The 70,296-nt window shown below is 42.6% G+C and overlaps 1 protein-coding gene across 1 annotated transcript; it reads right to left on the bottom strand.

Moving 5' to 3' along the window:
* Window positions 1-6,298: 6,298 nt before the first annotated feature.
* Window positions 6,299-30,824, bottom strand: LOC145339983 (von Willebrand factor A domain-containing protein 2-like). The gene is made up of 14 exons (XM_080184774.1): window positions 30,765-30,824; window positions 29,222-29,296; window positions 27,015-27,148; window positions 24,772-24,881; window positions 24,410-24,601; window positions 24,171-24,304; window positions 21,454-21,602; window positions 20,676-20,754; window positions 19,073-19,180; window positions 15,472-15,489; window positions 14,817-15,380; window positions 10,058-10,609; window positions 6,912-6,981; window positions 6,299-6,383 (listed from the first exon to the last, which is right to left on the bottom strand). The coding sequence occupies exons 1-13, from the start codon at window positions 30,814-30,816 to the stop codon at window positions 6,968-6,970; spliced, it is 2,181 nt and encodes a 726-aa protein (XP_080040900.1). The 5' UTR covers window positions 30,817-30,824; the 3' UTR covers window positions 6,299-6,383; window positions 6,912-6,967.
* Between the last annotated feature and the right edge of the window lie 39,472 nt (window positions 30,825-70,296).

A 70,296-nucleotide genomic window follows, 5' to 3' on the forward strand; every position in this document is an offset into this window, starting at 1 on the left:
CAATATGTGGATGATTTATTATTATGTACAGAAACAAGAGAACAATGCAGGAAGGATAGTCTAAAACTATTAGAAAGACTAGTGGAAGGAGGGCACAAAGTATCCAGGAAAAAGCTGCAGCTGTGTCAAAGAAAGGTAGAATACCTCGGAAGGGAAATATCAGCAGGACAAAAGAGGATAGCCTCACAGCAGATAGAAACGGTATTGAAAGTTCCAAAACCACAGACGGTGGGGCAAATGATGACATTCTTGGGAATGACAGGATTCAGTTCAGAATGGGTAGAGAGCTACGCAGAAAAGACACAGGCGTTGCGGAAGATAATGAAGGAGGCGGGATGTGAAGAACTAAAAGCAAAACTGATATGGGATAGGGAGGCCTCAGAAGCATTTGAAAACATAAAGAAAGAAATTGCGCAGGCACCTGCGTTGGCTTTGCCCATATGTAATAAACCCTTTGACCTTTTTGTAAGTAACAGGGAAGCAGGGTTTGCTACAGCAGCACTAATGCAGGAAAGTTGTAAAGGCAGGAGAAGGCAGGCCATAGCTTACTATAGCACCAAGCTAGATGATGTAGCTATGGGGTACCCCCCCTTGTTATCAAGGCCTGGCGGGCATACGAAAAGGCAGCCACGATCACAATGGGGTATCCGATAAACATACATGTACACCACAAAATAGCTGAACTAATTGAACAAGGGAAATTTGTACTCACGCCTGCCAGAATTCATCGTTTCCGAATGTTGACCACCTTCCCCGATATTACGATAACAAAATGTAATAAGGTTAACCCAGCCGATTACATGCCACTGCCCCATGAGGGAGAAAAGCATGAGTGTATAAGGGAAACAAGAACATTTATGAAACTAAGAAAAGACCTGAAGGCAGAGAGATTAGACACAGAAGGAAAAAGAACGCTATATGTTGATGGCTCATGTTACAGGGACCATGCTGGGAATCACGCGGGCTATGCTATAGTTGAGCAAAGAGGGGAAACATTTGAAGTAGTAGAGGCAGAAAGGTGTGAGCAACCTTGCTCAGCCCAGCTAGCAGAACTTAAAGCATTGACCAGAGCATGTGAACTGGCAGAAGGAGAAGCGGTAGAGATCTATACTGATTCAGCTTACGCACATGGAGTGTGCCACCTGTTTGGAGCAATATGGAGACAGAGGGGATTCAAAAAAAGCGGAGGAGGACCGATACAACACGAAAGCCAAATTAGAACATTAATACAGGCTATGATGGGCCCAAGGGAATTGTCTATAATCAAGTGTCAGGCGCATAAGAAGGGAATGGATAATGTTACCCAGGGAAATGCCAAAGCCAATAAAGCAGCCAAAGAAGCATCAGGATGTATTATGACCACGATAGCCCCAGTAGAAGTAGTGAGACCACACCCCGGACCAGGGGTGGGGAACGTTGATCCCCAAACCACCCTAGAAGATGTGGCACAATTACAGGAGGAAGCCACCACAGCTGGAAAAACAATGTGGAGAGACAGGGGAGCAATACAGGGACAACATGATGGACTATGGAGAAATGGGGAGGGATTGATCATAGCACCCACATCATTACTAACCGTACTAATCAGCGAAGCACGTGGGGTTGACCACTGCACAAGAGGAGAGGTAGCCAGGAAAATTAAAAGAGAAGGATTTTGGTCACCATACTTGCAAAATTCAATTGACTATATATTGGGCCAGTGTGAGGTGTGTGCCCAAAATAACATTAGGAAGAGTATTACTGTTCCAATAGGGCACATACCAATTCCCGAAGGACCATTTAAACACCTATGCATGGACTATGTGGATATGGGAAAGGTGGTAAGAGGGAAAAAATACATGTTAGTGATTATTGACAGATTCAGTAGATGGATAGAAGCAACACCGTCCAAAGATCAAGGATCTGGAACGGTGATTAACTTCCTGTCAAAAGAAATTATCCCAAGATTTGGCATACCTATGCAATTAAGTTCGGACAATGGATCTGCTTTTATCGGAAGGGCACTGAGAGAGACTCTCTCGGCACTCCGAATAAAGTAGAAGTTTGGGTGTGTATATCATCCTCAATCTCAAGGAATGGTGGAAAGAGCAAACGGGACCCTTAAGGCTAAACTAAGTAAGATTTGCAGTGAAACAGGGAAAAATTGGATTGATGCCCTGCCGCTAGCATTAATGCAATATAGAAGTCAAGTAAATAGAATCACGCATTTGAGCCCACATGAGATGTTGACAGGAAGAGTAATGCCGGTACCAAAGATTAGAGGACTGGGGGGCCCTACGCTAGAATGCTTAGATCAGGGTACAAGAGAGTATATACGACAATTAACTGTTATACAAAGAACTATATTTGAACAGGAAAAAGCCAAGGAGGAGGAGAGTCCGGCAGCGGAACACCAGATCAAACCTGGAGATCGAGTACACATCAGAAAGTTTTGGAGGCGCTGGAACGAACCCAGAAGAGAAGGACCATTTGAAGTCACCAAAGTCTCCCCCACGGCTTTACTAACAGTGCGACAGATGATGACACAAGTAACTCACAACCAATCTCCCAAAAAAGAAACGAAGGAATGGGGAAGTGTCAAGCTGCCCCCGCTGAATGGACTCACAATAACCTTGATCGAAGTGGAAACTCATCATTCTGTGAAATAGCAGCATAACGGTGGGGGGGGGGGGGGGGGGGGCTGCGTTTACGGAAGCAACAACACCTTACTGATGCCCATTGAGGCCGGGAAACTTAGTCTGTACACAGTGATCAGTCTTTTTCCCTTCCCTAGACAAGAGTGCGAAGGTTTTTGGCTGATAACTGTTAGCGGCAGGTAATCTGGGGGAGCAACCTAAAAATCAGGACTTTGATAGACAGGCCATGATAAAGTTAGAATAGGGACATTGATCCCTGAGCAAAATATTTGGCTCCCCCACATTGCTTGTAAATATGACAGGAATACGTGTATGTGAAGAGGATTAAACAAAGCGACTACCTGAGTTAGCATTTTGGGAATTAAGATGAGGCTAGAAGGTAGTCTCAAAGGGGGGACATGTGAGAGAATTTGCTCTGAAACTTGTAATTAAAATGTGTACGATGAGATGGGGTTAAAATGTGTACAATGAGATGTGATGAGACCAGCATGATTAATCAAATCAATGTATGTTACCTAATGTAATTAGCTATACAATGATTGTTGTTCAGTTACTCAACTCAATGTGATTATGGCTGAAAGGAAAGAGTGAAGTAAATAGGTTCTCTTTACTATTCGGTCTAAGCCAGTTAAGCCATGATTGTTGTACAAGCAGAACTGTCTGGGTGACTAAAAAGATCAACCTTGAGAGTAAGATAAGGATCTCAGGGTATGAAGTTGTAGTGAGCATAAAAAGACTGTAAGCGAACAGTTTGTCGGATTGTTCCGGACATCCTGGCTTTATTGTCTTGTGCTGGAAAATAAAGTCTACTGCTTGGAGGATTAAGACTCAGACTCTCTGTTCCAATTGGCTAAAATCAGTTGTCGTCCTGGGGAACCACGACAGGATCTGGGTTCGATTCCTGGCTTGGCTCACTGTCTGTGTGGAGTTTGTACATTCTCTTTGTGTCTGTGTGTGTTTCTTCCAGGTGCTCCGGTTTCCTCCCACAGTCCAAAAATGTGCGAGTTATGTTGATTGGCCATGCTAAAATTGCTGTTAGTGTCCTGACATGTGTAGGTTAGAGGGATTAGTAGGTAAATGTGTAGGGATATGGAGGTAGGGCTTGGGTGGGATTGTGATTGGTGCAGACTCAATGGGCCAAATGGCCTCCCTTTGCACTGTAGAGGGTTTCTATGATTCTATTGTGCTAATACCATCATTAATTAACAGAATCACCCTCCACCTTTTCCCAGCTTCCTGTCCTTCCTAAATGCCATGTACCCTTCAATATTTTGGTTCCAATCTATGTCATCCTATCTCTATATTGGCTATCTAATCTTACCATTGGGCCCGATTCTCCCAAATGTGATGAATTGGTGAGAAAACTGGTGTAAATCATGACTGTTTTTTCCATTCAACTTCAGACTTGAATCTCCCACACCCCGTGCAATGCAGAGGTCACAATCGTGAATATCATTAAAAGCTTGGGGGGGGGGGGGCGGGGCCTATTCACGCCGGACCCTGACAGTTCCAGAACTCCGCACGTGCGGTAGCCCCGATCTGTCAGATCGCAGTTTGCTGGCTAGCCCAATTGCTGGCCAGCCCAGGACCCCCACAGGGTTGCCCCTGAACACCCCACCCCCATCCTGGAGCGCCCCTCTCTGCAGCTCCACTACCCCCACTCCCCCGTCCAGCCTTGACCAATGCAGAGTGGTAGCAGGATCACCCACTGCTAGCCATCGCCCCCCTAGGACCTACCCACAATAGGCCCCCACCCCCTTGGCAATGCTTGATGCCTGATGGACAGTGCCAAGGTGCCCTCTGGGCATGGGCCCTTGCCCCTTGGGCAGTGCTAGGGAGCAGAGGCTGGCACTGCCAGGGTGCCCATGCCCAGGGGGCACCAACCCCAGCTGCCCAACCCCCAGGGGGGTCCCAATTGCCTCCCCTTTCACTTTGGCGGGGTCTCCAGCTAGTTCTCCTCAGGTGTGGAGTTACTCTACATGCTGCCAGAGTGAAATATTCCTGGTGGGGTGGGAGAGGCTATCAGGCCTGGAGAATTCTGTGCTGGGCCCAATAATGAGATTTAAAATATATTAAAAACAGATTTAAATGACTTCCTCTCTTCTTGCCAGTTTCTAGCACAGTAGAGACTCTTCCATTCCAATGTGCCAAAAAAAGGTGCACGTAGGGTTGGGAGAATTGGGCCCATTATTTCATTTGTTTTGTTTTGAAGGTGACGTGCATTCAGATACAGAGCATTTAGTTTTGTCCCTTTATTATTTTTATAATTTCTAACCTTATCTACTGATTTACTCTTAGATTTATAGTCTATCCCATTTTTTCACAAGGTAAAGGTAAAATCATCATTGTCTCAGATGACCATAGATTGTTCTCTCCTTTCAGCGGGAGAGCTGACTGGTGGTGATTTAACCTGAGGATCATCACATCTCAGGCGAAGGCCAAGGTTGAGAAGGTGAGGCCTTCATGAATAACCTGAGTTGGCACAAGAATTGAATCTGTGCTGTTGGTGTTATTCTGCATTACTAACCAACTATCCTGCCAACTGAGATAACCGACCCTCAAAATGGTCTGTTTATCACTTCACATATTAGTACCTTTCCCTCTTGCCTTGTCTCTACCTTTTGATTTATCACATCTTCCTAAATTGGATGACATTATGACTCTCCGACTCAACAACTCTGAACCCAAGCTCATTAAGCTGCAAACACATGCTGCAGACATGTTTACCCTGGACCACACTGACATCTAGGAGCTCTCACACATTGCGCCCATAACAAATCACCTGCCCTGCCACTCTTAACATGTTTTAATTAACTACTCAATTATTTTATTCAATTAATTATTTTCCATGTTTATATATTTTAATTACTTTTATCACCAGTTCATGTACTATTTTAAACCTTAGGAATGGAAGACCGATATGTTTTGAATATGTTTAGATATGTCTAAAAATTAATAAACAACTGTCATGTGAAATGACTTTACACCTTAAGACAAAGTGAAAAACAATTGATACCTTTGCCCTTCAAACTGAAGATTATGGTATAAAATTAAAAAATAACAAATACTTGAACAGATTTGTTCTTTTTAATGATTTATGTTATTGGAAAACATTTTTGGAGATAGCATTGTTTCTAAAATATAAAATATCTATGTTTTATGTGTTGAAGCTATATTATATATGGTTTATTAATTCTAGTGATGTAATTTTGTTTTTGATTTACCACTCAGTATGGTTTATTAATGAGTATAGGGAATAAAGGTATTGCAAATCAACATTAAAAATGAAAAACATAATTTATTGTCATTTTGTAAGAAACAAATACATAATTTTACTGAATACAGTGTTTATAACTCTACAGAACACACACATCTCAGTACACGTACTGAGGGTTGTGATGGTATCAAGCAATTATGTAGCAGATAGCACATGGCCATGGCAAAGGACATCACAAAAGAACACTCAACATGCCTATTTACACAAAAGTTTGGACCATGAGAAATTAAAAATAAGTTAGTGTTAGCGATTCTTTATCCAGTACGCAGAGGATTAAGCTTAATTTTTAAATTGTGACCAATCTAAACATATCTTGCATCAAAGATCAGCAGGTAGGACTTCTGTTGATTGTTCATTGAAGTACTTTAAAATGCTATTGTCATTGCTCCAATTTATTTTCAGCTGAGTAAGACCGTCCACGTATTGAAAAAGAGTGCATTTAATGCACCGTGAATATTTCTGAAGTGACCCTGTTAAGAGCAATAAATATCATCAATCTGAGTGAATTGCATGCCACATACTGAGTGGCACTTCAACACTGTCACAGGAAACTCAACAATAAGTTTTTGAAGGGGTAACCAAGAAGGTAGATAAGGGCAGTGCAGTTGATGTTGTCTACATGGACTTTAGCGAGGCCTTTGACAAGGTACCACATGGTAGGTTGTTGCATAAGGTTAAATCTCATGGGATCCAGGGTGAAGTATCTAAATGGATACAAAATTGGCTTCTTGACAGAAGCCTGAGGGTGGTTGTAGAGAGTTTTTCAAACTGGAGGCCTGTGACCAGCGGTGTGCCTCAGTGATCAGTGCTGGGTCCACTGTTATTTGTTATTTATATCAATGATTTGGATGAGAATATAGGAGGCATAGTTAGTAAGCTTGCAGATGACACCAAGATTGGTGGCATAGTGGACAGTGAAGAAAGTTATCACTCATTCCCACTCATTACACATACAAACCACCTGTCTTGCTTAAAAAAAACACAAATAAGATAAATACCTCAGTGAAACTTTTGAAATTTGTCCTCTTGTCTTTCAAAATTATTAGAAGTGAAGCTACATGGCAGGAACTGATAGGAGGCAAAGAACAATATTCCATCAATAGAGCTGTCTGAACAGTGCTAATGCATTTGAAGAAATTATGTATATATTGAGAATGCACAATGCAAATTCAGTTCAATGTCACCATTCTAGGCAAAAGTATCAAGTCCAGACCCAGCAATTGGGAACGTGTTGAGACTTTTCAGTAAAAAAATAATGAAAATGTTAAAAAAACACAAAGGCAATTCAGGTGACATATTTGATTATGTGAATGGTATATTTTCTGTATGTTGTTTTGACCCTACTTCATATATTGCAATGTTGAGTTTCTGAAAAAAGAAAAAAAAGTGAGAAATTGATTTACGGGAACCCAGTAGCCAGACTGCATAATCTCAGGGTAGTCTACATTAACTATTAGCAGCAATGTGTCACCCAAATTTCGGATGCAATGCATTTTAGACACTCCACATCGATGGAATAGGGCATTGGTGAGGCCGCAGCTGGAGTACAGTGTGCAGCTTTGGTCGCCGCACTTATGCAAGGATATTTTGGCCTTGGAGGGAGTGCAGAGGAGGTTTACTAGGCTGATACTGGAGTTGAGGGGGTTGAGCTATGAGGAGAGGCTGAATAAACTAGGCTTGTACTCATTAGAGTTTAGAAGAATGAGGGGAGATCTCATTGAGACGTGTAAGATGATGAATGGGATGGATAGGATAGAGGTGGAGAGGCTCTTCCCGCTCAGAAAGGACAGTAGGACTAGGGGGCACAGCCTCAAGATAAAGGGGGGGCGGTTTAGAACGGAGTTGAGGAGGAACTTCTTCACTCAAAGGGTGGTGAATCTCTGGAATTCTCTGCCCGTTGAAGTGGTGGAGGCTACCTCGCTAAATATTTTTAAGACGCGGGTTGATGGGTTTTTGATAAGCGAGGGGATTAAGGGTTATGGGAAGAGGGCGGGAATGTGGAACTGAGCCACGACAGATCAGCCATGATCTTATTGAATGGCAGGGCAGGCTCGAAGGGCTGGATGGCCCACTCCTGCTCCTATTTCTTATGTTCTTATGAATACCCAGGCTGTGGAAAGGGCCTGGAAAGTAAACCTCACACCTTCTTATACCAATTCAATATGCTTGTCTTTAATTCATTATTTTCTTTCAGTTTTGGCAATAATTTGGTTTTGCTGAAAACAGAGACACTGTCAAAGTTTTTTGTCTCGCATTGAATCACAAGAATACCAAATTTCAAAGGGTATAACTTTTTTTACCACCACGAGAAAAGAGTGCTGATTGTTTTGCAAGCAGACTCTGATCGGTAAAGATGTTGCCATGGACAATGAACCAGGGAACTGTTATCCCTCAAGTTTTTGTTTAAATTCAAACCAAGCAAGTCGACTCTGATTAAGACATTGCCAGGGGGAAGTGCCAAGAAGTACTTGTCCTCCAAGCTTTTGTGTAGTTGAAAAAGGTGCAATATCCGCATGTTCTGTTTGTTTGTAATGGACAAGGCCCTGCATCTAACTTTTAACAAGCGTAAGCATTGCAAGCCCAACTGATAATCTTTACTTGGTTGTTGTCAGGCTTGCAATGTGCCTCACTTATGCATGCTAAAAGTTACATATATTCATATGCATGCCTGTCTACTTCTATACCTATTCAAGATTGTTTTCTTTAAAAATTTGGTTTCCTTGTGATTCTTTCCTGATGCGTACAAGCTAAAAAGCTTCAACAGCATGTCTCTTTTCTCACCAATACTCAAGTTCTGTACTATCAAACGATGATTTGTAAATAAGTTACAATTGTTGTTTACCATCATTACTGCTAAAATGTCTCTACACGTTGGAAAGCATTCACAGCCATTTTCTATGGTTCAAACCCTATTTTGGTCCCCAAACAAATTCTCAGAAGCTGAAGTTTTTTTTCAAAGTAAACCTGTTATTTTTACAAACCTCTTTTAACAGTACATAACTTCCTTCCACTGTTTCTCTCCAGTGATCTATAATGGATGGTCAGCGTTGTTGCAGAATTCTTTTAGTCAGTTTGCTGCAGGACATTCAATTTGAAACACCACTTCAATAATCTCTCTCTGCTTCTCTCCTTCTCGATTTTATAGATTACTCCCCACTGTTGTCTCAAATAAAACTAATTTCTACAAAGACGATGATATTAAAACCACCCCATGATAATATTGTGCTTCTAGATTACTGGATTTATATGCAATCTACTTCAGTAAGAAGTCTGCTCAAAAGCGTATTTCTCAGATTCACTTTGCTGGTTCTATCAGCTTAAATTCTGTCAATTATTGTAGTGAAGCCCATTGGGTATAACCACCTCTTGATCTAAAATTGTCTCTAAATCTATATAAATTTGAATCCCTTCTTCCACCCATAGACTGAGTTGCTTCATGTCCTCATACCATTGGTGGCATGGAGCTCCAACTCTCCTCCACCTACAGAAACCTGTTGTCAGTCTAATAGTCTGACCAGCTCTGTACTGAGAAAACCAAAGCTATTGACCTGCAAATACAGGCATGCACATGGAGGATGCAGACCTTGCATCTCATGACATGGACAGAGTGGATAGTCAGATGCTCTTTCCTAGGGTAGAAAAGTCAAATACTAGGGGATGTAGGTTTAAGCAGCATAGTGTAAAGTTTAGAGGGGATGTGCAAGGCAAGTTTTTTTACATAAAGGCTGGTGAATGTTTGGAACGTGCTGCCTGGGAAGGTGGCGGGAGCAGGTACGATAATAGCGTTTAAGGGACAACTAGATGAATATATGGATAGGATGGGATTGGAAGGATATGGACTCTGTAAGTGCATTCAGTTTTAGTTTAGGCAGGCATCATGATCGGCGCAGGTTTGGAGGGCCTAAGGGCCTGTTCCTCTGCCGTACTGTGCTTTGTTCGTTTCTTTGTTCTCAACAGTGATGTACTATGATTTAGTTTCACCTCAGCCCTTCCCCCAGCCTGGTCCCTCCTCTGATAAATGGGAGTGGGTGGATTCAAAGCAGGTTGCTGCCAGACTTGAGACTCTTTTAAATTTGAGCATCTCACCTTGTTAAAATTTCTTCTACTTTTAAGTGCATGAAGTATTGTTATTGATGCAGCTTACCTTCACATATTCTTCGTACCAACTTGATTTCATAATGTTTAAGATCCTGGTAGGAACGAAGTGGAATTATGAATTTGTGGCTCCCTGCAATTCTCAAGAGTGGTGTTGTCTGAGCATCAGCCACTCCCAGTACAAATACCGCAATTCCATTCTGTCTCAGCTGTTCAGCTTCAGGGACAACATCATCTGAACTCTGTCCATCAGTAATCATCACAACAACCTTGTGGATTCCTGGCCTTGCTCCTTTCTGGATAGCTAAGGTATCCTCCAGTATATATTTAAGCGCTTTCCCTATGTGAGCATGCCCATCCAGAAATGGGCCTGAACTGATGGCCCTTTTAATTTTTCCTTCACTGTCAAAGGAATCCAAGTTGAAGAGAGTTCGGGGTTTGTTGCTGTAGATCACCATAGCAACCTGTGTGAGGTCTTTGTCAATATCAAAATGTGAAATAATGTTCCTCACAAACCCTTTTATTTGACGGAAATTCTGTCTTCCAACATTACCAGAAGCGTCCACAGTAAATACCAGATCTAAAGGCTTGGAAAAACAACCTGCAAAATAATAAAGTTACACAACACTGACATATTCCAATTTATGTTCTATTACCTCAGAAAATATTACTTTTTGATACAGCTCTGAATCTCAGTTAACTCAATTATGTTTACATTGGTACCATTGAAAGTACCCCATGCTTAATCCCATTCTTCCCAACTGTGTTAAAGGCCCCACGGGGAGACAAATTTCAGACAAAAGATGTTTACAAACTTTTCATATTTTGACCGAATTCTTATAGAAATTATTGCACATTTTCAGACAAATTTCCAGAGGCAAATTTGGAAGTGTTAACCGTATCAATATTGTTGATCTTATAGATCCTTAGGCAACACCAGTGATAATTGTGGGAGTAGGAACAGAGGTAATTGCAGGTGATTCTCTGGCTATGATTTGTCATCGCCAGTATAGGCATATCATATAAGGACTGTTGGTCAATACTTTTAAATAAATTGGACACAAACAAGCTGTGAAGATGGCTGCTACAAGTCAGGTAACAGTCTACTTACAGCATCAAGTCTCTGAGAACAAGTCTATTGTGAAAGGGGCTGAAAGTCTTTGAGCAGCCAAAGAACTTAACCTGTTCCAGTTTCAAATGACTGTCCGCAAACCCAACCCCCCGCCACTTAGATTCACACAAACAACTGTGAACCTTTCGCTTCAAAAAACCCTCGCTTCAATTTTAAATCGTTGAATCTATTCAAGAAACCATAGATCTGGTCACATGGGAGACTAGAAAACACAAACCAGAAACAGAATTAATCGTAATCTGTAAATGTGCACTATGGCACTGTCTTTATCTGTACTTAATGTATATGTGTGTGTGTGTGTGTGTGAGAGAGACATTGCATTAATTTGGGATAAGTGTATGAGAATAAATAACTTTCTTGATCATAAACTTACATTATTTAACTGGAAAACACATTCTAAGTGTGGGAAGCACACCTGTTTCTATATAAAGCATATTGATTGTGGGCAGTTAGAGGGCACATGTGTTCTGTCTATGAAATGGAACCAGGTGACAGCAGCTTCACCCAGCTGGACAACAATGGAGGATAGTGTGGTCAAATGTGAGAGGATAAGAAGGGTTAGTCTATTCCTGTCATAGTCACAAAGGATGGCATTGATAAATTTGATAAATGGCAATTTAATACTGGTACAGCAGTGGAAACTTGGTAGGAGTGATTCAAACATGGAGTTCTGGGGAAATGGGGCACAAATTTGGGAGGTCAAAACAGGTTCAAGGGTTGCAGATTAGCAGCCAAGCCGGCAAACTAGTGCAAAAGCTGTAATGTCACTAAATATGGTGAGAAATCAAAAATGGGATTTGCAGCATGAGGGGAGGGAACCTAATTAGCATAGATTATAATAAATTTAACTGATCAGTGGAGTTAACACCAATGCTTCTGCCCTCTCAACAATGTCTCACCCACCCAGCGTAACAACACGCTGACTGGATTCACAACTAGTTTTCAAAAACAAACACCAGTCATGAGATGCAGCTCCCAGGTGCTGTGGGACATGGCTGAGCTGTGCCCTGGTACTGCCAATCTAATTGTGCCAGGGAGGCAGTGCCAAGAGTGAACCCTGTGGGGAGCCCTATTGGGGGATTCCCTTTATATGGTGGGGTGGCCCTGTGCCTGTGGAGAAGGAAGTAGTGCCTCAGGAGGGACCCGATGCTTGTAAGGGGGGCATTGTTCATAGAGGATGGGTGTCCTCATCTGATGTCTGTAGGGTGTGGGTTGGAATGGAATCAATGAAGAAGGGTGAGGGTGGTGCCAGTGATGGAGACTGTGGGAGGGGAGTGCTCTAATCTTTGCATTGTGGGAAAGGAGGGTGATGTGGATGCATTGATCTTTGCATTGTGGGGGAGAGTAAATGCATTATTCTTTGCACTGTGGGGGAGGGTGTGGATGCATTGATTTTTCGTTGGTGTTGGTGAGGTGGAGGAGTGTTGGGGGCAGGGGGAGGTGGTGTTTCTGAAGTCCATGGGCCTTCAATTTAACTTTGAGATTGGTGCGCCCTTTAAAAAGAGTGCCCCAATCTCGGATTCCCAGCCTTGCTGATGTGTTTAGGCTCCGACCCTCTCGCTGGCTGTGTGAACCTTGCCAGCATTCTGAAATTGCACAAAGTGCCGTTTAATCAGACAAGAAAAGGCAGCTGTAAAACTGATCCAACATACTGTGAAATTCTGGTAAAAGTATACCCAAGGTCTTCATGGAGGAAAGGAGATAGCTTAGTCGTTTGCAAGGATAGAGGGATTAAGGGGTTCTTTGAGGAAAGGTGTGATGATAGCAGATTTGATAGACAAATGTACTGGAGAGCCTGGTAGAGAGTTTATTTTTATTATTTATTCCTGGCATGTGGACATTGCTAAGTAGCTCAGCGTTCATTGTCCATTTCTAATTGACCAGTTTAGAGTCATCCACGTTCCTAATTGAGCAGTTAAGAATCTGCATCTGAAATCACTTGACAGATTTCCTTCCCTAATGGGCATTCAGTGAACCAGATTTTATATTAATTGAACTTAAATTGCATCAGACGGTGAGATTTGAACCCATGTCCCTTGATCAATGGCCTGTGTTTCTGGATTGCTAGTCCAGTGAAATTACCACTACACTATCATCTCCCTTTGAAGTTAAACCAGCAGGAGAAGGTTGACAAAGGTTAATCACATGCAAATTAGCTCCTTGAGCTATTGTTAATGTATGCCCTTCACTCACTTTCTCTTTCTTCAGAGGCAGATGGGACTGTGGTCACTGCTAAACTCTTCAGTGTTTCACATCGTAGAGGGGGCCTGGGAGGAGGAGGTCAGCTGCTCCAACGATTGCCTGGACAAATGCTGAGCCATTAACTGCCTCCATGTTCTCACCAACTAAATCCTGGCATCACTATTTTCACCAGTAGAGAGATGCTCACTTAGGATAAATCCATTAGAGAATCAGAGAGGCCATATCCAGGTCTAGTCACTGAGCATGAGTGAGACTGCAAAGTGGAGCTGTGGAATAGAACCATTCCTCCAACGGAAGAAATAGTCACCTTTGCCTAAGGAACACAGGGACCCAGTTCTCAGAGGTCCAATCTTCAAAATGACAATGCTTCAAGAGAATCAAACTCGTGCAAACAGTGGGAGACAGCTTCCACACATATGGTTGAGAGATGGGTAAGTGGAAGGAGACCACGACCTACATCTCCAAACAGTTTCTGCAGCCTTTTTACTTTTGGGAGTATCCTGGATCCCAGTGAATAGAAGCGTACTGACAACCACCCTAGTAAAAGTGAATCAACCTGGATTATTCAGGAATGGGTTACAGTTTAGACTGCCAAAGAAAAGTAACTGGCAATGAACTAACCCAGATGCATCTCTATTGACACTTAGAACCATCAAATTGGATAATTTGTCACTGGCCCCAAAATACAGGCAGAGATCACCAGTGCCACTTTATTGACTTTAACGAGACCCATGAGGTGGAATCCTTAGAATACTCCCTGATTGAGGCAGTATTGAGTTGGCTTAGTAGGAAGCCTTGCCCATGTATATAATGTGGAGTGTCAGGGCTACTGGCACTCTGGATCTATACTCTGTTGAGGAAGTTTCTGTCAGAGTGTTACTGACTATATAAATACATATAAGTTTGGTGAAGAGATACCATCCTCTGAGGAGTTAATTCAGCCACCATCCATTATCAATGCAGAGTTACAGCCTGTGGATTCCCAGTACGTTCATTATTTTAAAAAGAAGATCAAGTAAAAGTTTTAAGATTTGTTGCAGCTGCTGGAATATCAGAACATCTCCTCTAGAGTACTTTTCTCTATTAACAAAAGGTAATGATTTTTACTTCAGAGTTTTTTTTACTTTACAGGAGACTTTTCTCAAGATATTAAGGGAATAAATCTGCACATTCATACTTGTTAAATTTCCAGATACAGCAGTAGATTTGGATACAAGCTACTTTACACAATGGGATCGGGGTTTGGTGAGATTAGCTTTTGTCATCTTCTTACTGCACAAAACTAACTGCATCTTTTGTCATTGCCTCTAATTAAAAAGACCCAAGCCTCATTTCTACTGCAGTAAGTTACCTCACTGTCCATCCACATCCCACCCTCCCGCCCCCCCACCCCCCCAAATTTCACCCTGAGCGAAAATCTGTGATAAAATGCACATTTTTAGACTCTAACCGACATGAAAACAATAACACTTACCAGGTGCATTAATTCCACATATTTTGGAACTGAGCTCCAGAACGTTACTGTAGAGTTCGTAGGATTCATTATAAGCAAATGACAGTTGAACATCTCCAACAATGTTGTTTAGTTGATTTATTATTTGTTTTTTTCCAACAGACAGAATAAATAATTCCTTCTCTTTTGTGTGCTGTGCAGGGAGTATCACCGAGTCATCAGATTTGGAATTGGAAAAAACTACAAGGACATGAGGAACATCCATTCTGGAGCCTTCGCCGAAACCATTTTCAGCTACATAACGCAGGGCCTTTCCTGTGAAAGTGTTACCTCCATTAAAGGCTATGCCATCGATTGCTTTTAGCAAGTCATTGAAGTCACGGTACTGTCCCATTCCAATCTCGATGCGTACGTTGTCACTATACTGAGCAAAGCCCACTAAGAGTTTTGTTGAAGAGGTCATGATGGATTGGAGAAGTCTTTTAGCAAAACCTTTAGCTTGAAGGAATCCTTCGAGGCCCATGTTCCATGATCCATCCACCAGAAACATCAAGTTAACAGAACAGTCTGTAATGCCAGCTGACACTGTATAGGGAATGTAAATACATTGCTTTATGGGGACAAGGTTTTGAAATGATATCTTCCACTGAATGAATTGCTTTAGTCAGCTACTTACTCAGGTATCTACTTCCAGCTGTATGACAAAACAACAAAAAGACAATTAGTGAAGGAAATTGTTTATTACAATTGATATGTTTGCTATTTGTATAGATTTTGAGCAAAATTAGTCCGTTCATGAAATATAATCTATAAAGGGATATCAATAGTACAAAGATGTCAGCAAATCATGACAGTACAGAAGGAGGCCATTCAGCCCATCAAGTCCTGACCACATCCAGGCACCATTGCTGTAACCCCACACATTTATCCTGTTAATCCCCCTGACGCTAACAGACAACTTAGCATAGCCAATCAACCTAACCCGCACATCTTTGGACTTGATAGAAGGAAACCAGAACACCTGGAAGAAACATGGGGAGAATGTGCAAACTTCACACAAACAGTGGGCTCTATTTTATATGCTCAGATATATATACGTGCATAGTAAGACTATAGTGAGAACCATAAGAACACCTGATGTGTGGAGCCTGTATTGCCTAACTGCATGCAAGCTAAATAACTGGGTGACTGGCTCTAAAACCAAAGGACATAATTTCCAATGCACATAATTATTTTGTGTGCTGTATGTACTCCTTTCATAATGCAGCTATCGATCTCTGAAATAAGATAACAAAAGGCCTTCCTGCTGGGTTTCTCAATCGATCACAGGGCGAGGGCATGAGAGAAGGGATCAGAATGGCTGAATTCTATGGCCTGAACTTTTGCTCCTTATTTGGGAGCACAAAGTCAGGGCTATTCCTAACTCTGCAAACACCACCTGGAAAACTCAGATTTTTTGTTACAGGGGATGGGGGAGAGGAAAAGTGGGAATTGTGTTGGGTGACTCTGGAATGAATGCAAATAATGTTGGATGCAGATGGGGGGTAGGCAGAAAGCTTGCCTTGGTGCACTGGCAGTGCAAAGTTTTTAAAAAAACCCTCATCTTTCACACCACCTTACCCACTTCCCATGCTTCATCCATGCCAACTCATGCCATCTTATGGCTTCCACTCACCCCCCATGGCCCCTCATACCCTCCATGTTGATCTATGCCCCTCTACCCATCTCCATGGGCCTTTATTGCCTTTATACCAAATCATGCCAACAAAGGCCCACCACCAATCATCCTTTGCCCTTACACCTATCATGCAAATTCACCCAGAATACAATATGGTCAGACCTCAGGACCCATTCTAAGGCAAGATAAAATAAAAGTTCTTAAGGAGCTATTGAGGAATTCATTATTTCAAAAAAATAACACTTACATCAATTAAAAACCCAGTTACTATATTTAGTTTTCTTTAATCCCTGGTAAAAACTATTGAAATCCATAGTAAAATGTCTGCAAACACTTGGGGCTGTCAATAAAACTGAACTGAGAAACATCCACTCTGACTATGGAAAATTATCAAATCAATGATGTAGCACTAAGTTAGTAATTATAACGCTCATGCGTATGTCAAGAGATACAGTAAAATAGCAAGTGCTGCTTTTTTTTAAACACTAGAGAGTTTTTTGTATTTAAAGAGCAGAAGCTTTAAATGCCTTGACAACTTCTTTGGACAGTTCTTATATCCTTTGAGCTTGACAGTTTCGATGAACTTGACAGTTCCAATGAGATTATGCACATTTATGTCTAACTTTAATCTACATATTCTGGATGGGATTTTATAGTTCCAAAATCATAATATCCCACCCAAGGTCAATTGACCATCCCATTGTCTGCCCCTCGCCCGTTCCAATTCCCGTGGCAGGTGGCACAGTAAAATTCTGGCCATTGTTTTCCTAAACCTAGCTGATACAAATCTGACATGGCTGGAGGTGGCTGCCTTGAATTATAGAAGAAGCAATACGGAATACTCACATCCCCCAACCATCCTCCCCCACCCCCGTCCATGTTCAAACATTAAGGCCTACTTTGTTTCCTGAGGTTTCAGCAACCCCAGGAAGGGAAAAGAGGCTTGGGAAAAATCCCAACCCCCATCTCCACCCCTGCAAGGCATCCAAAACTGTGAATCGATGAGATCACGCTCTCAGAGCAAGTGATGTGAGCACAGGCCTTTCACAGAGGCAGCACAGTCATTCATTTTGCAGTTTTGCAATCTGAAGATTGCTAAAGCTGTCGGAACATGGAGATCTTGCTGGGGGATCTGAGCGACTGAAGTGAAGTGATATTCCCCCTGGACAGGAGGAACAATCCAGCCTCTCCAACCAAGCAAAGGTGAATGGAAGTGGCTGAGGAACTAAGCAACAGATTTGGTGGTCCCTTGAACTTGGATTTAAGGGCTGCAAGAGGGCAGGAAAGGTGAATTGTGTTTCACTGTAACTTCATTGCAGTGTTAATGTCAGCCTACTTGTGACACTAATACTAAATAAATAAACAGAGCTCAGGAATCCTGAAGTCGGGCTGCTAAAATCAGAATGTTGGGTTAAATTCACAATGAATTGCCTGTTTAAATGTTGAAATTACTTTCCCCACTGTCCCTTGTCCACCTCCAAATCTGCCCTGATTAAAGCTGGAGGTGGCATGGCATCCTGTCAGCTGCCTGGCCCAAGGCCACTTGTTGGGGATTTAACCATCTTTGTCCACACCTAAGCCCTTGGCAGTTAAAATTAAAGTTCTGCCCAAAATGTTTGAATTTGAAAAGTATTTTCAAGCTGAGATCTGGATATCACTGGGATTTGGCAGCATTATTTAGATACTGGGGGTCGGGGAGGATGGACACCATTAAAGTATCTGCCTTGAAATCACCAGGAGGTGGCGCCATCCCATTCTAATGGCAGAACTGAATTCGGGGAAGAGTCAAAGGGTTGAACTTTTCTAATGTGGCTTTGGGAGCGTACGGATATGTTTGTGGGAGAGATGGGATCCATTACCCGCCTCTCGTTCTGTCTTGTGGCCTTTGCTAGACCCACAACATCACACAGGTCAGTTCTCAGTGGAGTTCTTCAGGAATTAACAGTAGTGTATTTGCTGGAATTCCTGTATTAGTCTGCGAGTATTGCAGAGATCCCAAGATGTGGGAGGGATGTGTGAGAGACTTGCCTGTTCACCTAAGCAGAATTCTATTTAAATGGGATGGAAATTTAACAGAAGAGTCAGTTTGAGCTCTGATAAAACTCCAGGAATCTCAGCAGGCCAAAGCACTCAATACTGTGGACGCTGGAATCTGAAACAAAAACAGAAAATGCTGGAAAATCTCAGCAGGTCTGACAGCATCAGTGGAGAGAGAATAGAGCCAATGTTTTGACTCTGGGTGGCCCTTCGTCAGAGTCGAAATTAATTACCTTCTTAAAATTCCTGAGAAGTGAGCAATAAAATACCTTAAGTTACAGCGCAGGAAGAAGTGTTTCATCTTTGATGATGAATAAGCCCAAACATGCATGTCTTTATTTCTGAGATCAGAAACCACCTACCCGTTCTCTCTCTGTATCTTTCAATCTATTATTCTTCCTGAACTATGTAGGATTGTCTTTGGCCCCTTTCAAACGCTTCACCCCCCCCCCGATGTTATTCGCTGCCTTATTTCACAATGCTAATACATTCTAAGTGGGAGTTCACACAACTGAAAATGAATTGCAATTCCTTTGTTCAAGCGGCTGTAATGTATACTTACTGCAGTGTTTGTCCCCACCATAACCAAGAGGGCACAAACAGCTGTACTCATCCACAGTCTCAGCGACACATGTTCCTCCATTATGACACGGAGCTGAATCACAGGGATCTGCAACAATATAGAGTAAAAATCACATTTCAAATATGTAGCACTTCACAATTAAGAGACATGAGAAGGATGGCTTTACACTGAGGTTATAAATATGCCAACATTATAGTCACTTCAGATATGTAATAAATGGTTGATTTGTTCAAAGGCATAGGAATTGATCAAATCCTGTACAGAAGATAAGAATATTTATCACAATAAACACAAGGAAAGCATTCTCACATAAATAGAAAACTCTGGGAGTATTAACTTCCAGAGGATTTTTAGCATTTTCTGTTCCTTTTCCATATGTTCCTCGCACAAGAGAAATGGGCATGAATTCTGCTATCAACATTGACCAACATAACTCTGAAACATGTGCAATCTCGGATTTTACATTCACATTGATCAGACGCCCCTGGCTGTCTCTACTTAAACAGCTCCTGAAGGTACAATAACTGAGATAATTCCAAACAGATCAAATGGGCCAAGGTTGACATTCACACATTTTAAAGAATTCTGCTCCAAACATTTCCTTTTCTCAATGGTGCCTTTGTCAATCTCACTATAGTCAAATGACAAGTTCCTCAATCTCAATTGCTGTAATAATACTTTATGTTCATCCACTGGTGGGTTTGAAGGCAACTCACTAAATTCAGCAAGAGTCAGTCTGACCTACCATCTACCCACCCTCCTCTGTTGCCAATTTTACTGGTAGTGGGGGTGATCACAATCTTAAGAGTACTTAAGATCCTCATCCTGTGGTTTCTAGGAGTGAATGGAGGTCGGAGAGACCCACACCAAGCCACCAGTCCCTGCGCAGGCTCACGGTGAGCAGAGGGTTGGTTACCCCAATTTATCAGTCCCCTTGGTCCACTAGAAGCTGCTCCAAGATATTCCCCTCTCCAGCTGCTCTCCCCAACTCCACTGACTTCTCAAACCCCAGACTACTAACCCCTTCCACCTCTGCCCCTCACCAGGGCACCCAGTGAGAGCCCCCAGCACCAACTAAATCCTAATCCTAAGCCTGCCTCTGTCTCCAAGTGCTGGGAGAGCTGTTAACCAGCCAGGAGCTCTCCGAAGCAGGACTTCCTGACCTGGGAGTGTAGAAATCCCACATCCAGGCAATAAACAGCTGTTAAATGGCAGCAGGGCAGCTGATATTTCCCTGGATGGACTCCAGCTGACTTTAGCTGAGGGGAGTGGAGGTGGGGGGGATGGTAAGTGGGACTCAAGTAGATGATAGTTACTCCCTGCAGAATGAAATGGAAAGGCAGAAGACAAGTCATTCATGCAATATCTAAATAGGCAGCTGCAAAGTGACAATGTTGGGAATTACTTTTCATCCCAATGAAACCCAAAAAAGTGGAAGGTGAAAAACAATGAATGAAAAAAAATGTTTAACAGCTGGACAACTTGGTGCTCGGAAAAGATAGGATCATACTTCCACCCGGAATCACTAACTTTGACTGAAGATTGGAAGAAGCCTGCAGAAATTCCTGGAGGATATATTTACCTGGACAGAGAGTGCGGTAACAGCGAATGTGAATCTGACTGTATGTTCTTTTCCAGCTGAACGGATGAAAAAAATCCAACTATTAAAATAAAGCAGCCACATTTCCCTGTGATTTAAAACAAAACTGTCGCTGTACATTAGCCTTTACAAAAGTGATTATATATCCATCTATTTGCCATGGTTGCACTGCTATTTCAAATTGGTATATATTCAATAAATCAACCAGCTGGTATCTAATTATTGCATGGTAAAACTGAGTTTCCAACTACAGTATTTTAGAGATTTGTCTGACAGAACTAACATTAAACCATGCATTATAACACATTTGAAAAGATTATCCTGACGCATGTGACTAGAGATATTGACCAAAGTAAAGACTTGTAGATCAAAATCAAAAAGTTTGTCAATAATGGCACCATACATGACAGTAACAGTTGCTTCTTTGTGTGACTGTGTAAGTTGACTGGGCTGTAAGGGGTACAGTGCAGTGTACATTATTTTGAAGGTTATTTTCCTTCTGAGAAATGGATGAATCTTTCATGTCAGTTCAATTATTAGTGTTGATAACATGCCAAGGAAAAGAAAGGTTTTATGCATGTATTTGTATGTTTGCATGGTTCTGAGTGAATGTGTGCCCAGAACGTGTACATGCATAGATGCGCATGTGGGGATGCTGCTGATGCTCTCTGTTTAGGTCCCCCAGCCACCATTCTTTCCATCAGATGCCCTGTTGACGAACTCATGCAAAGTATGTGCTGTTATTGAGAACAAAACAAACTGACATGTAGAGAGGACAGAAGGTAGCCATGGGTTTTCCATGCCAATTTGTTCTGTCATTTTTGCCTTTCCAGCAAATATGGTTTCCAAGATATTTCTTTTCCGCGTTGACTGTTGTTCTCTGACAAAACCGTGACACCAATTTGCAGGCTGGAAAAAAAAGGACCAAATACGACTGAATTAAATATTTATTAACTAATTTTAAAAGCAAGCTAATTCACCCCGGTACTGAAATGATTGGTCACATTTTACAAGATGGCTTTCATTCAAACTGGAGTTAAATTCTCATGGTTTTTCTTTCAATCGGTGAGCACAACCTAACTGAAGCCTGATTCTGCCTTCAGAAAAGCCTGTGAAAATGTAGGTGCTCATGAGCTAAAAACCCTGCAGTTTACACAGACCCCCTTTTCCCTCACACCTCTCTCCACACATTGCAAACCACACCCTCCTTCACACAGAGGCACAATTCTTCATTCCCCATAACCCCCACTAAACTGGTTCACACTGTGGGGGTGACAGCAATGTTCAAGCCTCAAATGGGTTCAGAGTGGGGAGAAAATTGTGAAGCATAGATCAGCTCCCACTAACATCTAGGTTCCATTTCAGCAATCCTATTGTGTCCATCACCCATAAATTATCTGACTCCACCACCGCTAGTTTAATTCCCTGCTCTCCCCCCGCAAAAAAAATCACAAGAACTAAGAAAGGTGCAACAAACTTAAGAGTTAAAATCAATCAATGCGTTTTATGTTGCAACTGACAGACTCCCCAAGCCTCCATTTGAGAAAAGAATAACTAAGTTAATCTGACCATTTTGTAGAGTTGTTCTACTCAAATGCATGTGCCTCTACTGCACTGAATGAAGATTCAGGATGTTGGTAAGTTAACGTACAATCACTTGGGAGTTACTGAGAAACACCATGGGGCAGGATTTTCTCATTTGTTAACAAAGTGTTAACTCAGGCAAGAAAAGTGGTGTGTTTCCCGTCGACTCCACATGAGGGACTGGGCTTGTGAAATTGGAAAGGCATTTCTATGTGGCCCTTCAAAATTATTTCTTGCCACGGGCAACCAAGTGGAAGCGTTGGCTGTCTAGTGATGGAAGGAAGTTGGCAAAAGTGGGCACAGCAGCTTCCTACATATGGCCAATGGAGGAAGGGATTCCCAGTGCCCCCATCCCCAATCACCAACCTCTCCATACCCTTTTTCCCTCCTTCCCCTCCTCCCTTGTCCTCCCCCTCCCCCTTCCTCCCCCTTTTTCTCCCTCCCCTCCCTCCCCCTTACACCCCCTCCTCCTTCCTCCCCCTCATTCCCCCAACACTCCCCCCACCCACCCCCCCTCCACTCTTCATCAGTGAAAGTCTGGCCTGTGGTGTCTAAGGCCCAACAGGGTTTAAAACTTCAGAAGGAAGACTAAGAAGCAGGCTGGATCTTATCTTTATGCTAATTCATAGCTTCTTCCCTATCACTCCAGGCCACAGCTGATATCTGACATGGGTAAAGTGGATTGACTTTGCCATTTATTGTGAGTGGGAAATCCTCATTTCTTGATAGTTTTTACCAGAAATTTCCACAGAGACACTCAACACAATAGCCACTGCAACTTCAACAATGAAATGAAACCTCAGCCAGCAGTTGGAAGTACTGGATGGTTTTGTGGACATACAAACAAGGAGCAAGAATTGGCCATTCAGCCCATCGAGCCTACTCTGCTAGAGGTGCTTGGTTAGAAGGGGAGAAGAGTTGAAAAGTTGCTGGGTGTCACTCAGGAGGTGCAGAGTGATTGTTTTTTTAAAGAAGTAAAGTTCTGCCTGAACTGTTGAAAATAGCCACTCACATGTCCTTTCTTGACTGAAAATTTCTCCTCAACTCTGTCTTAAATAGGAGATCCCAATTTTAAAAATTGTCTCCCTTAGCTCTAGTCTGTCCCATAAAGGAAACATCCTCTCAGCATCTCCCCTGTCAATTCCCCTCAGGAATGTTCAGTAGATCACCTCTCATTCTTCTAAAGTCCTATGGATATAGGCCCAACCTGTCCAACCTTTCCTCATAAGATAACCCCTTCATCCCAAGGATCAATAAAGTGAACCTTCTCTGATCTGCTTCAAAAGCAATTATATCCTTTCTTAAGCAAGAAGATCAAAACTACACCAAGTACAGACACATAGCACAAAGCAACAACAACTTATAGTTATGTAACTCCTTCAACTCAATAAAACTTTCCAAGATGCTGCATGATCTAAATAAGAAACTTTAACAAAAGCTAATTGTAGCCATGAGCTTAAAAGATGAGTGTACAAACTCTGAATGTGTGAGTGTGTTTTTAATAGTCTGCTGCCTGGTATTTTAATGGGAACACTGACACATTTAAAATAAATGAATTACCTCCCCCACTAAAAGGGTAGACAGCAAAATGTTGTGTGAGAACATGAGCAAGTGTGTGTGGTCATACTGGCAACAGTAATGTCCAAGTTACAGCTTCATTGCAAATGGAACATGTTCCGTGGTGTACGATAGAGGTGCTATTCTGGCTTTGCACCAGCGAACTACCCCCACTGAGAGGGATGATTGCAAATCCAACTGCAATGATGAACATTTTAACTGGTTGGAAAATCGAGCACTGTGGTTTCCAAAGGTAGGAAATTAAACTATAAATTTCTAGACACATCAAGCAATTCCAGAGGCACTGAATGGGAAATTCAGAGCAAAACTACCCACCTGGATGTACATCAGAGCAGACAGTAGATTGTGTCAGTGTGGTGTACAAACCGTTGACAGCGTCGTCATAGTGTTCTGCGTAGAACACATGCATCTCACTGGGCATGCTGGCTAAACTGGCCAGTTCTTTCCACCTACAGATGGCGTCAGAAGGAATAAGTGAGGAGCAATGCAGCAACTGTTGCTCACAAAATCAGTCAGTGTCACAGCTTTCTCTCAGCACCTTAACATATACTCACTCTGGATGTTTGACTCCTACAGCAAATATTGTCATCCCACTGTTCTTAGCAGACATTAAAGGCACTGTTGCATTGTCTTGTGATTTACCATCAGTCAGAATAACAATGATTTTCAGAGCATCTTCCCGCCCTCCATGAAAGCCTTTGAGAAGCACATATTTTATTGCTCTGCCAATCTCAGTGCCACCTCCCCTGAATGAACATTGAGAGAAAACCACAGGTTAATTCTTCCAGAGGACTATTGAAGCTTGCATTGAAAAATGAAATTATGGCTCTTTCTTCAAAGTATACATCTCTGGCACAGATAAAGAGTTTTCTAGAAATGAGTAGTCTCCACTTCTTTAAGCATAGGCCACACTTGCCTAAAGAAAATCTTTTTGATTGCTTCTTTTGTCTCTTCTCTTGTGGGGTATGCTTCTAACCCAAACTCTACTTTTGGTTTTGAACTGAACTGGATCACTCCAATGCGAATCTATTTGAGAGTAAACAAAAACATGAAATTTGAAGACAGAGGTGTGACCATAGCTATTGTAAATGTTACTATGCAAACTGAATTACACCATTTTTGTGCCTTTGAATCAAGTTTAGGTTTTGATCAGACTTATTTTTAAAGTTTATTTATTAATATCATAAGTAAGCTTACATTAACAATGAAATTGCTGTGAAAATCCCCTAGTAGCCAAACTCTGGCGCCTGTTTGGGAGAATTTAGCATGACTAATCCACCTAAGCAGCACATCTTTCGGACACTGGGAGGAAACTGGAGCACCCGGAGGAAACACAAACAAGCACAGGCAAAATGTGCAGACTCCACACAGACAGTGACCCAAGCCAGGAATCAAACCTGGGTTCCAGGTGCTGTGAGGGAGCAGTGCTAACCACGATGCCACCATGCTGCCCAACTTGTTCTGGTGCCTGAAACTGTATCCAAATTTCCAGAGGTGTTTATCTAACAAAGTATGTCAGAGGTAGGTTCTTTACTCAGAGGGTAGTAAGGGCGTGGAATGCCCTGCCTGTAGCAGTAGTGGACTTGCCAACTTTAAGGGCATTCAAATGGTTGTTGGATAGACATATGGATAACATTGGAATAGTTTAGGTTAGAGGGTCATCAGATTGGTTCCACTGGTTGGCGTAACATCGAGGGCTGAAGGGCCTGTACTGCACTGTAATGTTCTATGTTCTATGTTCTATGAATTTTAAGTTAATGACCAATGTAGTCTTTTCCACTTTATAACTAAATGTCAGTTTGTCATGGTCCAACTGACTTTAGGAAAATGAAGGATGATTTTCACCTGAGGAACATCTGTCACCATAAAATGTTGTGAAACACTATTGATATTGATATGAAGCAGATCTTCGCCACTTGCAATCAACGAGCAAGTCCAGTTAATGTATTTTGGTTCATGACAAGATGGGAATGGGATCTACCCTTTGAGCTAAAGCAATCTGCTCAAAAGAATGCTTCACGGTAAGAGATTTCAGGATAGGAGTCCATAAATTCTTATTCTTGAGTATTAAAATAACATAGATCGAAGAAACTTATATTTCAAATTATCTCTTGTCAGTTTGACTCAGTTGGTAACATTCTTGCTGAGAAAGTTGAGGGTTCCAGCCTCACCCCTGCACATGTTAGAGCACAGCTCAGGATACCAACTTGCAGATGAGACAGTAAACTGAGGTCTCAGCTGCCTGTTCATGTCGATGGAAAACCCCATGTCACACTATTAGAAAAACAGCAAAGATTTCTTCATAGAAATTTACAGCACAGACGGAGGCCAGCTGGTGCATTGCGTCCACAGAAAAATGCAAGCAGTAAAGTAGCCATTGGGTGGAATTTTCCTGTTTCACCCGCGACGCGAATTGTAGCAGGCATGGAGTTGGGGGTGGGGCAGCGGGGGTGGGGGGGGGAGGTGGTGCGGCAGTGGGGAGGCACCATGCAAAGATCCCCTGACCTTGGGCGGGATTTTTCTGGTCTTGGAGCAAGCACTGCCAGAACATCCTGTCCATCTGGTCTAACTTCACTTCCTAGCTCTTGGTCTGTAGCCTTGTAGGTTATGGCATTCCAGGTGTGGATGCAAGTACTTTTTAAAATTATGTGGGTTTCTGCCTTCACTATCTTTCCGGTCAGTGAGGATTGATATTATTCCCACCATCAACAAAGCCCACTGTTTGTGGGGACTGTACTGTGCAAATTCACTGCTTCGTTGCCTACGTAACAACAATGACCACACTCCAAAAGTAATTCATTAACGCTGTGATAAATTGCTTGTCACACTTCTGGATTTCTGATTACGACAGCAGGATTTAAATGTTTTAAAAAATCTACAATTTAGCTTAGTTTAGTTTCTGGCCATTGGGATGACAGGACAGCAAGACTGGAAGGTGTGAGTTCAGATTTAGATAGGGCTTCTGAATGAAGGTGCTGCAGATAATAAAAAATAGTTTTACATTAAAATATATGTTCACACTGTTGCTCCTTCATTTAAATTCAACCAGTAGCTGGTGGATAAATTAAGCTGAATAATTAAGAAACAATCAACCCAAGGTTAGTATAAACACAATGCTTCAATTTTCCAGCTAATTTTATTACATTCATTTTCTCTTACCCTGTCAGGATTAATATCAAGAATATCACACAGTTTGGCAGCAAAGTGCTTTGATCGTTCAAAGCTTCCTTTTCCTATGCTGTGGGATCCATCCAACAGCAACAAAATGTCAATAGCTGACGAACACTGAATTACTCAAAAAGGAAATAAAACATGGTTGAGTGTTCACAATTAATAGTTTGCAAGTATACAGGTAATTGTGATAACAACTAGATATATTTCCAATCTCAAATGTTAATATATGTTCAGACAAGACTTGGTAACCTAATATTTACATAAATATTCAAATAAGAGACAGTTCTTATTGGAAGTTTGTGGCTCAGTGGCAAGTGTCTCGCTCTCTGAGCCAGGAGCTCTGGGTTCAAGGCTCACTCCAGGACCTCCTAATGTGTCCATTAAGCGGCCAAACAGATTGAGGATCAACTGGTAAATCCTTCTAACAGATGGCAGTGACACTGGGAGGGATTCATGGTCAAACATGTGATGGAATGAAATTGGAGCCTCTACCATCACTATCCATTGTAGAGTGTATGTTGCCACAGCAATTTGGACTCCTTGGCAGGCCAGTAGGCTCCACTGACTGGACGGCTAATGTGGGTCAGATTGGCGCCAGCAGTGTGAGGTTGAATCCCCGTTCTAACTAGGGTGGTTTTGGGACCTGCCTTCTTGTTCTAGCTGTGCTGGAGGTCATAACACTATGGATTAGACCTGCCTGTGGGCAGAGGACTCTGCTCATATTACAGAGTTTAAAATGATAGCACACACTGGTATTGCACTTCATCACTGGTGCTGAGTCAAAATCCTGTGTCTTCCTCCCCAACAGTATGGGTGTATGGATTGCAGTGGTTCAAGAAGGTGGCAGCAATTACAGTGCCCCTCACATCCAAAGAATGACGTAGGAAAGGGGCAGCACTAGGCCATTCAGCCCCTTTAGCCTGTTTTGCCATTCAATCAAATCATGATTAACCAGTTTCTTAATTGTATCAACCTAACTTGCTTCCTATCACCCTTAATAACCTTACCTAACAAAAGTCTATCAGTATTGTCTTGAAATTTCAATTTATGTTTTTTGCTTTTTGGAGGAAACATTTCCTGATTTCCATTATTCTTTGCATGAAGAAATTCTTCCTGATATCAACTCTAATTTTAAAATTATTTAATTTTAAGACACTTGTTCTGGATAAAATCACAGAATGGTTCAAAAACAGAAAGAGGCTATTTGGTCCACAATGTATGTACTGCCTCGCTAACCCCACTACCCTGCCTTTTCCCAGGGATCCTACAATGATCTCCCATCGGAGGAAACAGTTTCTTTCTATCTACCCTCCCCTAATCAATTCATTTTGGTCACCCATTAACCTACGATACTTAAGGGGTTACAAACCTCAACTACATACCATTGGTTAGCACAGTTGTCGGGGCAGTTGGTTTGTGATGTAGAGCAGGTGCCAACAGTGTGGGTTCAATTCCCATGCCAGCTAAGGTTATTCATTAAAGCCCTGGTTTCTCAACCTTGCCTGAGGTGTGGTAACCCTCAGGTTAAATCATCACCAGTCAATTACCTCTCCCTCTTAAAAATGGGGAGATGGTCCTCTAGAACTTTGGTGACTTCCATTTTTAATACATCCAGACCTCATCATTTAACCCTTTATCTTCAGGATCATTCTGGTGACTGTGCTGTACTCGCTTCAAGAGTAATATATCTCTTCCATTTGTGTGATTCTCAGAATGGAGCACAGACCTCTAGGTGACATCTAAACAAAGCTTTTTATAACTGTATCTGGGGTTTGCTCTGAAATTCCAAAAGGTAACCAGGAAAAGTGCTATGGAAATTCCAAATTTGCTGATCTTTTTGAAGCAATTCAGAACACAGATTTTAACTGGTGTAGTAGGGGTGCTGAGTTGGAGTTTAAGATTTAAGGCAAAGTAAATAGAGTTTTAAGATGTTTCTGGCCAATGATTTTCCTGATCTCAGAATGTTTGATGTTGATTTGGGATATTTTCAATCCAATACATATTTCTCTTAAATCATACTGATGTCCATTATTGGCCAACTATGTAGACACATCTTCACTGAGTGAGAATGTTCATTGCACTGAGTTAGTAAACTGGTGATTATCACATGGGTTTCTCAGCTAACTTATGGATTTGGTTTCAGGGTGGCACTAAATCTAGCTTTGTATGTTTGTGTGATAAATCCAACTTACATCTTCCTGAAGACAAAATCTTCACAATAGTTTCTTTGTCAGCCATGAGCTGCTGCAAGCCACAACCTTGGGAGACTGCTCAAATAAATAAAAGATTAATAAATAAATGACTTTAAAATTAATGTTCTTAAACTCAATTGTACATAACTCCAAATTTCTACTTGTAATTCTTCCTGCTGGCCCAATTGCTTTATTGAGCTTGATTCAATTTTGAATTGGTATGCAGGTTTATGTGATATGCTCCAAATGCACATGGTAGGGATGCTTGCAATATTGCTTATACATAATTAAATTTGCATCTGTTTTATATTTATCTAGTTGTATACTCCAGGTCAAAGGTAAATTATCAAGCTTTAATCTTTCTCAAAATTTAAAACCCTTTCTCCTTTCAAGTTTATCATTGATGAAGTTAAGTTTCATTTTTCTCTCTGGTCACTCTTCTCTGGTTCATCACAATTTCCAAATGTCCTTTTGTGCCCATGTACAATGCACAACATTCCAAATATTGCTTTGTCAATTAATACAAGATGCTCCATCAATAAATAGTCCGCACATTCGTATTTTCTGCTAGACCTTCCTTAAAAAAGAGCATATTCCTGGCCTCGGATCAGAGCAATTTTCCATTACTGTGTCCCTCTTGGTCATGCAGATATGGGGCACATGTTCTGATCAGTAGGGTTCACACATGAATGCTTCAGATGTTTTTATTACATTCCTCTATGAACTACTTTTAGGCCAGTTTTTGAATGAGTTTAACGTCAGCCTAAAAATATACAAAGGGGAATGTAATATGGGCATTACAAACACTCACTTACGAACTTTGCTGATTGAAAGTATGCTGCTTATCATTCATTTCTGTTACTTTAGCTCTGTTTTAAGACATGATCTATTTTAATATCACTTCAATTCTTCTATAATAGAAAGTTAATAGAAAGTGGAGTTTGTGGTGTTAGCGCATTGAATTTTTGTCTCCAGGATTTAGCTTCCTAGATAATAACTCTTCTGCTGATAATACTATATTAAATGAATCTGGGAAGGATTCCTCGTGGGTGCAAGGACAGAAGATGGAAGCGTCAATATTATGTGCTCTAATATAACTGGCAGCATGGATTAGTCAGACTGCTGAAATATAAAGAGTTCTTCAGATCAATGGTGTACTACCAAGCTAATATAAGAAACCTCTACTGTTTCTCACTTCTCATCCACAAGGAGTATTTGATGCTATCACTCAGTAGATAATAGCAAATCATTTCTTTCAGTAGTATTGCCATCCTAATGCATATCATGGTGAGAAAGAATAGATATGTCGAATAGAACACTATTGCTTACATTGTGAGATTTTGATGATTTTAGAAAGTTGATTTAAATATTCTTACTGGAGGGAGCCCATTTTCTGTAATTGGTTTGATACTCACTTATGATATGTGAGATTGCTTGCTACAGATAGAGACTTGAAAAATTTACCCTTGTATTTACTCCTCCAAAAGCAAATACTCTCCAATCTTTCACTTCTGGTAAAGAGAGTTTTAGAAAAATTTCTTACCCAAAATCATCAAGAAAAGGGCAAAATACAGACTTCCACTGAAGGACCTCATCCCCAGGTTCATCTAAAGAGAAGAAGCAAAAGGAAATATTCAACAATGACAAAACAATTCAGCCTACTTTCAAAAGTGCAGCACTTTACTCATCATGTGCTGAACCCATTGCACAAATGATGAAACCTACATCTGCCCTGAATCTGGTTTCCAATGGGGGTACCATAAGCATAGACACGGGTCAAGGGAGGTGTAGGAAAAATGCATCGTTAAGATGGTGGCGTGGGCTCGTTGGGCCGAAGGCCTGTTTCCCGTGCTGTGTTGTTCTTTGTTCTTTGTTCTTTGCACCTCAAGCCTGTGAATGGATGTGCTGGAACAGGAAACATCACCTTCCAAAATATTAATATCATCAGTCTCACTTTTCTCCAAGTAAATAACAGCTACAGACCCATAACCTACAGACAAAGTATGCCAGTGGATTAATTGAAATTAGTAGAAAGAAATTCTGAGGATTTTTTAAAATCAAATTTATTGCATTTGTCTTCTCTCTTCAAGATTAGCACAAGAATTGTATAATAAAAGTGATAATATAAAACTAAATAATGCAAGTAACCTGTTAAGAGACCTATTAGCCTCCCTCTGTCCATTTGTCTCATACTTTTGTTATCTCTCTTACTCACACCATAAAGCCTGTGTCTAGAATCAGTGCTGATCCCATTTCCTTTTCTGACTGTGAAACGTTGCAGGATATTAACAAAATGAAGAGCCAAAATGAAGGGCATGCCATAAGATCATAAGATGTAAGAGTAGAAGTAGGCCATTTGGCCCATCGAGTACACTCTGCCATTCAGTGAGAGCCTGACTGATCTGATTTGATAATCCTCAACTCCACTTTCTCACTTTAACTGATTAAAAATCTGTCTATCTCAGTCAATGATGTTTAGCCCATCTGAAATGATTCTACAACATCTGGTGGTTACAGCACCACTGGAAGTGAAAGGGGAAATAATTAGTTTTTGTACAGCAGGGAGGAAGAGAACAGAAGTGAAGTCAGAGGGAGAAGGATAAGAACTCACGGAACATGAGACATCTTTCGGTGCAAGGACTGAGGGAAGAAAGAAGTGTGAATATTTCAGTGAAAAATTTGGGATGGGCTTTGGAGAGGCAGGATACTACAAAGGAGTGGAGTGGCTTAAACATGCTGAAGAGCTCAGAAATAGTGAAAGTGGTGGAAGGAGCAGAGTGAGAGAGAGAAACAAGGTAGTGACATGAACAACACCATCATTGTGGGACCAGTGATGGAAACAATTGTCGGGGGGGCAACTTCAATAGGAGAGTGGCACGGTGGCATATTGGTTAGCACTGCTGCCTCACAGTGCCAGGGACCCAAGTTCAATTCCCGGCTTGGGTCACTGCCTGTGTGGAGTTTGCACGTTCTCACCGTGTCTTCATGGGTTCCCTGCGGGTGCTTCAATTTCCTCACACAGTCCAAAGTTGTTTAGGTTAGGTGCATCGGCCATACAAAATTGTCCCTTAGTGTCAGAGGACTAGCTAGGGTTATAGGTTATAGGGTGTAGGGTGGGATGTGGTCGGTGCAGACTCAATGGGCTGATGGCCTCCTTCTGCAGTGTAGGATTCTATGATTCTATGAGTCTATGGGTGAGATGTTATGAACAAAAATTCAGTCAAAGACAGGATGTCATCTCAAGGATCCATAATAATGTTATAGATGGTAAGAACCTTTGTTCTGAGTGAGCAGCACTCTCAAGCAGAGCGGTGGAGATTTGTTAATCTGTTAGGTTGCAGGTCAGGAAGGAAGCTAGCTTGGTTAGTCCAGAGGGGAGCCTGGAGAGATAAAAGAATGGGGCTGAATGGGCAGCAATGGATGCCTCAAAATGTCGGGAGAGGTAGAGGGGTGAGCAGATTCAAGGCGGTTCAAGCCTGAAATGGCAGAAGGAGAGCAGGAAAGCAGAAAAAGTGATGTGTTTGGGTAGTGTTATGGTTCAGGTCAGAAATTTCGAAGTGTGTTATGAAGCCCCCCTGAATCATAAGTTTTGCATCTTGAATTTGGCTCAGATAAGCATGAGATGTTCCAGTTCAGCTGTGATTCAAAAGACCCACTAAGGATCTTATATCAAAGTTTATTTGAAAATATAATTAACATGTATAGAAAGAAAATTAGCAATAACTTCTAACAATTACAAACAAAAACAAAACAACTGCAATAACGTATAACCCTTATTGAATATATATATATTCATTATATATTCGTGTGTATGTAAGCTGTCCCAATCAAACCTCCATAATCTACTCTTTAAATAGGTTCAATACAACATAGATTAAGGCTCACGTAATATTGAGATTGAAGCCATTAGTTGAATTCTGCCGTCAAATGCTCTTGAGACTCAGAAAAGTTTGAAGACAAGACAGCATCCCAAAACACCAGAGAGACTTTGGTCCAGCCCCCAGCAATAGCAGATTTTCACTCTTCAGAAAAACAAGATCTTGTTTTCAGCTAACCAACAGAATTTCCAAAGACGAAACAGGGAGAAAGACTTATCTTTCAGCTTGATGTTTCTAACACTCCAACTACCAAATCGAAACTGAAAATGAACTCCTGTCACCTGGCCTTTCCACAGATTTTTCCTCCTCCCAACAATTACATCACTTAAGGCTGTGAGCATAATTTTTTTTAAAACTCTTAAAGGTACACTAACACCACAGTAGGGAAAGCTGGCTAGACGGGGTTATGAGGGAAAAGGAGATAAGAGGTTAACAGGAGCCAAGGGGAAAAGGAAATGAGATATATGGACTAGGTCCCAGAGTGGAAGCGTCACTTACATCCACACTGTGAAGAACACTTCCAGACCCCAGGAATAAAGTAGCAGAATTGCAATATTTCATGTGACTTGAGGCTGTTGATGTTGAATGATGAATAAAAATGCCCACAGTCGATAATTGGAGGTTAAGTTACATTGTACGATGAGTTACAGTGTGAGACTGTAATCTTCCTCAAGGACATGCTTCTTTTGCTCAAAGATTATGTTTAGGAATAATTACTGCAACGATATTCAATAACGAAGTATTTGATGTTCTTACAAAATTATGAGGTTATTTTAAAGCGTTTTTTCCAGCTGAAACAAATGTTTTCAGGATTCCCATCTGGGAAGAGAAGATCTCCCTTAGTCAGAACACCAAGTTGTGTGGGATACACTTCTAAATACTGTACAAAGATATATTCTTTGTTTCAAAAGTGCATCTAATATAATATATAGTGTGGCTTTCAAGAAAGTCAAATAGTGGTCAAAAGGCAGCAGGTGATATTGTCTCATAGATGTGCTCAGTTGAATTTAAAGTTTATTTATTAGTGTCACAAGCAAGCTTACATTAACACTGCAATGAAGTTACTGTGAAAATCCCCAGGTTGCCACACTCCAGCACCTGTTCAGGTACACTAAGGGGCAACTTAGCATGGCCAATGCACCTGATCAGTACATCTTTTGGACTGTGGGAGGAAACCGGAGCACGTGGAGAAAACCCACGCAGACACTGGGAGAATGTGCAGATTCTGCACAGACAGTAACCCAACCCAGGAAGTGAACTCAGGTCCCTGGCGCTGTGAGGCAGCAGTAGTAATCACTGTGCCACCGTGCTGCCCATCAAATTGTTGCATCCTGGAATAGTAAACCCCACACACCTGCCCGTGAAAAAAAGGGAGGAATCTGAGATCTGAGCCATTTGAATGTTGCTTGTTCTCAGTTGGAGTCCATTTGAGTGGCTGGATTCGGTCTGTTTAGCAGTGAAATGGGATCGGAAATGATTCAGGAATTGCAAGATTAGTGTCTGGTTGAGTGATTGACGTTTCCCCACAGGCACACCTTCATGTTGAAACAAACCAAGCGCAACTTGGTGTTCTGACAAAGGGAAAATCTTCCCTTCCCAGATGGGAATCCTGAAAACATCTGTTTCAGCCGGAAAAAACACTTTAAAGTAACCTCATAATTTTGTAAGTACGTCCAATACTTTGTTATTGAATATTGATGTTGCGGTAATTATTCCTAAACATAACCTTTGAACAAAAAAAACTAAAATAATAATAAAGGCACAAAACCTGCAGTTTGGACATAAACTTAAGTTGCAGGTTTCAAATCGGAAAAGAACCACCCTCAGTATTAAATACATTTATCCCTGAGAAAAACCACATTATTTTAAACAATGAACTGTAACAACTATCAAAATCGCAGAGTCTTCTCCATCTGATGTGTCGTGGGAAGTCTGTTAGACTTTAGCGACACTGATAGAGGGTGCTAATATTATACATTGAGCATCCCGCTCCAACCTCTTTCAGTAACTAGTCGCTTCTTCAATTGTGCAGCCGTCGCAAGAAGATGTAACTCTGAATTGACCACATTGTGCACATTCTGGGTGAGATATCCGTGCAAACTGGCGCTTTCCTGAATCGATAACTGTACCTGAAAGCCGAAAGACTCACCTCCCCAGTTCCAGCAGACAGACAGAGAGAGAGAGAGTGCAGTCTGAAATCCAGGATCACAGGCTCACACTGTGAGGTTCCTCGCCCATCTCTCTGATCAGATTCCTACTGTCAAATGTCTGCATTTAAAACATCTTCCCTCACACACCTGCATAAACTATAACCTCCAACCACGCCCAGAGATCTCCCTCACACACACACACACACACAAACACGAAAGAAAGTATCAAGGAAAAAGAAAATCAGAAAAAAATCAGAGAGAGAGAAAAATCAGAGAGCGGGCCAGCTGCATCATGGTGCACACACTGCATTATCTGGGGTGTTATTAATCCTTATCTTTCCATTACTTTTATTCATGAACCGCATAACATAATGTCTCTCCGCACTCCGCACAATAGCAGAGCACCTTAGTGCACCTGGCCATTTGCTTATTCCAGTCTTTGAGGATCTGCTTGTGGTCCTGCCCAACTGATTAACAAGCTCTTCAAAGAGCTTAACCGGCCATTATCTGGAAGCAAGCAGGCTGCCATCTCACATCATGCTCCCCCTGCTTTGAAAATAGCAGCATGTTCTAGAGGTATCAAGTGCACCATCTGGGGATGCTATTTTCACAGTGTTAAAAAAAAGTTACCATAGTCCCAGAGGGTGCTCTCCCCTTGGAGAGAGAGATGACTGGTGGTGATTCAACCTGACGGTCACTACAACTCAGGCAAAGGATACAGTTGAGAAGGGGGGAGGGGGGCTTCATGGATAACTTCAGCCGATATAGGTTGGTTCCACATCACAAACCAATCACCCAAGCTAACTGGCATCTTTACCTTCCACAGCATACCCTCATTCCCACAGTGTACCCTCATCCCCACAGTGTACCCCATCTCCATTGTGTACCCTCTTCCCCATAGTGTACCCTCATTCACACAGTGTACACTCATCCCACAGTGTACTGTCATCATCACAGTGTACCCTCATTGCAACAAAGTACTCTCATCCCCACAATGTACCTTCATCCCCACAATGTACCTTCATCCCCACAATGTACCCTAATTCCCACAGCACACCCTCATTCCCACAGTGTACCCCATCCCCAGAGCATACCCTCATCCCCACAGTGTACTCTAATTCTCATAGTGTACCCTCATCCCCACAGTGTATCCTTATCTCCATAGTGTACCTTCATCCTTAAAGTTAACCCTCATCCCCACAGTGTACCCTCATCCCCACAGTGAACCCTCATCCCTATAGCCTACCCTCATCCCCACAAGTACCTGAAAATCAAGCCCTTGGTTCCTGTTTCCAACTCTTAAATGGAGTGACACAGGCACATTTCCAGTCTAATGTCACAGTTGCAAATCAAGAAAGCTTTGAATTATTATGACTAATACACTGCCTACTTCCTATTTCACCCTAGGGTGAAAATCATTATCTGTTGGATATTTGTCCCTTTTAGATTCCATTATAATCTATTATCATTTCATTATTTACCTTGTATCCAATAAGTAATTCTGGTTGATTCTAGAATGTCCCCTTTATGTACTGTGAGAACAGATAAAAACTGACTTGTTTGATGAACCTTCCGTTCCCTCATTGTCTATTACAGTATCACTTGTATTGTGTTCCATTAAATATGAAGTGTAGAACAGATGAGTGTTTATTAGTCCACATTGGGAGAGGTGCTAAAGATAAGTTGCTCTATTGAGTCATTCAACAATTAATTTTTAATTCATACCATTGAAACACAACTTGATCTCTGATTGATCACATTATGTTATTAAATAAAAAGGAAAAACAGTTTAGAAAACTTAATACTGTGAAATACCCTTCCCCTAAAGAAATAAGATAAGCAAGATATCAGATTCCATATGCTCTCAGCTTTGATAGGTCAATGTTTATGAAATATATGATTACAACATGTGAAAGATTAACCTGCCAGTAAAGATTTTCATTGTTAATCTGCACACCATCAGTTATCAACAGTTACCTGACACTTTTAAGGAACATTACAAAATTAACTATTTGGTGCACAATAGCGACCAATATCATCAGATCAAACTGCCAGTCAGTTGATCACCAGCCTTGTAGATCTAAGAAAAATTGACAAGACAAAACATTCCCAACATACCAAGCATTAGGTGAATTAGCCATGATAAATTGTCACTTAGTGTCCAAAGATAGGTAGGTTAGGAGAATTAGCGGGGTAAATATGTGGGGTTATGCAGATAGGGCCGGGATAAGATGCTCTGTTGGAGAGTCAGTGCAGACCTAGTGGGCCGAATGGCCTCCTTCTGTACTGTAGGGATTCTATGATTCTATGAATTGGGGATTGCCAGGGTGGTGATTGACTAGGGAGGGGTGGGGAACAGGGCGGTGTTTGTCCAGAAAGAGATATTGTAGTGATCGGTGGGCTGTGGAGGGGTGGGGAGGCAGTGGTGGTGGCTGGAGGCCTGCAATCGGGGGGAGTAGGAGGCTATCATTCAGGGAGTAGAGGCTAGCGATCAGGGGAGTGAAGGCTAGTGATCAAGGGGAGGGGGAGGTGGAGGCCAGAGATTGGGCAGGGATGATATCCAGGGCTGTGGGGAGTGAGAGATCTATCTGTGTAATGTCTGCACTTGCACAGTAAACTGAGAGATCGATGCATGCACAACAGCACCCTCTAGTCTGATCTGCCAACTTTCTGGCGAGAATAGACTCTGTCCACCCCCTCTACTGATGTGAATCACATCTTTTCTCTTCTTTTGCATGGTGTCAGAAGATTTTGCCAGAGAAATCACTGAAAAAATGGGTGCAATTCTCTTCCATTTTCACACACATTCGGCGCTTAGAATTTTTTTAGTAAGATCGCCTCCATCATCTTTAAGTTAAGGTATACAAAATGAAAGTAGGAACTCCTCGGAAACGGCAGCAGGTGTGTAAACCCTCCAAGCCAGCCCTGAGGACAGATGAACAGGTTTGTTATAATTGTAGAGGTAAAAGCTATTTTATAAAGGATTGCGTAAGAAAAGTTGAATAGAACGAGATGAAGAGGTAAACATGCCAGAACAAAGTGTCACGAGTTATAAGTATAGCAGGGCCTCTGGTAGCAGGTGGCGATGGTGGGGGAGAGCACTGAGCAGGGAAAATAGTCAGTACCTGTGGGCCCCTCCTTGCATGGAGCTGTGTCTTTGTCAAACTGAGGGGCTGGAGCCAAATGACATGAGATTGAAAAAAAGCAGCCATGGCAAAGCCAAGGTTTGTGAGTGGCAGGAGCTTTGGGCAAATTGAATACCTTGAATGTGGCCACGAAGCCAAGAAGGGAATTGAGACCTGGTCAAACTGACTGGCACTGACCCAGAATATGAGAAGCCTCATGGAGAGAGAGGGGAGCAGACTGATTATCTCTTTTTCTACAGACCCTCCTTATCACAAGTATACACTTTTGCTGAGCACTGTGAAAGATCGCTTTGAAAATCCTCCACTGTTCCTCAATTGTCCAAGCATAAAGCTTCTGCTCCCAATGTATCTTAGCCAAAGCCTCCCTCATACCTTTGTAGTCTCCTTTGTTTAAGCATAAGACACTGGTATTGGATTTTACCTTCTCACGCTCCATCTGTATTTTAAATTCAACCATACTGTGATCGCTTCTTCCGAGAGGATCCCTAACTGTAAGATCATTAATTATTCCCATCTCATTACACAGATCTAGGATAGCTCGCTCTCTCATAGGTTCCATTAAATACTGTTCAAGGAAGCTATCACGGATACTTTCTATAAACTCCTCCTCAAGGCTGCCTTGACCGACCTGGTATGACCAATTGATACGTAGATTGAAATCCCCCAAGATAATTGCTGTACCATTTTTACATGCATCAGTTATTTCTTTATTTATTTCTCGCCCCACTGTGATGTTATTATTTGGTGGCCTATAGACAACGCCTATCAGTGACTTTTTCGCCTTACTATTTCTAATTTCCACCCAAATGGATTCAACCTTTTTTTCCATAGAACCTATATTATCTCTCACTACCACGCTGATGTCATCCTTAAATATCAGAGCTACATCACCTCCCTCATCTGGAAAGCATGCATTCAATATTGCATCTGTAAAAGTTGGTGAGAGTTGTAGCAGACATGCTTAATCTCCTGAGAAAGCAATGGGCTTTCATAACTATAGTGTTGGCGTGGAGGGATCAGGGCAGGCTGCTGGTGACCTGGACACCTAGAAACTTGAAACTCTCGACCATTCACATTTCATCCCTGCTCATGTAGCCAGGGCATGTTCTCCTTTATGCTTCCTGAAGTCGATGACTATCTCCTTTGTTTTGTTGACATTGGCGGAGAGATTATTGTCATTGCACCAATTCACCAGATTCTCCATCTGTTTCCTGTACCATGTCTTGTCGTTGTTTGAGATCTGACCCACTACAGTGGTGTCATCAGCAAACTTGAAAATCGAATTGATGGGGAAGTTGGCTATGGAGTCAAAGGCGTATAAGGAGTACAGTAAAGGGCTGAGGACACAGCCTTGCGAGGCACTCATGGTGAGGATGATCGTGGAGGAGGTGTTGTTGCCTGTCCTTACTGACTGTGGTCCATGGGTTAGGAAGTCTAAGATCCAGTTGCAGAGGGAGAAGCTGAACTGTCGGCCACAGTGTTTGGAAATGAGTTTTGTAGGAATAATGGTGTGGAGCTGAGGCTGAACTGTAGTCAATAAATAGAACTCTGATGTAACTGTCTTTGTTATCCAAGTGTTCCAGAGTTGAGTGTAGAGCCAGGGAGATGGCATCTGCTATGCACCTGTTATGGCAGTAGGCGAACCTTCCTGTCGATCCCTCCGAACAGTGTGATTCCTCTGGATATTTAACTCCCAGTCGTGACTACTGTGACCGTCAACTCATCTACCTTGTTTTGAATAAGAACATAAGAACATAAGAAATAGGAGCAGGAGTAGGCCATCTGGCCCTTCGAGCCTGCCCCGCCATTCAATAAGATCATGGCTGATCTGTCGTGGCTCAGTTCCACTTTCCCACCCTCTCCCCATAACCCTTAATCCCCTCTCTTATCAAAAACCCATCAACCCGCTTCTTAAAAATATTTAGCGAGGCAGCCTCCACCACTTCAACGGGCAGAGAATTCCAGAGATTCACCACCCTTTGAGTGAAGAAGTTCCTCCTCAACTCCGTTCTAAACCGCCCCCCCTTTATCTTGAGGCTGTGCCCCCTAGTCCTACTGTCTTTTTTGAGCGGGAAGAGTCTTTCCACCTCTATCCTATCCATCCCATTCATCATCTTATACGTCTCAATGAGATCTCCCCTCATTCTTCTAAACTCTAACGAGTACAAGCCTAGTTTATTCAGCCTCTCCTCATAGCTCAACCCCCTCAACTCCGGTATCAGCCTAGTAAACCTCCTCTGCACTCCCTCCAGGGCCAAAATATCCTTGCGCAGGTGCGGCGCCCAAAACTGCACACAGTACTCCAGCTGCGGCCTCACCAATGCCCTATACAGCTGCAGCAAGACCTCCCTACTTTTATATTCAATCCCCCTCGCTATGAAGGCCAGCATCCCATTCGCCTTCCTGACCACCTGCTGCACTTGCAGGCTGGGTTTTTGCGACTCATGCACAAGGACCCCGAGGTCCCTCTGCACCGTCGCCTGCTGCAGTTTTTCGAGCATTCAGATAAAGTGCCCCTATGTTAGTTTTTGTACCTTTGATTATATTACCACAGTTAATGGTATATCTGAGCTCGATATTGGTCAAATATTTACTTGCTGGAAGTAAAATAATATATTTGAGTAATGTGACCAGTGAAGTGTCAAGCTTCTGGGAGTGACATAACAAAACAGCTTGTTTTTTTTTTAATTACTCCTTTCTTCCAATGTGTTAAGTGTATAATAACTTTCTGTAACCATTTTAATTCTCCCATAACCATTTCATATCTGTGCCATATTTAATCTGTAATTGTGGACACAAAAAATTGAGCCCATTATGCATAAGGGAGGGGAATTTTCCTGTCACACCTGCCATGGGAATCATAATGGCATGGGGACGGTGCGGATCATGCAAAGGTCCCTTAACCTTGGGTGGGATTTTCTAGTTTTGGGGTGAGTGTGGCCAGAAAATCTGCCCGAAGAATGAAACAATGTTTTCTCTTGAAATTCATGAGCCGATTAAGTAAGTAAGATAGGAGCTCCCTAGGGAGGATGGTGTCACTGGAAACTCTGCTGGCTTAGAGTGGACAAGTCATCTGGTTTTGGATGATATACTCCCCAGTTCTAAAGGTAGTGGGTTGGAGACAGTGGAAGGGGCTTGCCACAATCTTCTAATCTGGCCAAGACATGGGGGAGGTTTCAGAGGACCGGAGAGTGGCAGATGCCACACCCTTATTCAAGAAAGGATGCAAAGGCAATCTGAATAACTACTAGCCAGTTAGTTTATCGTCAGTGGTAAATAGGGCTTTAGTGACAATAATCAGAGTAAATGTCAAAGGGGACTTTCAAAAGGTTTGAGTTAGTTAAGGGTAATCAGCACAGATTTGTAAAAAGCAGATCATGCTGGATTAATCTAACTGATATAATTTTGTTTTACTTTTTCTTTGTTTCTTGTGTGTCTCTCTATTAGGATTTTTTTTCCATTTTCACTCATTTTCTCCATCTCATTTCAATGTAATTCATAATTCCTGTTTCATACTTTCTGGTTCAGACACCTCTACATGTGTTAGTGAGGACAGTTCAATCCAATTGGTTTGGGAGCCTCGCTGTTGCTTGCCCAGTTCACAGATACGACAGGTCATTATAGAGGGCACTGGAAGGAAAATCTATCCTTGACAAGCCCAAGAAATGTCTTCAGGATGTTGTAAGTAAAGTCAACAGCTAATGCTGTTGCTTCAAAGTGCAGACCATCATCTCATAGCATAGTCCACAGTCCACTGACATTATTCTTCTTGTGTTTGAGACAATACATCCTCACAGAGTTTTCAATTTTAAATCCAGTTTATGTTGTTTTGGATTATGTTTACACCACATACTTATGATGAACACATTGCTGTATCACTTATCCAGAATTTATAAACTTTGAGTTATTAGTTAAATTCTATCATCCCATGCATTGCAATAAATAATGAGAATCCATTGCTTTTATCGGTGTCTATTCCACTTTCCTAATCACAGCCCTACTTCATGTCAATTAACAACTACTAATTAAACACTGAAGTCCAAAATGTGACTGAAGCTACAGCCTTGTAGGCCTCAACAATAGGCAAAGAGCTTTTCACACTGAAGCACTTTATTTAACCAGAAGTGTAATCATAGAATAGAATACAATCCCTACAGTGCAGGAGGCCATTCAACCCATCGAGTCTGCACAACTCTCTGACACAGTACCTTACCCAGGCACTCCCTCCTGCCCCATTCCCATAACCTCACACATTTACCACGGCTAATCCATCTAATTTACACATCTTGGGACACTAAGAAGCAATTTAACATGGCCAATTCACCTACCCTGCACATCTTTGGACACTAAGAGGCAATTCAGCATGGCCATTCCACCTAACTTGTACATCTTTGAAATATGGGAGGAAACCAGAGCACCTGGAGGAAACTCACGCAGATATGAGTAGAATGTACAAACTCCACAGAGACAGCCACCCAAGGCCAGAATTGAACCCGGGTCCCTGGTGCTATGAGGCAGTAATGCTAACCACTGTGCCACCATGCAGGTTATGATCTTAGTTGCAGGGAACTGTCATACCTATTACAGGGTTGTTTGTCCAGAATAAATTATTTCCCATTGTGGTATTGATGGATGGGCTTGGGAAGGTATAATTCACATTTTTGTCCAGTGTAGCCAGACTTTCACCATTAAGAAAATATGCATTTGTGACCAGTCATGTAGCATTCTACACTAAGCATTGCCCTGAGCTATAGGCTAACCAGACATTCAAGTCTCTACCTGAAAAGAATGCTATGTTGTAATGGAAAGTAGCACAGGTGCGTTGTTCTATTTGGGATATTTAAGTCTAAAATTAAAGGATATTTTTGACAAGGCATGTAATTATATTTCTTTACAATTCAAACTTTTAATTAAATTGACATTCCAAAAAATGTAATTTGTTTTTCTTCTAGATGATGATGTTTTTAATTACACAGATAAATTGGGCGCAGTTTTGACTTTGCATGATAATATGGCATGGTTATTAATCAGTTAATAGCCTCTCTACATCTCTCCCAACTTTACTAGGAATAAGAACAGAGTAAAGTAGAATAGGCTGTTGATTCACTGGTTTTGATTTATACTAACGCACAGCGTCAAAATTAACCCCATAGATAGACAAATGCTCGGATACCGCAGCAGTAAACCTTTGCATGAATCTAGCAACACCAGACAGCACATATCTGCACATTTTACCCCAGAGCCAACATTGTAAAGGCTGGGTTACGTTTGGTGAGCTTCAGGTAATTACAACATATTTCCTCTGTCAAGTGCCAATGGTACAGTTAAAAATACAACTATGACTACCTGTTCATGCTGATGGCCTTTTGAAGATTACAACCCCCTTCAACAGTTCCTTTTATTATCTTAAAGCATTAAAGTTGTCCATATGAAAAATGAGCCAAATATTCGACAAGAGTCATTAATAATGTACTTGTCGAGACAAATGAATGTGATGATTAAAGCAAGTCGCTCAGTTCTTGTATTGTGAGTTTGAGTGGGTGGGGAGTTGGGAGTTGAGTTCCCTAAGAGCTTCTCCACTCCAGCACTTTAACTTCAGCAGCAGCTCAGGGGAACATATGTAAAGCATAAACTGGGTTTCTGTTGAGCTTCTGTCAAGGTTTGCCTGTTGTCCTCATAGCCACACTAAACTGCCTGAGCATATTTCCGAATTCAGGGAGAAAGAAGATCCTAAAGTGAATAATTACTGATGGTCGTAGGTGGGAAATGGAAGAAGGTTTTGTTTTAGCGGTTCTAGGATGATAATGTGGTTGTGAATAACTATTCTTACTATTTAATTACCTATTGGAACAGTTTTTCAACTTCATGCTCCCCAGTAGTGGGTTTTTGTAGTTCTGGCTCAGTAGTTGGGACATGATGGCTGTGATTTTGCAGCCGTGATGCGCCTGGCACAGATTGCACTAATTGGGAAAATTGCATGTGGGCCCAAAGATGGGCATTGCACCCAGTGCCAAATGGTTTGGAATCTTCACAGTCCCTTTCTGCTGTGCATGAGACTGATTAGCATGAGATTGATTTGATATCAGTCACATTAGCGAGAATGGCAAGCAGTCTCCCCCGCCGGCCACCCACCCCACCGCATCCTGGAACATTCTCACCTTCCCAGTGGGAAATCACATGGGCACAAATCACTACTGCTTTCATAAAATGTGGACCAAGTGCCATGGATTGCAAAGGTGAGTGAGGAGGTAAGTACAGCACAGCACCAACCTCTAAGGTGCAAAAGACCACATCTTTTGAGACTGCCATGGTGCGGGGTGGGTTTACATAAGCACAAAAGAACTAGGAGCAGGAGTAGGCCATCTGACCCCTTGAGCCCGCTCTGCCATTCAATAAAATCATGGCTGATCTTTTCATGGACTCAGTTCCACTTACCTGCCTGCTCACCATAACCCTTAATTCCTTTACAAAAAATTATCTATCTTTGCCTTAAAAACATTCAATGAGGTTGCCTCAACTGTTTCACTGGGCAGAGAATTCCACAGACTCACAATCCTTTGTGTGAAGAAGTTCCTCCTCAACTCAGTCCTCAATCTGTTTCCCCTTATTTTGAGGTCATGCCCCCTAGTTCTCGTTTCACCTGCCAGTGGAAACAACCTCCCTGCTTTTATCTTATTGATTCCCTTCATAATCTTATATGTTTCTGAATCCAGCAACACCAGACAGCACATATCTGCACATTTTACCCCAGAGCCAACATTGTAAAGCCTTGGTTACGTTTGGTGAGCTTCAGGTAATTACAACATATTTCCACATTCTTCTGAATTCCAATGAGTATAGTCCCTGTCTACTCAGTCTCCCCTCATAAGCCAACACCCTCAACTCCAGAATCAACCTAGTGAATTTCCTCCGCACCCTTCCAGTGCTAGTGTATCTTTTCTCAAGTAAGGAGACCAAAACTATATACAGTACTCCAGGTGTGGCCTCACCAGCACCTTATACAGCTACAACATAATCTCACTGTTCTTAAACTCCATCCCTCTAGCAATGAAGGACAAAATTCCATTTGCCTTCTTAATTACCTGCTGCACCTGCAAACCAATTTTTTGCAATTTGTTGGGGGACCTTCAAGGGTGCAGGGGCTTGCAGGGGCACTGGTGGGGCATTACCTGAGCACTGTCCCCAGCACTGATTGCGGAATGGCATGAGGCAGTGCCAGGGAGTTCCATGAAGGAGGTGCTGGAGGGTCTGTGGTGGGGGAGCTGTGGGTCCCATAGTGAGAGGTTTCCATGTTAGGGGAGAATTTTGTAGTGAGGAACTTTCTATAAATGGAGTCGGAAGCGGGGTGTTCCTCCTTTTATTTTTTTTCAGTAGAGGGTGCCCTGATCTTTCAAGAGCCTAAGTTGCTGGTGGGTGGATTGGTTTAGAGCCTGCCCTGCCAGCATGATGTTGAACCACCTGCCCTTTCACATTTTTTTCAAGAAACATGGTGGGAAAAGCCGGCAGCAGAGCTGACGGGCTACACTCTCTTATTCCTGATCAAGCTAACACTTTGAAAATGAAATCAGAAAATTTCACTCAATGTTTTGGATAAAGGGACCAGATGTATGGTGGCTAAATCTGATGACACAAAGATAGGTAAGAAAGTAAGTTATGAAGCGGGCATAAAGAATCTGCAAAGGTTAAGTGAATGGGCAAAAAAAGGCAGAAGGAATGTACTGTGGGAATTTGTCTACTTTGGCTGGGAAGAATGGAAAAGGAGTATTTTATTTAAATTGAGAGAATACAATCTGAGTGTTATGGTATGGCAGTTTGATGGCACAATGGTTGGCACTACTTCTCACAGTGCCAGGGACTTGGGTTCAATTCCAGCCTCAGGCCACAGTTTGCACATTCTCTCTGTGTCTGCATGGGTTTCCTCCGGGTGCTCTGGTTTTCTTCCAAAGTCCAAAGGTGAGTAGGTTGGATTGGCCATGCAGGTAATTACAGGCCAGTTAGCTTAACATCCGTAGTTGGGAAAATGCTGGAATCCATCATTAAGGAAGAAATAGCAGGACACCTGGAAAAGAATGGTTCAATCAAGCAGATGCAGCATGGATTCATGAATGGAAAGTCATGTTTGATGAATTTACTGGAATTTTATGAAGATATAACATGTGCGGTTGACAGAGGGGAAGCAGTGGATGTGGTGTATTTAGATTTCCAGAAGGAATTTGATAAGGTGCCTCACAAAAGGTTGCTGCATAAGATAAAGGCACACGGAGTTGGGGGTAAAGTGTTAGTGTGGATTGAGGATTGGTTATCTAATAGAAAGCAGAGAGTCGGAATAATTAGGTGTTTTTCTGGTTGGCAATCAGTGACTAGTGATGTGCCGCAGGGATCGGTGCTGGAGCCTCGACTGTTTACCATACACATAGACGATCTGGAGGAGGGGACCGAGTGTAGGGTAATAAAGTTTGCGGATGCACAAAGATGAGTGGGAAAGCAAATTGCATGGAGGACACAGAAAGTCTGCAGAGAGATTTGCATAGGCTAAGTGAGTGGGCAAGGATCTGGCAGATGGAGAATAACATTGCTAAGTGTGAGGTTATCCACTTTGGAAGGAATAATAGTAAAATGGACTATTATATGGTGAAAAATTACAACATGCTACGGTGCAGAGGGACCTGGGGGTCCTTGTGCATGAATCACAAAAACTCAGTTTGCAGGTGCAGCAGGTGATCAAGAAGGCAAATGGAATGTTGGCCTTTATCGTGAGAGGGATGGAGTATAAAAGCAGGGAGGTCTTGCTTCAATTGTACAGGGCACTGGTGAGGCCGCTCCTGGAGAACTGTGTACAATTTTGGTCCCCTTATTTAAGAAAGGATACATTAGCTTTGGAGGAGGTACAGAGAAGGTTCACCAGGTTGATTCCGGAGATGAGGGGGTTAGCTTATGAGGAGAGATTGAGTAGACTGGGCCTGTACTCGTTGGAGTTTAGAAGTCTGAGGGGAGATCTTATAGAGACATATAAGATAACGAAGGGGCTAGATAGGGTAGCCACTAGACAGGCTAGAATGGAAACAAGAACTAGGGGGCACAGCCTCAAAATAAGGGGGAGACAATTTAGAACAGAGTTGAGGAGGAACTTCAGAGCGAAGTGAATCTTTGGAATTCTCTGCCCATTGAAGCAATGGAGGCTACCTCGTTAAATGTGTTCAAGTTACAGATAGATAGATTTGTAACCAATAAGGGAATTAAGGGTTATGGGGAGCGGGTGGGTAAGTCAAATTGAACCCTTATCAGATCAGCCATGATCTTATTGAATGGCGGAGCAGGCTCGAGGGGTCAGATGGCCTACTCCTGCTCCTATTTCTTATGTTCTTAAGTTGCCCCTTAGTGTCCCAAGATGTGCAGGTTAGATGGATTAGCCATGGTTAACGTGCAGTGTTGCAACGATGTGGGCCTGGGTAAGACACTCTGTTAGAGAATTGTGCAGTCTTGATGGGCTGAATGACCTCCTTGTGAATTTTAGTGAGTTTACAATACATGAATCACAAAAGGTTAATATGCATTTACAGCAAGTGATTTGGAGTCAAATGGAAAGTTGTTGTTCATTGCAATGGTGAGGTAAAATGAAGGTCTGGATATTTTGCTACAGTTGAACGGGGTATCGCTGAGACCATATCTAGAGAACTGTGCACAGTTTTGGTCACCCTATTTGTGAAATTAATCAATGCATTAGAAGTTTTGCTCGACTGAAAACTGGCAGAGGAAGGTCATCTTGTGTCAAAGGGTTGGACAGGCTGGGCCTGTATCCATTGCAGTCAAGAAGAATGGAAGGTGATCTTACTGAAACATAAATGATGCTGAAGGAACTGGACAGGGTGGACGCCAGGCATTGCCCTGGCAATGCCCCTCAGCACTGCCCCCTGGCTTAGTACAGGTGGGCACTGCCAGGTTGGCACCATGCTACCCTGGCAGTGCCACCCTGGCATTGCCGACCTGTGCCAAGGGATGGGTCCCAGTGGGAGCCTCATGGGTGGGCATTGGGGGTGAATGCTGCTGTGCTTGTGGGCTGGGAACGGTTTAACAAGCAGGGGCTTCTGAGTGCCAGCGTTGGCCATTGTAGGCTTTGGGCGTGGAGGGGCAAGGGCTATGATTACAGGAGAGGGGGAGGGAGAAGGAGCTGATGATCAGGGAGAGGGTGCCCTTGGGAGGGAGAAGAGAGGTCAGTAATCACTGGGGGGAGAGGGCAGAAGAAGGAGAACGGGCTGATGATCACTGAAGAGGCCAGCAAACACTGGCTCCAATCAGGGGTGTGGAGTGGAGCTCCTGAGGCCTTGGTGACATGATGCGGGGAGGTTTATTGGAGTTTTGATTGGGGCGCCCTTTAAAGGTGACATCCCAATCTCTGAGCGGCTCGGTTTTCCTGGCATGTTTAAGCTCTGTCCTCTATGATGGAGTGAATCACGCCCCCTTGATTTTTTTTTTGGCAGTGTGTGGTGGAATTGGAGAGAAAAATGACTATTTTACTGGAGAGAAACACACAGGTTTTCTCACCAGAAACAACACCGTCATTTTATTTATTAGTGTCACTAGTCGGCCCACATTTAAAGAAGTTACTGTGAAAATCCCCTAGTCGCCACACTCCAGCGCCTGTTCGGGTACATGGAAGGAGAATTTAGCATGGCCAATGCACCTAACCAGCACATCTTTCAGACTGGGAGGAAACCCATGCAGAGATGGGGAGAATGTGCAAACTCCACACAGACGGTGACCCCAAGCTGGGAATCGAACCTAGATCCCTGGTGCTGTAAGGCAGCATTGTGAACCACTGTACCATCGTGCTGTCTCTTTCGTATGGTGTCATCCTATGTATCCAATCCTTCGGGTGAGACTATAGTTAAGCCATTATTGATGTTTCAGAAATGCATCAGGGAAAACATAACCGCAGCTCATGACAGATTCAATTACCTGAAGAAAATTGAACTGACTTAATAAAGAATGAGAAAGTGCCTAAGGCAACTTCAGGCAGCATGTCAAGAATTTTCCCTTCTGTGTTTTATTTACTCTTTCTATTTTACGTCTGTGCTACAGAAGCCATCTGATGGAGCCATTGTGACTTACACCTCTTTGTCTGTTTGAAAACAGATTGCAGTCAAGAAAAAAGAATCCATGCATTGCTAAGAGATCTATAATTTTGGATATATTATACAACGCTGTCTACTAGATAATGGGTGAGAAATTGGGACTGTTTGGATCCATTTTTGAGGTGCTGGGACTGCCCTTAGAGTTTTAACATATACCAATGAAAGATGCATGCTATTGTGGAATGAATCTTGACAGATGCCACATTAGCGAGCGTGTTAGTCATGCTGTATGTAGACAGACAAATCATAATGCCATCAGCAAGATCAGTTGCTAGTTAATTTATTCTGACACAGAAACAGAAAATGCTGGAAAATCTCAGCAGGTCTGACAGCATCTGTGGAGAGAGAATAGAGCCAAAGTTTCACGTCTGGATGACCCTGCACTTTCTGTTTCTGTTTCAAATTCTAGCATCTGCAGTATTTTGCATTTAACTTATTCTGACTGTTGCTTTCATTCTACAAATGTTTGGTGATATCTATGTTGTGTAAGTTGAAGAAATCTACAGAGTATTGAAGCAGGTACTGAAGAAAATTTTGATGACTTTAGCCAGCTTTTCCGCAGACACAGGAGCACTAGTAGACATTCCCCTCTGAATACTTCACTATGTGGATGATAATGATAAGAAGTCACACAAAATAGGACAGCTGCAAAAAGGAGAGGGGAGACAAGGACTCTCTGCAGGATGATACATCTTCCCAGAGAGAAATTCTCCTACCTGAATCTCTGTGAGGGACAGTAGGCTGAAGCCTCAAAGCCAGGGTAGCTAATTTTAGCTAATAAATAAAGCTGTGCTTTATCAGCACAGAAGTAGCTTGGTACTTCCAGAAGGTCCCAAGGCAGGGTTGCCCCAAACACTTCAGCCCCAATGCCAGCTGTATTAAATTCAGCCCAGTAAATGTGAGATGTGCGTTTTTACTCTCGCCATAACTGTACCCTCAGTGCAGGACAAGGCCAGCATTGCCAGTGGCTGTAAAGGAGATTTGGGTCATGGACTTCTTTGCTTCTGACACCTTCTAGGCCACGGCTGAAGATACTTACACCAGATGTCTAAGTATTCTCCACTATTGTTAAAGAAAGAACACAGAAGCTCTCTACATTCCCTATAGTTGTAGACGCTATCGTTAAGAAAGCCCACCAATGCCTCTACTTTCTCAGGAGGCTACGGAAATTTGGCATGTCTGCTACGATTCTCACCAATTTTTACAGATGCACCTTAGAAAGCATCCTTTCCAGATGTATCACAGTTTGATATAGTTCCTGCTCTGACCAATACCGTAAGAAAGTACAAAAGGTTGGGAATGTAGCCCAACCCATCACACATACCAGCCTCCCATCCATTGACTCTGTCTACACTTCCTGCTGCCTCAGAAAAGCAGCCATCATAATCATGAACCCCAAGCATTCCAGACATACTCTTTTCCACCTTCTTCCGTTGGGAAAAACATACAAAAGTTTCAGATCACATACCAACCAATTCAAAAATAGCTTCATCCCTGCTTCCATCAGACTTTTGAATGGACCCACCTAATAGAAGGCTGATCTTTCTCTACACCCTAGCTATGACTATAACATTACATTCTGCACTCTTTCCTTGTCCCCTACGTACTCTATGAATGGTATGCTTTGCTTGTATAACGCACAAGAAACAATACTTCCACTGTATCCCAATACATATGATAACAATAAATCAAATCATAGAATCCTACAGTGCAGTCCATTCGGCCCATCAAGTCTGCACCGACCACATTCCCACCCAGGCCCTATCCCCATAACTCCACGTATTTACCATAGCTATACCCCCTGACACTAAGCATAGCCAATCCACCAAACCCACAATCTTTGGACTGTGGGAGGAAACCGGAGCACCCAGAGGAAACCCATCCAGACACAGGGAGAACGTACAGATTCCACACAGACAGTGACCCGAACTGGGAATTGAACCCGGGTGTTTGGCGCTGTGAGGCAGCAGTGCTAACCACTGTGCCGCCATTCCCAAGTTTCTTTTTTGAATTCCGAAGTAGAGTCACATTGGACTTGAAATGTTAACTCTGTTTCTCTCTCCACAGATGCTGCTAGACCTGCTGGATTTTCTAGCATTTTTTAAATTTTTATTTTGTATTTTGCTTTTATATAGGGGATCAGAAATAAAAAGTATTTTGCTTTTATAAAACTATATTTTGTTCTCACTTGTTGGACAGAAACAGGCACAGTGAGCATATAGCTTCACTGTAGGGTTGTAGGCTTCCCGATGAGGCAGAGTGTCGTTGACTGCATGCAGGCCGATTGCTTCATGGCACCACATTAACTCTGCTCTATAAAATGGCTCCAGTTCCTCAAAGACCAGCTGGTTTGTGATCATAGGCAGCAATGATCTGGGAAATTCCTGGGATCCTGGCTGCAATCATTATGCATTCATTCTGAGGAGGTCCACTGTGCCAGCTGCAACTCGATCACCAGGAAAAATCCCAGGGTAGAAAGTGGGCAACAAGGGGTCTCTACTGATGGCATGTTTGATGGACTCTGCTGCACATCCTATGCACACCAACAGAGTATATATCCAATGAAAATGCCAACCTGGTGAAATTACAGCACATACATGCTAAACAATGAAAGCATTTTGTTTATCAGCAGAGCTAGGTCATTCCATGGCCAACGTACCAGCTCACAGCTCTAAAGTCCTGCCACATCCAATTGCAAATGTTAGTGGACAATTAAACATCTAACAGGAAGCGGGTCTCCATTCTCAATGATAGCACAGCCCAGAACATAAAGGCAAAAGATTAGGCACAGATACCAGTCTTCAGCCAATTTGATTCACGCCATGTAGCACCAAGTAACAGCAAAGGCTTTGGGGCCCCACCATCTCTGCTTTAATCCTGAAGACTTGTGCTCCAGAACTGTCTGCACCTCTGGCCTCGCTGTACAAGTATATTTCCAGCCACGTGATAAATGACCTAGATACGTCCAACCCACAAGAGGTAGAGCAAGTCCAATCCAGTGCAGCCGATTACAACCCCATCATCCTCCTCCCAGTCATCAATAGTGTGATTGAAGAAGTTGTGCCATCAAGCAGAGCTAGCTCACCTGTTAGCTGCTCACTTACTGTGTGTTTTTGGGTGTAAAAAAGCAAAGGAAAGCCAAGCCCCCACACTTCAGAATGAGGAATGTACCCTCAACAGCTCCAGCTGAAACGATGGTGGTATAAATTCAGGAATTCCGACAACAATATCCTGAACATTGCACAGGCACTCAGACCCAGAGCAGTTTCTGAACAAAAGATCGAAACCTTTCCACAACCTCTTAACATTCACAACATTCCAACGCCAGCTGTATTTGGATACCCTGCAGCCCTGTGAGCAAGAACACACAGTTCTACTACTCTCAACAGTACTTCCTCAGGGAAGGAGTTGTCAGAGTGGATTAAAAAACAAGCCTTTCATCTGTGTGACCTGGTTTCAAATCCAATCCAAAGGGATGAGGTGAAATGCTCTTCTCTAATGGCAGTCAAGAAACTAAGAGAATCACGCAGTCCCTTGGCAACGTCCCCACCGGTGCTTACAGCCCTTCATCCTTTTCCCTCCTGTTGTTCAAATAACACAGATGGGTCAGCAAAGATGAACTGTTATTCCCCCAGAAGGAAGTAAAAGCTATAGTCAATATTAGGATCCAAATTACAGAGTGTGCTGGAAGCAGAAAGTACTGAGGGGGTTTGACCAGGTTACTTCAGCAAGTCTAGCAGTATCGGTGGAGAGTCAATGTTTTGAGTCCAATATGAGTCTTCTTCAGAATTGGACGAGATTAGAACCTCTTGTCAGCTAATTACATTTACGTTTTTAAAAAAATGGGCAGATTTTACAGCCTCGCTCATCCTGAAACCGTAAGAGACCTTTCCATCGTCCGCCACGAGAATCGGAGCGGGCGGGGCGTTAAAATTCCGGTCATTATGTTTGTACTTGTGCACAAAGCCACAAAAATTAACCTAATTCAATACATTTTAAAAGAAACAGTAATAATCCTGGCAATCTGAACTGAAAGCTGAAAATAAACAGTGGATCAAAAGAGGGAAGATATGACCACACTGTGCTTAGTAACCTTCACAGAGTTGGACAGAATAAAATATAGGCTGGTGAGAAAATTAACAAATCGGGGCTGAGAAAACCTTCCTGGATTGAAAGCCTGAGGAGATGTTCAAGCTCCGAATCACAATGACAAGACTCTGAGCTCCCTAACCAAGGTGTCAGAGCTGTCACCAGAGATTCCATCATTGTGGCTCTCATTACACCTTCACAGAGCTGGCCAATCATTCCATAGTTAACAGCACAGCATCAGTTCCATGGTGGATGACGTACACTCCTCTTTACTCTGAATCATTTTGTGCAAACTCACTTGCAATTGCCTCTGTGCAATTAAAGGTTCTTGATGAATAGCATTGGTCTTTATATATAGGCTTGTGCATTCAAGGTTTTCAGCTGTGCCTCTGTAGCAGGGCTAGGCTGCAAGCTCTCCTTTTGACAAACTGCTTTCTGGGCTGTCTTATCCCCTCTCCATTCTCCTGCACATCAGTGCATTCTGGGAGTCCGGGTACTAGGATAAGATTGAGTGATGCTGTGTCTTCAATAGCGCTGCCTTCTTCAGTTCCTCATTCCCTGGATGTTCTGTATTTGCTTCACCTGAAAGAGAAGATGAGGAATGAGTGGGATGAGTTGTTAAGAGCAGTTGCTCTGTGTCCTGTGTATTTTCTTAAGACATATCTTAGTAAGAAGGAATAGAGTGGAACATTGCCGAGAGCACTGTAGCAGGCATTGCCAGACATGTCAATTGCCATATGTCTGACACGACCTATCCCCACTACCTCCATGATATCCATCTTGACTGGGGAGACAACATTACCAGGCGTAGAAACATAGAAACTAGAAGCAGAAGTAGGCCATTCAGCCCCTTGAGCTTGCTCCAATATTCATTTTGATCATGGCTGACCATTGAATTCAAAATCCTGATTTCCACCCCACCACCGCCCCCCCCTCCCCCCACCCCGCCGCCGTCCTTCTCCCCATATCCCTTGATCTCTCTAGCCCCAAGAGCTGTATCTAATTTCGTCTTGAAATCAGATAACGTTTTGGCCTCAACTACAGTCTGTGGTAGTGAATTAGACACATTGAACACCCATTGGGTGAAGACATTTCTCCTCACCTCAGTTCTAAAAATTTTACGCTTCATCCTCAAACTATGACCCCTAATTCTGGACTCCATCACCTTTGGGAACATTCTTTCTGAATTTACCCTGTCTAACCTGTTAGAATTTTATAAGTTTCTATGAGATCCCCTCTCTCTCTTCTAAACTCCAGTGAATATAATTCTAACTGACTTAGTCTCCTGTTATATGACAGAGCTGCCATTCCAGGAATCAGCCTGGTAAACCTTCGCTGTACTCCCTCTATAGGAGGACATCCTTCCTCAGATAAGGACACCAAAACTGCACACAATATTCCAGATTTGGCCTCAACAACGCCCTACACAATTGCAGCAAAACATCTCTATCCTTGTACTCAAATCCTCTCATTATGAATGCCAACATACCATTTGCCTTCTTTACTGCCTGCTGTACCTGCGCGTTTACTTTCAGCGACTGATGCGCGATGTCTTCAAGATCTCGCTGAGTATCCACCCCTCTCAATTTACACACATTCAGGTAATAATCTGTCTTCCTGTTCTTGCCACCAAAATGGATAAATTCTCAGTTATCCGTACTATACTGCACCTGCCATACACATGCCCACACACTCCGCCTGTCCAAATCACACTGAAGCATCTCTACATCCTCCTCACAGCTCATCCTCCCACCCAACTTTGTATCATCTGCACATTTGGAGATAATATATTCAATTCCCTCTCCCAAATCGAACTGCTTTTCTGACATCCAGTACTGGGCGAGCAAAAGTTTCTTTCAATTAAATGTTGGGAATACTGAAGTCATTCACTGGAATCTTTCTACTGTTCACAGCAGTGAGGTTTTCCCATCCTGCCACAGTGAATGGAGATTGGGCTGGCCGCAAAGATCTCCAACCTCACTGCAGTGGGAGGGTGGGTAAACCCCCAGTAAGATTAGACCATTGTTTTTCGATCCTGCTCCAAACGCCATTCCCCAGCTACTGACTCCTCATTTGAAACTAAAGCAGTCTGTTCACAACATTGGTAACATATTTGACCCCAAAATGAGCTCCTGACTACATATTCTCAGCATCATTAAAGCCTCCTATTTCCATCTGTAACATTGCCTGATTCACCTCTGCCTTAGTTAATCTGCTGCTGAAACCCTCACTCATGCCTTTGTTACCTCTAGACTTGACTATTCCATGACCCAGTTCTTGCCGGTCTTCCTGGTTAAGCAGGAATATGATTTTAAATTCTCATTCTTTTTTTATCTCCTCCAGTGCCCCAACCCTCTATTTATTCAATTCTAGCCTCCTGAGCATTCTACAGTTTAATTGCTCCACTCTTGTTGGTCATGCCTTCAGTTGCCAAGCCTCCAAACTATGGAATTCCCTCCTTAAAGCTCCACTTCTTTATCTGTCTTTCCTCCTTTTAAGACACTCCTTAAAATCTACCCTTTTGACCAACATTTGGTTATATCACATAATATATCCTTTTGTGCTTTGGTGTCATATTTTGTTACACCGAAGCACAGGCAATTCTGGATTTGGTGACATGTGATGAGGCAGACTTGATTAGGGAACTTAAGGTGAAGAGATCCTTAGGGAGCAGTGACCACAATATGATAGAATTTGCCTTGCAGTTTGAGAGGGAGAAGCTGGAATCAGATGTAACATGTATTACAGTTCAATAAAGATAACTGCAAAGATATAAGGCAGGAGCAGGCCAGAGCTGATTGGAAAGAATCAAGAGCAGGGCTGTGCTTCTAAAGCTGTATAAGGTTCTCGTCAGACCCTATTTGAAGTGTTGTGAGCAGTTTTGGGTCCCATATTTAAGGAAGGATGTGCTGGCCTTGGAAGGGGTCCAGAGGAGGTTCACAAAAATAATCCCTGGAATGAACAGCTTTTCATATGAGGAACGGTTGAGAACTCTGGGTCTGTATTCGTTGGAATTTAGAAGGATGAGGGGGGATCTTATTGAAACTTACAGGATACTGTGAGGCCTGGATAGAGCAGATGTGGAGAGGATCTCAAGCTAAAGGGACAATCTTGCGAGGCATCTTGAAGGGAATTGCTTGATAGAGCAGACGCAGCACGGTTTCATTAAAGGGAAGTCGTGTCTGACAAATTTACTGGAGTTCTATGAGGATGTGTCTAGGGCAGTGGATAGAGGAGAGCCGGTGGATGTGGTCTTTCTGTATTTTCAGAAGGCGTTTGACAAGGTACCTCACAAGAGGTTATTGCAGAAGGTCAGGGGACATGGAGTTGGGGGTAGGGTGTTAGCGTGGATAGAGGATTGGTTGTCAAATAGGAGGCAGAGAGTGGGGGTCAATGGGTGCTATTCGGATTGGCGGTTGGTGACTAGTGGGGTGCCCCAGGGGTCGGTGCTGGGGCCTCAGCTATTTACCATTTATATAGATGATCTGGAGGAGGGAACCGAGTGCAGGGTGTCGAAATTTGCTGATGACACCAAGATTGGGGGAAAGGCAAATTGTGCGGAGGGTGTGGAGAGTCTGCAGAAGGATCTAGATAGGCTGGGCGAATGGGCCAGGAACTGGCAAATGGAATTTAATGTTGGCAAGTGTGAGGTGATCCACTTTGGTAGGAATAATGGTAGGAAGGACTATTACTTACGTGGCGAAAAACTGCAGCAGGCGACGGTGCAGAGGGACCTCGGGGTCCTTGTGCATGAGTTGCAAAAACCCAGCTTGCAGGTGCAGCAGGTGGTCAGGAAGGCTAATGGGATGCTGGCCTTCATAGCGAGGGGGATTGAATATAAAAGTAGGGAGGTCTTGCTGCAGCTGTATAGGGCATTGGTGAGGCCGCAGCTGGAGTACTGTGTGCAGTTTTGGGCGCCGCACCTGCGCAAGGATATTTTGGCCTTGGAGGGAGTGCAGAGGAGGTTTACTAGGCTGATACCGGAGTTGAGGGGATTGAGCTATGAGGAGAGGCTGGATAAACTAGGCTTGTACTCGTTAGAGTTTAGAAGAATGAGGGGAGATCTCATTGAGACGTATAAGATGATGAATGGGATGGATAGGATAGAGGTGGAGAGACTCTTCCCGCTCAAAAAAGACAGTAGGACTAGGGGGCACAGCCTCAAGATAAAGGGGAGGCGGTTTAGAACGGAGTTGAGGAGGAACTTCTTCACTCAAAGGGTGGTGAATCTCTGGAATTCTCTGCCCGTTGAAGTGGTGGAGGCTGCCTCGCTAAATATTTTTAAGAAGCGGGTTGATGGGTTCTTGATAAGAGAGGGGATTAAGGGTTATGGGGAGAGGGCGGGAAAGTGGAACTGAGCCACAACAGATCAGCCATGATCTTATTGAATGGCGGGGCAGGCTCGAAGGGCTAGATGGCCTACTCCTGCTCCTATTTCTTATGTTCTTATGTTCTTAAAACAGAGATGAGGAGGAATTTCTTCAGCCAGAGAGTGGTGAATCTATGGAACTCTTTGCTGCAGAGGCTGTGGAGGCCAAGTCATAGGTTCTTGATTAATAAGGGGATCAGGGGTTATGGGGAAAAGGCAGGGGAATGGGGATGAGAAAAATATCAGCCATGATTGAATGGCAGAGCAGACTCAATGGGCCAAGTGGCCTAATTCTGCTCCTATGTCTTGCGGTCTTATAATAATTACACAGCCTCTGTGAAACGCCTTGGAACATTTTATTACATTGAAGGTGCTATAAAAATAAAAGTTGTTATTGTAATAGGGTCATCATGTTTAGCAGTCATCAAATAAAGGGGTGTTTAACTTGTGCAAAGCTTTGTTGAAGTAAACCAAAAGGAGTTTTGTAACAACTCATAGAATCAGAGAATCCCTACAGTGCAGAAGGACGCCACTTGGCCTTTGAGTCTGCACCAACAACAATCCCACTCAGGCCCTACCCCTGTAACTCTATGTATTTACCCTGCTAATCCCCCTGACACTAAGAGCCAATTTAGCATGGCCAATCCACCGAACAGGCACATCTTTGGAGTGTGGGAGAAAATCACACCACCTGGAGGAAACCCGGAGGATAGGCTGGGATGTTTCTCCCTGGAGCACAGGAGGCTTCGGGGTGATCTTATAGAGGTCTATAAAATAATGAAGGGCATAGATAAGACAGATAATCAACATCTTTTCCAAAGGCAGGGGAATCTGAAACTAAATGGCACAAGTTTAAGGGGAGAGATACGAAAGGTTCTAGGGAGGTAATTGAAAATCACAGACATGGAGAGAATGTGCAAACTCCACACAGTCACCATAGGCCAGAATTGAACATAGGTTTCTGGCGCTGTGAGGCAGCAGCGCTTATTACTGTGCCACTGTGCGACCCCAACTCATTTGACAAACTGTGAAGTAGAGTCCCTGTTGGGTATAAATATCTCCACTTGCTGTTGCAACCTGAGCTTGACCCGCTGTCCCCCTGAAGACCAGGACATACTCTGCTCTGACTGGCAGCCCAATCTTGTTCTGACTCTGCAGATAAAGTTGACTTAAACACCTGCTGGTAGCTGACAGTCCTAAATGAATTGACCCACAGTTGCCAAGTCAACTGATTTTAATATAAACAGGGACGCATACGTGAGCAATGAAGCAGTAAAAGCTAGTTTCTAAAGAAAAATGAACGAATTTGTCAGTTTGTGGACATGTCACGGAAGTTCAAAATGTAATGAAATAAATTAACTTTTAATGTATTTTGTAGAAGCAGAAAAAATATCAGCTGAGCAAAAGACAAAGTAGTTGGCCCCTGGGGGTTATCTGGGAGTGTTCCTGTGATATCAGATCACTGACATGGATCATGCACAATATGTTAATGGCTGACCAAGAAGCAGCACTCTGAAAGCTCGTGATTCCAAATAAACCTGTTGGACCTGATGTTGTGAGACTTCTTATTGATATGTTTGAACCAGGCACAATTGAATCACAAAATCCCTGATGATCCTAAGGCTCCTCATGCTCTGCTCAACTAACTGACTTTGTTGCAACAGATCCACTTCCTGACTAATTGCTACAAAGAAATGATCAAGAACGACATGACCATGAAACCATCATCAATTGTTGGAAAAACACATCTGGTTCACTAATGTCCTTTAGGGAAGAAAATCTCCCATCTTTATCCTACATGTGACTCCAGAGGCACAGCAATGTCGTTGACTGTCAAGTGCCCTCGAAGGGTGATTAGGGATGGGCAATAAATGCTGGCTAGCCAGCAATGCCCATATCCCACTATTGAATGAATATATTAACAAGACATTACTGCCCATTTTCTTGGCTATGAGGACCCTTTCATGAAGTAGAAATACTTAAAGTTATATTAACCAGTGAAAATAATCCCTTGGTACTATTTAGTCCTACCCATGTTTTTTAACTCAAATTTGTGAAGAAAATCAAGTCATAGTCTTTTTTAAATTATTTGGAAATTAATAATTGTAGATACAAATAATCTTTAGCCCAATCCTCAAAAAGTGAGTGGGTGGAGAAGAAAGTGAATTTTGGGAATACCACCCTTTCATTATGCAATAAGGGCTCTGACATTAGCTCCTCTATTATCTCAGACAATATTACAGTTCTTTGTCATTGGTTGTAATAGTTATTTTAGAAATACCTGTCTAAAATTTCAGCATAATTGAAGGGACAATAATCTAGTGGTTTAAAAGGCTTTCTTAGGCCTGTAATTTACAGACATTTAGCTATCATAAATCACTGAATGCTTACAACTTGAAAACTACAAAGGAATATTTTATACATCTTGAAATGAATGATGTTAGTGCCAAAATCTTCACACATTAATTTATTCAAATTACCTTGGCCTTGCAACTTGAATAAAAAGGCTTAAATAAATGTTTAACTTTGCACAGGTCTAATCTTTTAATTCACGTTAGCATCTAATTCCTGCTATTGAAATATATCTTCTTTGTTGTCTGTGTGTTTTCATCTACAGTAATGTTTATTATATGGAATCACAGAATGGTTTCAGTGCAGTAGGAAGCCATTTGGCCCATCATATCCATGCTGGCTCTCTCAGATAATCCCATTCCCCTGACCTTTCCCCATCCCTGCAAATATTTCCGAGTCAGGTACTTATCTAATTCCCTTTTGAAAATCATGATTTGAATCTGCGTCTACTAACCCCTTTGACAATGCATTCCAGATAGTTACTACTCGCTGCATTAAAAAAAGCTTTTCCCCATCTCACTATTGATTCTTTCGCCATTCCCCTTATATTGGTGTATGAGAAAATTACTCTCTGTCTGCTCTAATTTGATCTTTTGTGATTTTGTACACCTCCATCAAATCTTCTATCTCACAATCTTTGCTTCTCTAAGTGAACAACCCAAGTTTCTTCAGACTATCCATGGAACTCAAGTTCCTCATCACTGGAATCATTCTCACAAATGTTTTTTGCAACTTCTCTAAAACCTGACATAATTCTTCAAGACTAGTGCCCAGAGTTTGATTCAATGCTCCAAGTGAGGCCAGTACTTTATAAAGATTCATCATACTTTCCTTGCTGTTGTACTATAGTTAGAAAATCCAGCATCCTATCTGTGTTTGCAAATGTTGAGTTTTTCCAGAATATTTTGATTTTATTTCTGATTTCTGAAGTATTTTGCTTTTGCCATCTTAATTACATCTTCAGCCAACCTTGCCACCTTCAATGATTTGTGCGCATCTTTCTCTGCTCTGCACCACCTTTAAAATTGCCCATTCCCCTTGATCATACCAAAATGTATTGCTTCACATTTCTCTGCATTAAGTTTCATCTGCCACATATCATCCTATTCCACCAGTCTATGATGACTTCTATCATTAGTCTCCTTACAGTTCAAAATTCTTCCAAGTTTTGTGTCATCTGTAAATTTTGAAATTGTGCCCTGCCTTGATCTTTAACATTTTTTCAAGACAAGTGGTGGTGTAGTCCCTTTAGAAGGCCACATATACATTGCTTCAGTTCAAATGGGAATTGTCCACCAATGCCCTTTGTCTGAGTGACAGAGACAGTCTCTGATCATACTGCTAATGTCCCTTTCACTCAATGGGCATCAACATTGCTGGCAAATCTCCATGCTTTGATGAATCCATCAGATAAGGTGAGGTGATAGCGTACTGGTATTATCGCTAGATTATTATCATTGGATTATTAATCCAGAAATTCAACTAATGTTTTGGGGACCCGGATTCGAATCCCACCATGGCAGACGATGAAATATCAATTCAATAAAAAAAATCTGGAATTAAGAATCTGGAATTAAGTATCTACTGATAGCAGTGAAACCATTGTCAATTGTTGTAAAAACCCACCTGGTTCACTAATGTTCTTTAGCGAAGGATATCTGCCGTCCTTACCTGGTCTGGCCTACATGTGACTCCGGGGCCACAGCACTGTGGTTGACTCTCAACTGCCCTCTGAACAAGGGCAACTAGGGATGGGTAATAAATGCTGGCCAGCCAGTGACACCCATGTCCCATGAATGAATTAAAAATAATTAAGAATTAAAAAGATAATCCTGTGTGCACATTCAAAGATTGACTCATCAAGTTGCAGCCTGCATATTTGATAGTTAAGCACAGGAAAGTCAGTGGGTTCTCAATTTTAGTTTACCACTGGTCTTAGAATATTTCTTTGAGAGGTAGCCCACTTCAATTTTAAAGAGATTTCCCAATTTATGGCCACTAAGACAATTAATTTCTATGTACTCTGTATAATGCCTCCCCACACAAGTAATGCATGTCTTAAACACAATTTGTATTGCCTCTCTACATAGAAAGTAATTGTCTTAGCGACCATAAATTGAAATTGAAGTGGGCTTTCTCTCAGAGATATATACTAAGATAGTAGTAAACTAAATTTGAGGATGTAGACTTTCCTGTACTTAGCTATCAAACATGCAGGCTGCAACATGATGAGTAATCTTTAATTGTGTACACAGGATAATGTGTACACAGACTTTCCTGTGCTTAGCTATCTTTAACTTAGCTATGTTTTCATTGCAGTTTTACCCCATTGATTAATTCACTCGCTAATCTTCATTCCTTCCTGATTTCTGTTTTGTCCTTAACTATCTTCTTTGCCATCTGATCCACTTTTGGAATTCTCTTTGTGAAATACTGTGGGTATAAACCTGTGTTGCAACATTCCAGAGTGCTCAAGACTGGAATTAATTTGATACAATTATCTCCCAATCTATCATCAGACTGAAACATACATTAACTTGTGTGGCTGTCAACTTACTTACTTGATTTACTGACACTGATAATATATTCTGCATGTATTTTGAAAAAATACAGTCGGATTTTCCATATTAATCCAGGAAAATGGTTAAGAATTGGGAGGGTTAATTTGTCCTATATAATGGTTGAGATTGGGAATAGATTCAGCTGCTGCGGTGATTTAGAGAGTGGAGCAGTTTCTAATGCTGGTTTAGTTTGAGAAATAGTAGGTTTCAGTGGCAGAACTAGCAATGGAGTCTGTGTAGTTCTCAGAGGATTTACTCAGAGGGACATGGTTAGTTTGGGATGCAGGTTGGTTTGAGTTATAAAGATATTGTGTTAGTTTGAGGTTCAAAGATGAGCGGGTTAGATACATTAAACTAAAATTGCCCCTTATTGTCTGGAGGCTAGCTATGGTAAATACATGGGGTTCTGGGGATAGAGCCTGGGTGAGATTGTGTTTGGTGCAGACTCGATGGGCCGAATGGCTTTCTCTGTACTGTAAGATTCTATGATTCTATGAACTGCTTGAGTGGTTGGGGCGCTGCATAGATTTGGGGTGTTGGGATCATTTGACATGATTGGTGTTTTTAGCTGTTGGAGTGATTTGTGTGACTGTCAATACTGATATGTTTACAGGGGGTGGGGTAGCTTCAGCCACTGAAGTGGTTTGAAGCACAGGCCTGGTCTTAGGAGTTCCAGCAGTTGACCTCTTACGGTTCTTTGGGATCAGCCAGCAGCTGCAAGATCTGTGGTGGTTTGAAGCGTTTGATAAACAGCCTCAAGATAAAGGGGAGGCGGTTTAGAACGGAGTTGAGGAGGAACTTCTTCACTCAAAGGGTGGTGAATCTCTGGAATTCTCTGCCCGTTGAAGTGGTGGAGGCTGCCTCGCTAAATATTTTTAAGAAGCGGGTTGATGGGTTCTTGATAAGAGAGGGGATTAAGGGTTATGGGGAGAGGGCGGGAAAGTGGAACTGAGCCACGACAGATCAGCCATGATCTTATTGAATGGCGGGGCAGGCTCGAAGGGCTAGATGGCCTACTCCTGCTCCTATTTCTTATGTTCTTATGTTTGAATAGTTGCCGCCATCAGCCCCTGCTCCCCTATATTGCTGGCATCGGTGCATCCCCCCACAAAATGGGAGTACCTACTATGGGTTTGCCTGCTGTGCCTGCTCCCTTGCCCTGCTTCTTGATGGTGCCAACTTGCCACTAACAGGTTGGCACTGTCAGGATGCCAGGGCACAGTGCCAGGGCACTGACCTGCCATGTCCCTCACCTCCCAAGGACTACACTGGCATCCATACTCTTGGTGCAATCATCTCGACTGTTGGAGAGTAGTCGTGATTCTTGCCAGTATTACATCATGCCAGTGGGTGGGAACATCTGTCGTTCCCTGGAAGGTACAGTGTTAAGCTGTTTAAACAGATGCAAATGAATTAAGTTCATGGTTATCAGCTGCACGTTGATTACGTCACCAGTAGGGGGTGGCGAAGATCTCAAACTGAGAGTACCCTGCTGTAAATCTTGTTATAGCCCTCTTGCAGGAGGGATTTTGTAGGCACAACAGGATTTGTGCCCATGAAAAAGGGGCTCTCCTCCACCACTGCTGCTGCCACCCCCCCCTCCCCCCCTTCCCCCCTTCTCCAACCCCCACCCGTCTCCGCCATAGTCTTTAAATTGTGCAGGTCTGTTAATAGGACATGTGCAAATTGACTTTTCTTTGTCTGGAGAGTGTTGCTCCTACAGCCCATGTTGCCTTGATGACCGTTACTGTTCCATTGTGGCTATTGGGACTTGCGGACCTGTGGAATTGATTGTAATTCTGTACTCAATGTAGCTGGTGAGATCCCTTCTCCCTGCTGCACAAATGCTCTGAAGGCGGAGATTTACTAGTTGAGTGTATATGTCTCCATTGCCCCTGTGTATCTGGTTGGGTCTTTACAATTCCCACACTAAGTTGCCAGCTGTGGACGTGTGGGTCATTCTTTCTGCTGGATAAGAGCAAATTACTACAAATGCTGGAATCTGAAACCAACAGAGAAAATGTTGGAAAATCTCAGCAGGTCTGGCAGCATCTGTAAGGAGAAAAAAAAGCTGATGTTTCGAGTCCAGATGACCCTTTGTCAAAGCTAAAAGGCATAGAAAATGGGAGATATTTATACTGCAGGGTGAGAGAATGAAAGATTAGTCATTGCCACAAAAATAAAAGGAAAGGCTGCTAATGGCAGTCCATAGACAGAATAAAGGGTGTAAATGGCCAAAGGGCAAAGAAGCTGTGACAAATGGAGATGTTGGAGGAAGGGTTGGGGATGGATGCAGGAGAGATAAAATGGAGAAAATGAGAGAAAGGGAAAGTAAGGGGGGAAAGAAGGTAAGGAAAGGGGGGATAAAATAAGGGGAAAGAGTAGGAGAGAAAGGAAAACAAAGGAAGACAATAAAGAAATTAAAGGTAGAGAACAGTTAAAACGAAAACAAAAGGGTCGAGGTGGAATAGAGAAAATCATCTGAATTCAACAACTTCAATGTTGAGACAAAAAGACTAAAAAGTGCCTTGCCGGAAGATGAGACGCTGTTCCCCCAGTTTGCGTTGAGCTTCACTGGAACATTGCAGCAAGTCAAGGACAGACATGTGGGCATGGGAGCAGGATCATGTGTTAAAATAGCAAGAAACGGAAGGTCAGAGTCCTGATTTTGCTGAGCATCTCCAGTCTGTGCGCAGTGATCACCCAGTCTATGTTTGGTCTCTCGGATATAGAGGAGACCACATTGGGAGCAGCAAATGCAATACACCAAACTGAAAGAGGTGCGAGTGAAACACTGCTTAACCTGGAATTAGTGTTTAGGACATTGGATGGTAAACATGGAAGAGATAAAGGGGAAGGTGTTACACCTTCTGCGCTTGCATGGGAAGGTGCCATGAGTGACGGGAGAGGTGTTGGGTATAGTGGAGAAGTGGACTAGGTTATCCCCGAGGGAACGGTCCTTGCAGAATGCTGACAGGGGGAGGGAGGGGAAGATGTGTTTGGTGGGGGCATCATGCTGGAGTTGGCAAAAATAGTGGAGAATTATGCTTTGCATGCAGAGGCTGGTGGGGTGAAATGTGAGAATAAGAGGGACTTTATCCTTGTTCTGGGAGGGGAGGGGGTGAGTAGTATGGCGTGGAAGACGGACCGCACGCTGTTGAAGGCCCTGTCAACAACTGTTGGTGACTGATATTTCATTCTTTCACGCTGCAGTATATCTCCCACTTTCTGTGCTTTTTAGCTTTGACAAAAGGTCATCTGTACTCGAAACATCAGCTGTTTTCTCTCCTCACAGATGCTGCCAAACCTGCTGAGATTTTCCAGTGTTTTCTCTTTTGGTTTCATTCTTTCCCCTGCTACCTTTGTGTTATTCTTGAAATTTGTTTGTTTCTGATCTCACACAGCTTGGTTCATTGAAGTCTTCAGTTTATTGTTGTTTCCACAGGAATAGACTTAGCAGGAATCTTGCCCTTCAGTTCTTCACTTGAAACATCATTAAAAAAATTGGTATAAATATTTTTCAGTTCATCCAACTCATCAATTATATACTGGCATATAAAATAACATGTAAGGGAAGTTATGGAGATTAAAAACCACAATTCATCCCTCACCCCACCCCTTCCTTCATGACAGCAGCCTTCTCACCTGTGACATCTGGCTATCCTTATTCAAATAACACATCACCATCCGTTGTATACAGTTGACGGATCAGCATCAAGAGTGTTAACATGCACTAACCTATTCCAAACCGATCAGCACGAACCGTCTGTTCACCCAGGCTACACCAGATATAACTTTCTCCCACCTCTTCCAGTCAGTCCTCCAGATGACAGGCACACTCTGCTGCCTAGGATGTTGAAGCCAACCAAGGAATTCTTTTAAAGCCTTCTCTGGACTCCTCTCTTGCAAATCCTGCCGGCTGCACCTGCCGGTCCAGAAGGCAGACTCTGGGACAGTGCCTGCAAGCAATTGGCCTCCCTCTCCCTCTCTGAGGACAAAGTCCCGCCAACTAAGCACATAATCTTCACTGTTTGTCCAGATGGTTGCAGAGATTTCTGCACTAAAGGGGAACCTTTCAGCAGAAAGCCAAGGCCAGAATCGAACCCAGCTCTCTGGCGCTGTGAGGCAGCAGTGTTAACCACCGTGCCACCATACCGCCCAGTACCTACTGTCCTGTCATTGAAAACAATTCTATCACATTTATTTTGTCAAAACCTTTCAGTGATTTCTTCTTGATGAACTCTTCTTAACTATGCTCTGGGGAGACAAAGCTCCTGTTTCTCCAGTCTCTCCATGTCACCGAACTCCCTCATCTCAGTTACCATTCTAACTCCTTTTTCGTGTCCTCTCTGAAGCTTTGACATCCTTCCTAGAGTTTGGTGCCCAGAATTGAGCAGAATACTCCAGCTAAAGCCTAACTAGTGTTTTATTAAGATCGAGCATGATCACCTTGCACTCGTACACTCCTGCCTCTATTAATCAAGCCGGGTATTCTGTACGTGTTTTGACAGGTTATTAGGACACTTTCAAAAATATGTTAATATAAGTTCTCAATTTTCTGTTCCTATAACACCTCGAAAATCCCATTATTTCGTCACATCATGTTCTTCCTTACAAAATGCATTACTTCACACGTCTCTGCATTATTTAGCAATGTGAGAATTATCTGAAATAACCAAAAAACACCATAAAGAAACCTGTAATTCAACAGCAAATAACTGGCAGCAAATCTTCTAATGCCTCACCTTGCCAACGTCTTCAGAGTCTTTTGATCTCACCATGGACAGGGAATGCATGAAAAACATGACGGCAGCCTGGCCAATTGGCCCTCCGAACGCCATCGTACCCCATTTCGTGAAGGGTCGGGCCTATCATGTGCCCACCCGCATGGTGATTGCAAAATTCTGGTTCATGTGTACGAGATACTGCTGCTGGAGATTAATGCACTAGAATCAGTGGAAACTACTGCCACCTTGTGGTATACATTCAGCTTTGCGGTGCTCAACAACTCACAGCTGTTGAGGTTCACATTTAATTTCTTCGGGTGCTCATTCATACAGACATAAAAACAACCTTTTGTACGCGGTTTTAATGCTGCTAAAGATTCAGAATCAATGTGGCCAAGTCATTTTTCTGGTATATTGAAAATCCAAAGTATGGATGATTTTCTAAGCTGGATGATTTAAAAGAAAGACATGAAAACACATCTGTGTCAAACAAATGCAGTCATCACTTTCTGCAAGTGGTACCATTTCCAAAATAATAATCAGAGTCACAGGTACATAGAATAGCACATCACAAAAAGAGACCAGTTAGCCCATTACATCTGTGCCAGCTCTTTAATTGAGCTATTCAATTAATCCCACTGCCCTGCTCTGACACCAGGATTGGTGGAACGGCAAATTGCGCGGAGGGTGTGGAGAGTCTGCAGAAGGATCTAGATAGGCTGGGCGAATGGGCCAGGAAATGGCAAATGGAATTTAATGTTGGCAAGTGCGAGGTGGTCCACTTTGGTAGGAATAATGGTAGGAAGGATTATTACTTACGTGGCGAAAAACTGCAGCAGGCGACGGTGCAGAGGGACCTCGGGGTCCTTGTGCATGAGTCGCAAAAACCCAGCCTGCAGGTGCAGCAGGTGGTCAGGAAGGCTAATGGGATGCTGGCCTTCATAGCGAGGGGGATTGAATATAAAAGTAGGGAGGTCTTGCTGCAGCTGTATAGGGCATTGGTGAGGCCGCAGCTGGAGTACTGTGTGCAGTTTTGGTCGCCGCACTTACGCAAGGATATTTTGGCCTTGGAGGGAGTGCAGAGGAGGTTTACTAGGCTGATGCCGGAGTTGAGGGGGTTGAGCTATGAGGAGAGGCTGAATAAACTAGGCTTGTACGCATTAGAGTTTAGAAGAATGAGGGGAGATCTCATTGAGACATATAAGATGATGAATGGGATGGATAGGATAGAGGTGGAGAGACTCTTCCCGCTCAGAAAGGACAGTAGGACTAGGGGGCACAGCCTCAAGATAAAGGGGGGGCGGTTTAGAACGGAGTTGAGGAGGAACTTCTTCACTCAAAGGGTGGTGAATCTCTGGAATTCTCTGCCCGTTGAAGTAGTGGAGGCTGCCTCGCTAAATATTTTTAAGACGTGGGTTGATGGGTTTTTGATAAGCGAGGGGATTAAGGGTTATAGGGAGAGGGCGGGAATGTGGAACTGAGCCACGACTGATCAGCCATGATCTTATTGAATGGCGGGGCAGGCTCGAAGGGCTAGATGGCCTACTCCTGCTCCTATTTCTTATGTTCTTATGTTCCCCATATTTCTGTTCATATTTTCCCTACAAATATTTATCCAATTCCCTTTGAAAGTTATGTTGAATCCCTGACCACCACCCTTTCAGACACCAGACCACGTCTCACAACAAAAACAAATGATTCTTTTGTCAATCACTTTAAATATGTAGTTTCTGGTTATTAGAATCATAGAATCTCTACAGTGCAGAAGGAGGCCATTCAGCCCATCAAGTCTGCTCCAACCATAATCTCACCCAGGCCCTATTCCCATAATCTCACATATTTACCCTTCTAATCCCCCTGACACTATGGCCAATCAACCTAATCCGCACATCTTTGGACTATGGGAGGAAACTGAAACATTCAGAGGAAACCCATGTGGACACGGGGAGAATGTGCAAACTCCACACTGACAGTGATCTGAGGCTGGAATCGAACCTGGCTCCCTAGCGGTGAGGCAGCAGTGCTAACCACCGTGTCACCATATTGCCCAGTACCTACTCTCCTATCATTGAAAACAATTCCATCACATTTATTTTGTCAAAACATTTCATGATTTGAACATCTCCAACAAAACTCTTCTTAACTATGCTCTGGGGAGACAAAGCTCCTGCTTCTCCAGTCTCTCCATGTCACTGAACTCCATCATCTCAGTTACCATTCTAATTCCTTTCTCCTGTCCTCTCTGACACCTTGACATCCTTCCTAGAGTTTGGTGCCCAGAACTGAGCAGAATACTCCAGCTAAAGCCTAACTAGTGTTTTATTAAGATTGAGCATGATCGCCTTGCACTCGTACACTCCTGCCTCTATTAATCAAGGCAGGTATTCTGTACGTGTTTTGACAGGTTATTAGGACACCTTCAAAAATATATTAATATAAGTCCTCAATTTTCTGTTCCTGTAACATCTTGAAAGTCCCATTATTTAGCCACATCACGTTCTTCCTTACAAAATGCATTACTTCACGCTTCTCTGCATTAAACTTCATTGATCACATGCCTGACCATTTCACCAGTCTGCTGATGTCCTCCTGAAGTTTGTTTTGAGCTCCTCATTGCCTACCACATTTCTGAGTTCAATGTTATTTGTAAACTTTGTAATATTAGTTACTT

Source organism: Carcharhinus amblyrhynchos, chromosome 1 (assembly GCF_965287045.1).
Source record: "Carcharhinus amblyrhynchos chromosome 1, sCarAmb.v2.hapA, whole genome shotgun sequence".
In the NCBI taxonomy this organism is placed as follows: domain Eukaryota; kingdom Metazoa; phylum Chordata; class Chondrichthyes; order Carcharhiniformes; family Carcharhinidae; genus Carcharhinus; species Carcharhinus amblyrhynchos.

Coding starts and splice junctions, on each gene's coding strand:
- LOC145339983 (XM_080184774.1), bottom strand. CDS start 30,816: ATGAGGTCCTTCAGTGGAAGTCTGTATTTTGCCCTTTTCTTGATGATT. Junction 27,149..29,221: donor GATTTTGTCTTCAGGAAGAT/GTAAGTTGGATT, acceptor TTCCTTTTTGAG/TAATTCAGTGTTCGTCAGCT. Junction 20,755..21,453: donor TCTGTCCTCTCTACATGTCA/GTTTGTTTTGTT, acceptor TTATTTTAATAG/TTGGATTTTTTTCATCCGTT.